The sequence below is a fragment of the Lytechinus pictus genome, chromosome 18 (genome assembly GCF_037042905.1).
Source record: "Lytechinus pictus isolate F3 Inbred chromosome 18, Lp3.0, whole genome shotgun sequence".
Lineage (NCBI taxonomy): Eukaryota > Metazoa > Echinodermata > Echinoidea > Temnopleuroida > Toxopneustidae > Lytechinus > Lytechinus pictus.
This window is the reverse complement of record NC_087262.1, coordinates 18350038-18422126: the sequence shown is the minus strand read 5'-3', so window position 1 is coordinate 18422126 and position 72089 is coordinate 18350038. Positions and strand designations below refer to the sequence as shown.

Below are 72089 nucleotides of genomic sequence, written 5' to 3'. Positions count from 1 at the left end.
ATTCATAAAACGGTTCAGGATTCATGAAAAATACTCTGTTTTAAATTATAATTTGCATAATTTATGTAAATTAGGTAATAATAAACAAGGATATCCCAATCATTTTATGTCAATTTTCTTCCCTTTCTTACCCTAAGTGTTTATTTCCAATTTTAGGGCAGTTCTGGTTAAATATATATTCTTAAATACCTGTTTTCACTATGTCGACCTAATATGCAAATTTATGCAAATTACTTGCTTATTTGCATAGATACAGCGTGTCTCTTTGGATGAATCCTTTTCTTTTGACTCAAGGAACATTTGTGCCAAGTGGGACATTTGTACTCAAAAATGCAGCGTTCACCCCTTTTTTTGCAGTTAACAAGTCTACTATTATGGTTTCAGCGTCTAAAAGCATTGGGGATGAATCGAGAAATGAGTCTGCACGCTGGACATCCTGTTTTGCCATGAAAAGGATGGATATTTTTATAAAGGACTAAAATGTGTCTTAAATTAACTTGAGACTGAGAGAGAATTCATAATTATGTTAATCTGATCCGGGTTTTGTCATTCGAAGTTAATCCAAGTATCCACTGAATGGCACCATTTCAGTTAAGCACAATTATAGTATAAATGTTCAATGTTGGCTGTCAATTTCTATTTTATTAAAACTGTCATTCCTTTATTCAAGAAATCCAATACCAATCGATAATATCCTCACTACCGGACATTCTTGCAAAAACTTAAAAGTAAATTTATATGACACTATTATTTTACACATTAATCCCAGAAAGTAAAATACTACTTAAATACATTTTGGCGAGAGAAAACAACCATTTCCTTCTCGTTTTAAAAAAAGAAGACCAATCGAAGCCGTGATGACTGACATCACTAGTTTTAGAGAAGCCAGTCGCAGTCAGAACCAGGAAGACTGACTGATTCCTGATTTACATTCTGATATTGATTCCACCAAACACCTCCCCACCCCTTCCCCAAAGAATTCATTCGATAACATTCACAAAAGGCTTTTAAAGTGAGAGTGCATTGACTTCACTCTATTTTTCGCACGCATCAGAAGTGCGCTTGTAAGATTTCAAGGTCATAGGAACGCATAGGAAGTCCGATAACCAGCGAACCAAAAGAAAAAAAAAGAGAGTATTTCCGAGTCTTATTATTGCCAGAGCACACATTAAAAAAAAAAAAATCGTTAGTGTTCATATTTTATGTTAGCATTAGATCTTGTAACAATTTTAGCAAGAGGGGATGATAATTATTATACGCTTGTCAAAGTGCAAAGAAACCTGGGAAGATGTTTCTTTGACAAGAATTTACTCAAGAATGAAACTACAATGTATCATTTCGAATATAATTATTGTGACAAACATAAAATGTACGCCTTCTTTGCTTTCGAATGTCGTTAATAATGTAACCATGTCTGTCGATACACGTATATTTCGCGGTAGGAGGTATTTGCCAAACAATATTTCATGATATTATCGTGGTTGCTGCAAGGGAGACAAGGCGCGGAAAGTCAATATTTGTTTCCACAGTTACAGTTAGTCCAAAATAATCCACCTATTGATTATGGAGTATAATTATCAGATCAATCTACCTTCAGTCCTTTTCTATAATGCATGATAAATGACATGTATTAATCTAATCATTCCCGTGACGGGGAACTTCTCGAAGTAGAGTCGAGACACAACATGATTGAAACATATAACATGACTGATGGCAGCCATCATATCCCTGTAAAGTGACGTGTGGGACAAGAGAAAGACATTTTGTATCAATCGCACAATGGGATGTCCTTGCAATCTGTGATATAGCGGGTAAAAGAAGTTTGAGCTTTCAATGCACTGACAGGCTTATTAAAGGCTTACTAAATTCTGAAGTCAGTTTGATTTTACTGTCGATTGTATACAGTAGCACATAATTCCTTCGTCCCCTAGACATGCTTTGTCGCAGTTGTGAGGTTGACGCTTGACGCGACAAGTCATGATATTGTATGAATATATTGATTTGTGTACATTTTTCTCAAACTGTTCTGAAAGTTTAAAATATGTTATATTTGACAAACTTTTCAAAATCTTTCGACAAGTTGGGAGCGCCGAGTGCATCCAGTTTCGAGTAATATTGCCAACACTCTCCCACGTGGGATTTTGAATTTGTTATTATAACAAGTATTTATGAAACGGGACCCCGTTTCTTGCATTATTATTCGATAACCAAAACGCATTATTTTGGATGTATCCAGCAAGACGTCAGTATACCTGTAGCAGGTCATTCATCATCATAAGAGAGATGTTTATCCTTAAAGGAAAAAAAAAATCTGCATTCGTTTTTTTGTGTGACAATGATCAGATCGGATTACTAATCTGAATAAAAATTCCAAATACCAACCAATGGATGAATTCTCCTCATTACATATCCCGTGTGTTCTTTGCTTTATGATCAACAATTTCTATCTGCCTTTACCATTCCTGATTTACATTTCACGGGAGAATGGCTCGTAAAATCATGGCAATGAAAAGAGTCAGAAATCTCCTTTTCATCTGAGCTGAGCAAACAACTCCATTCATGGCAGATTCGTTTTCATGAATATACTGGAGAGGAGGAATTGAACGCGGCTCTCCCGTTTTCAAACCAGTCCCAAAATTCATTTCATCGCTTGACTGGGAGTCGGTAAAGCGTAATAATCACCCCGCTACCATTCTCACCGGCTTCATAATATCTAGCCTTCCATCAAGCAGTGACATGAAACATATTTTCATGCCAGCTAGATTATTCTTGAAATGCATTGTATAGAGACTATAAAGAGTCTACATATTTGGCGGCAGTAGAGTCGCCATTCTAATTTCAAAGTTATTTATGGTATCATTTCCCCATGTAGAATACGCCAAATAAAAAAAAAAAGCTACATGTAAAACCCAACGCAGAATTTATAAACTATTTTATGCCGATTTCAGTACTAATTACATAAGGAATGTATATATATGACTGCATTAATTCTATATTCGTAGAATTTACTGAAAAGAGGATACCTTTTACCTGGTGACGAAAGATCTCCCCATTACTATCTCTTTGATTTTCACGTAAACAACTTTTATTCCCCAAACCCTTTTGAATCTTTTCACGGGAATGACTTCTTTTCTTTGCTGCATAGTTGTAGTCTATTTATCTAGGCGTCGTATGATTCAAATTCAATCGCTGGGTTTCTGTAATGTGAGAAGAAAGGGACGAAGCATTCAATGTTGAGCTTTTAAATATTACCTGATGAAGCGCCACCAAATTACGAAATCCTGAGAAGGTTGATCGCTGCCATAATTCAGAATTTCCGAAGTGTTATTTTCTTCCAGAATGAATGCCGTTTCTCCATTTCACTTCAGGAAAAAAAAATTATACACACAATTTTTAATTCAATTTCCAGTATAAAATTTCGCGATAATTATGTGGCCTTTACATTTATAACTTATATTTTACGCGGAAATCTTTTAAGAATCCCATTTGTCTTCCTAAATCTCTTGGAAGAGCTTTATGAAAATTCCTTGGTAGATAATACGGTTGGGATTATAGACTACGGATTATGAATGCCTAAAGATCTTGGTATTGTTACGATGCGACACATGATTTATCATTCATCAGACCGCATCGCCTGCTTTTTGTGACACTAGAAAAAAATGAAGAGAAAAGAATATAAAAGAAGTGCTGCGAACTTGCCTGAAAATAAGTAGAATTGAAGTAAGCTAATTCCCTTACTCAGATTCACACAGAAGCCATTTCAAACGTGCTACCTGTATGTGATACTCAACCAAAAATCTAACATGGTGCTCACATGGTCGTGTCTAAAGCTAATCGAGGGTACTGGGAGGGAAATTTGCCCCGAGAATTATAATTAACTAATTGTGTGATGTAATTATAGGCATAATTTTTTTTATTTAGCGGGCAGTAAATTTATACACCAACATGTACGACATCCTTACATGCAAATATGTTATTCGAATTTACGAAGGATCTTTGGAGGGGGCGGGGCATAAAAGATTTGATATTATCTGTGTGGAGCTTTCACGCTCGTTTACGCGCATGAGGGGTGAAGCGATCGAGATTTACCCTTCCACCTGTTTTACTTACAGTAAACACATTTTATAGAAATTTCTGTGAATGCCAATGAATCGTGAAAAAAATATAGATTTCATATTATTAATTTTCATTGGAATAAAAAAAAAACGCATACCACCTCATGAAGTCGTATAGGGGGAATTGGAAAACAACTGAATAATGAAACATATTTTGTATACAGGTAGAATAAGTATGAAAATTGGATAGAAAAAAAAAAAAAACGAGCTCGAGGGTGGCGCTGTGCGGAACTAGGCTATACGAATGAAATATTGTTATTGCTAAATAGGTAATTCAAGTATAAGTATGTTGTGGTTTGGCGGTGAAATAATCTACTTGTTTTGTTATTTCGGCGTTGTTTTACTTCAACCTAAACCGACATACATCCAAGAATGCCACCAATTTCAAACCAGCTAATTGTCTCTCAATCCTTTTGTACACGCGTACTATATACTTCTTTCTATCATTTTGGTTATTGAAATAATTATGAAACCTACTTGCTGCTTTCTGCACATTATGATGATAAATATTGATTAATAATGTTAATTTATAGATTATTGGTTCCAGTAAAATTTGTAGTTTTCTAGACCTACTCGTAACTATCGAGAGATGTGGATATACCGTGTCCACATGAATTATTTTTGTTATTATTAACAACACTGCAAAAGGAAAAGATGGACTATGCTAGAAAAAATGTCCCAACCCTGTTGTCATGAAAGCTAATTAATTGTATATATACAAGAATGATATAGCACTCGTGTGTTTTGTTTTCATCTATAATTTCAAATTTGCAAATGCATGAAGGGTTATGAATAATTACATGGGGGTAATCCGTATTTTCAGACCTTGCTGTGATCATTGAAGCGTAAGCGTGCAATTCATCAATGATCATGACTTATTTGAGTTATTTCATATTTTCCGAGAGATGAGATGACACCCCGTCATTTTGTTGTAGAGTTCTTATTTCAATCGACTATGCTCCTTTCGAAAACGTTTTGGATGGATGAATGAATGTCTGGTAACTGTTGCTTATTGACTTTTGAACAGGGGTTGTTATTAGTTTCATATTTTGTTTCCTGTCAAACTGAATAATCCAAACGAAATCATCTCATCACTGTAGGGGGAAAATGAGGCAAAGTTATTGACATTGAGGTATTGTGAATCACGCTTCATTGATAACAGAGAGATCTGAAAATATGTAATATATTATTGGCTATCGCTTATGATTCATAATCACTCATGCATGACCGATCATATTTTACAACGAAGTGAAAACAAAAGCTATATACTTTCTGCTTGCATATCTATATGATTTTTATTAGAGTTTTATGACAGCCAGTTTACGTACGAATTTTTCATGTTTATTTTTTCACATACTTTTTTTTATATTTATACACTACAGTGTACAAATAATTACAAGAATACTTCAATTTTCCTCAATTTCATTGATGTTAAAGTTTCTATATGCTACATACGATGTAAAATTTTATTAAGATATCAGTTCAATAGCTGTGGGCCTACGAACGAAGGCTCCTTATAGTTCATTCTGAAATACAAACGACCGAGATAAGTAGCACTTAAACGAGAAATAAAACAAATCCTACTTATTTTTTTCGCCTTGACCCGACTTGTAAATTTCATTGTGTGAAAATCTCCACGTGAATCCATCACATCGTTGAAATCACGAAACCTATTAAATGTTCAACCAAGGGGTGAGGGTTAAATAGAAAACATAAAATGTACTTCATATAACACCCAATTTAAAATGAAGCCCCCCTTTTTTTTACCTCTATAAAGACTGGAACCTAAACACCAAACACTAAAAAGGGAACATTGTTGATGTTATCTGATGGCGGGAAGTACGTGTAGTGTAGTCCAGATTCGAACCTTGTGTGAGCGAAGCTACTTTCCCTCAATCTGCTACTGAATTGGGCTGTTAGGAGAGATGATGTGACTTTTTGCCCTCCCCCTCCATGTTAGACTTTGAAGAAAGTAACTTTTCCTCTAGCAAGGTTCCGAAGTGGACAAGTCAGGAACATGCCGAAGATCCGAGAGAATGAATTTCAAGCAATCCATTTCCTAATTTTGTAGCATAAATTATAATCCTCATGAAGAAGAAAAAGTGCTAACATTTATCTAGCGGTACTTTCCTAATTTGAAGTAATTGTTCTTTATCCATTTATGTACCATGTCAGAGTTGATTGTTAACCGTGATTTTTTTTTTTTGGGGGGGGGTTTATTGCGTGCGAAATTTTATAGGAGAATCGGTAAGTTATAATAGTCAAGGAAGTAGTCTACATGTAGACGCCAAATGAACAATGCATTTTCTAAGGTGTTATCACTTTTGACTGATTGTTATCCAAACGAGGAATTGGTATCATGTTAATAAATTTATTCATGTTATCCTCGTTATATAAACGTACATTTTTACATTGTCATTTAATGTATGACGCCTTAAAGGGGAATCCAACCCAAATAAAAACTTGTTTTTATAAGAAAAAGAAAAATCAGACAAGTTGATTGGTGAAAGTTTGAACAATATTGGACAAACAACAAGAAAGTTATGAATTTTTAAAAGTTGCAAATATTGGTAATCACTATACCCATGAAGACTTCAAATTGGCCGCATATGGGATGTCATAGTGATGTAAGGCAAGGACTACTCTTCCATGTACTCCAATACATATTATGGCTAAAATGTCATTTTCCCCAAAAGTTTAATTTCAATTTATATTTTTCTTTCATGAGGACATAAAACAATATACTACCTGGATTATATTTAGATTACTGCCCCAGGGGAATGGGTACTTAGGAGAAAACCACAAATCCCTGATAATAAAGTACATGGCCTATGGGAAAGTTGTCCTTGCCCCTTGTCATAATTTACTTACCTAGTTGCCAATTTGAAATCTACATACTATTAGTGATCTCAATTTTAAAGCAGCTATAATTTTCTTATTGCTTGTCCGATTTCTTTCAAACTTTCGCCATTCTGTTTAATTTATTTTTCTCCTTTCCAACACAACATTATATGGCCAAGGCTGGATTCCCCTTTAAAATGAAGCTGGGGTGGTAATCTAAAGCTAAATCCGCTTTTCATAAGTGATTTTATTATTAAGTAAAAGACGCAAACCTAAAAAGTTTTCATTGAATGCATCGCTTTTTAATGAATTTAGGTAAATAAGTCCAGGAAAATATCCACTCTTCAGTATAAACCTACACCATCTTTGCATTTGGTATCGGTCAAAGAGGGCTTGAAGTTCCCCAGGCGCCGACCAATTGCACCGATTGTTCCCTCTTTTGAGGGGGCATTATTACACCTCTCAATAAACCCGTCATAGATTTTTATCCAGCATTGGTAGCCTTTCCCTTTGAATCCAATGTTCGGGGTTTTTACAAAAGGTAAAAATCGACTCCTGGTCGCTGTTTTTATGATTAGAATAATGGAGATGAGAGTAACCAGCAAGCAGCTTGGGGGTGGGGTTGTTAAGATTATAGATGATAAAGGGGTGGTGAAAGTCGTACATGTTAGGTGTCTTTGAGATAAGGTATCAATGATACTAAGGGAGTCTACTATATGGCGCCCGACAATAAAATCAGGGTGCGTGAATTAGCGACCCGTCTTTACCCTCTGGCTTTTAAGAAGCACCCCCTTTACACCCCCATTTATACTCGGAATCGAGATAATCTTGGGATTAATGAAAGCTATACTAAGGATTACTGGCCACATATGGCCGTTTTAAGAGCTGTTATGAATGGATTTAATTGTGTCTGTTGACTCCAGATCTGAGAACTCTCATGGGTTATTGAGAAAAACAACCATGGAAAATGACATGTTCATCTTTCTTTAGGAGAGACTATAATAAAACATTCACAATTCTACAAATAACTATAGGAGTATATTGTTCATACCTATACTCAATTATCTTGCTATGGCACAGAAATATCTGAAATTGTCTAGTCACTCCCTCCCCCCTAAAACAAGCTTATAGAAAGTTCCAGTGTCATTTTATCTTTTTTTGTACACTTTTTAAATACCGTTTTTCTTCATTGAAAAAAAAATCTGAAATAATAAGAAGTATAGTTTCTGGGTGCATCAAGCTTAATTTTCCCTGTTTCACTATTTCCGCGACTGTATATCAGATTAAAAGTATCAAATATTCTCCATCGCATTTTCTGTAATTGCAAACCCCAAGCCTTAGAAATTTCTTTTTTTTTTTAATTTGTGTTAGCGATAGACGCAGAGGGAGTTAACCAATTAGGAGGATGTTTTGCCAACGGACGCCCTCTACCAACGCAGATTCGGCAACAGATCGTAGAGTTAGCAAGGGAAGGTGTACGACCATGTGACATTTCCAGACAGCTCAAAGTTTCACATGGCTGTGTTAGCAAAATTCTTGTCAGGTGGGTCTTAAAGACTGATGTAGCTTTAAAAGAGCTTGTAGTTAACTTATACCTCTGTCAATTTTTATGAACAATAGCGCGAATGCATTGTTTGTTAACATCTAATTCAGTAATTGCAAAAACGCAACTGATATTTACAAATGTTTTTAAGTAAAAAAAAAAGATGATAATATTAATAATGATAGTAATATTACATAACTGTATAGCACATCATCATGTAACGTCTCTATGCTCTTCCAAAGCAGAACTGAAATTTATAAGCAAGGTGGGGGGGGGGCTTCATCTAGTTTCTTTCGAATTTAACCAATCTTTATAATGGTAACTAAAGAAAACAAGGCTAATCAAATATATTTGAAGGTCAAATATTTTATAGATCTTGTGCTCTGTTTGTTTATTAGCTTTTCTAGAGGAACGAGCAGAAGATAACTCAGGTCGCCCTGCAAACTAGTGGCAGCGGTGGGATACGAATACTTAAATAATTACATATACTTTAACCAAACAAAGAGTCACTCAATGATAATTACCTTTCATTAGATTTTATGAGACTGGATCCATCAAACCAGGGGTCATCGGTGGTAGTAAACCAAAGGTTGCCACCAGAGATGTTGTCAACAAGATTGCAGACTACAAGCGTGACAACCCAACTATCTTCGCTTGGGAGATTCGTGACAGGTTACTCTCTGAGAACATTTGTGCCAAGGAGACAGTACCAAGTGTCAGTTCTATCAACAGGTAAATGTTTGTTATATTATAGGTGCCTTGAAGCAATTCTGTTAAAGTCACCTGGAAGTAAAATCCTTCATAGAGTCATTAGATGCTCTTAATATTGTCTATTTTGGAAAAAAATGATATGCCCCCTCTTTACCCAATCATCCAAAGTGATTAATTGTCATGTCAAAGTGCTTCATGGTTCATGACTGAATAGGTGCTTTACCTTCAGAAAAGAGAACAAATGTATCTTTTTGACATTATGTATTGATTTGAAGAAGCAATCAGCCCATCTTTTTCATGTCTGATAAAAAATTTAAACTTTTTAGTTCATCACAATTTCAAAATTATTTCAAATTGAAAGTCAAACATTATGTACAATGCAACTTGATATCTAAACGCATGCATGTATTTTCTCTTAGAATATTGCGGAATAAGATCGTGAATGGTTTTGTTATGGAAGAAGCAACACTGACCAAAAAGAAACAAAGCCCTGCTGAACTCGATCTTCCCGAAGATGCCCTTCCAACTCAAATCACCATCCAGCGCCCTGCTGCACAGCAAATCATGGCGCACAACGCGCAGCAACCCACAACCATCACTCCTGCGCAGTTTGCGCAGTACTACAACAGCCTTCAGCAGAGTCCGCAAACGGGAGGGTATCCGATCCACGTCCCGACGACGTCTCCACAAGCAGCAGCCACTGTGGCTCCAGGTGGGGCTACTGTCAGGCTTCCGCCAGCCTACACCATAAAGGAACTCTTGGGTAAGCAGGTGGTGGTGGTACAGGCTCACGTCACCCCTCAGCCCATTAAGAAGGAGAAAAATGTAGGAGAAGGTACTTCCCACCTCTTCAAATCAATCGCATGCTCAATCTTGTTTTCTTTTAGTTTTTTTTTCATCTAGGGAGATAAACCCAATGCTCTGTTAGACATCTATGACAGGGCTCTATAGGAATATACCCTTATCAAAATTTATGTTGGATTTAGTGAATTACTCTTATTGAATTTAAGATTTTCAAAAATAAAATCACTGATAAATTAATGGGGAGAAAAATTCACATAAATGATACTGAACTATACTTTGTGGAACTTTGACTAAATCGGATCCCACAATCATCTGTTGCAAAACAATCCATAGTTTCCTAAAAAAGTGACAAACCATTATCTTTTATACTAAATCAAATGAGCCAGACTTTCGAGCAATTGCCATTGCATATTTTTTCTTCTTGATTTTTAATTCATGTCGTTGTTTGGGTTTATGGAGATGATGGTTTCATGGCCAGATTTGTGTGTGTTTTCATGCTGTGATATGATAATGGAAAATGTCTTTAAGTTTCGGTACTAAATTCCCTGTCATCATGTGGCATGTTATACTACTTCTGGAAAGTGGAAAATTCAAAACACATGCATTTAAAAGATATACCAGGACTATAAATGCTTTGTTTCTATTTCTGTAAATTTCTTCTATATTTATTGATGTGTGGGTGTGCTGTTTGTGGTTTCTTCACTGAATAATCATTGTCACATCGATTGTCATTTTACATTTTTGTCTGAATTTCACATTAATTTTGTTGATTGTATCACTTTGTCGTTTCATATCCATTTAAAACATTTGATGAGGGATATGCTTAGTACTGGACACCCTTTAGAAAGACTTCATTCTTAATCAAAATCTTGACTTTTCATATCATATTCACTCATTTGATCATATCATATACTCATGTGTATATGGTTTTCATTCCATACATCCTCTTTAGTATAATCACGAAAAATTCTTATGATGTAATACTATGAAAGACCAATTGAAGTTGGAAGCTCTGTTGGTATAGCTTCTCTTGCAAATAACATTGTTTGGTCATGTTTTATTAGGAAGCAATGTCAATTTGAGCATACAGCCTGCTGATTGCAGGCACAGATGTAGGCCTAGGCTTATCTTAAAAAAAGAAAAGCTAAGTAAAAAACAGAGATGGAAAGGATCAAAATATGTTAATATTGCCAATATCAAGAAACAATGAATCAACTTGGTGTTAATGTAAGACATATGCAGATGGAAGTACAAGGATAGGTGATTCAAATTTTTGTCTAATGAATGAACATTGGTTGTGGACCGTCTCATGTTTATTAACTTACATGTATGTCTTCAACTGCTCTGTACAGATGCACAGGCGTATGTCCAGCAGAACGGTGTCAGCCCCCAAACCAGACCAACCATGGCACAGCTCTCTCCTGCCAAAGGGGTAGAAGGGGTGCAGATGGCTGAACCCATTACCAATGTCCGTACCGTCCAGGTGGCCGTCCCCGCTAGACCAGACCAGCTGAATCCAGTCGGTACAGCAGTCACCAACCCGTCGCCGACGGCAATCACCCCTGCCCAGATGACTGCTTTTACAGGAGTTACCATTAAGACAGAGCAGCCGGAAACTGATGCCAACGGCAATGCCCGTGCCAGCAGCCTGAAAGGCTACTATGAGAGCTTCGCCAGGGAACTTGCCATGAGTGCTGGGGCCATCCCTTCTCAGGAGCAGAGATTGGTGGTATTAAAGATTACCTCTAATTTACCTTTGAAAAATAAAGAAATTGCTAAACCTCAATTGAAAACTAAAGCCACTAAAGTAAGATGCCTTGCGCCAAAGATCACTAATACATCAGTGAGCCCGACAGATCTGTCCATGAAAGTCAGTGCTGCTTCTGCTCAGCCTACCGATTTATCAACTAAGGTTAAGGTTACTGCAGTCATGCCAACGGATCTGTCGACAAGACCGAAAAGCTCACCAATGGTAGCCAAAGACTTGACAGTTTCCAAAAGGAAAAACATTCCCAAACGGCTACACAATTCTGATCTTAACACCACTGTTAAAGTTAACACGGTCCCTGTTGTGGTACCTCCAACCAAATCAAGATCATTGCATGAGCAAACTCAATCTCAAGATATTGTTGTGTTAGAGCCAGATGATGTTATTAGAGACTATTCTTTGAAATCGATGGACAAAATTGAAAGAAAAGAGAGCAAGTCAAATGATAATGTTATTGATCTTGTTAACAACTCAAAAGAAAATGCATGCAAAAGTGAAATTAAAACATCGTAATGACAATCAAACACCATTTTGATATTAGATTGATAATTGTTCAAGTAAAATTTAGTCAAAGCCTGTTTGTAGGTTAGTTAATTGAGTGAGGAAAAATCTGTAGCTCTTTTTTACTTTCATATAACAAAGAAAATCATATTTTCCCTCCAAAACAATTCAAATGCATCAATTGAATTCTCATTTTCACTTCTGCCATTGTTATTAAGTGCAATATTGGATAAATGCTTACAATCAAGTCATGTGATATTTTGTGCCAAGGCTATTTCCTCTGATGAAATGATTAATCAAAGATTTGATCATGTTAATGTAAATTTTAATTATTTTTATTTCAGTAATGCAGATCTCATATATGTTCATATGATTTCCTTTTGTACTTTTCTAAGTAACAATTCTATCTCCTATTTTCATGCAATCATATTCTCTTAATATCAATCATACTTGTTGTTACTCGTGGTTAAGGTACACTAACACTAGGTCATGTAGTAATACAATGTGTCTAATTTTTCTCTCTATATATTATAGAGTTTCTTATTATTTCAGACTCCTTTAACATGAAATATACTACCAATCAATCTATGGGAAACTGTGTGCCCTTAAGAGTTAACAATTGGTAATAAAATTGGGTACATAATATCATTATATGTTACTTGGCCCTTATCAAATACACTGTTAGGTAGATAAAAAGGTACATTTAGCATCCCAGTAATCATTTCAATTTTTGCCATTCAATGATCAAATGCAATTTATGGAGGACTAGCAACAATTTGGCACCTGTTGCATCAATGGTAACATCTTTGAAATCCCTGATTCTAATTGGTTTTTTAGCATACTTACCAACTGGGTGACAAAATATTTCAATGTAATGGGCAAATAAAATATATTTATGAGAATGAAATATTCTCACTTATGCAAACCCTCCACATTTGAATTTTAACAGGCCTTGCTTTCAGATTTGTTAGTATCATGAGCCAACTCTCAACCCATCCCAAACAAAGAATTACATTCAAAATCAATATTTGTGGTATTTTTTTCAGCATGATGGCATATTTTACCATATTCACTCTTTGATAATGAAAATAATAAAAAATTCTTTGGAATAGCCAAATCATCAGCTGATCTTTGAGATATCTCCCTCAAAGTCTGCATTCCTTTCGTGAATATAATTAACATATAACTAAATTTACCTTGTATAATCAAAAGGAACCATTCTCTAGCATATTTTCATGTTAACTAACCTTCATACTGAAGCACATTGTAATGCAGAACACAAGGGGATCGTTTCGTGAAAGGTGTCAGCACTGACTTTTAGTCACTATGGTAACTGTCAGAGGTCAGTGCCTCTTAGCCAATCAGAACCAACTTAGATTAGTCAAGTGCATAATTAGTAATATATTTACAAATCAGAAATCACTGTGTAAATCAAATCAAATATTTCACCGAACTTGTCAGCACTGACAACTTTCATGAAACAGTCCCCAGGTATTTTGCTTTGTCTTTCCGTGAAACAAATACCGAAGTAATCCTGCAAATATTTTTTTATTCAGACTTTCGGCGCATTCAGGAGTAGTTTGTACCAGTTGGCAATCACGCCTTGCTAATCTCAAATGTCGATAGAGGCTTGCTGCGCTTGAGTTGTCATTTAATAATGCAGGCCAATGTTTGAAATAAAATGTTTGCCGGTCTAACTGTCATTGATTTCTTTGTGTGGTGGTGTGTAGGTGAATTATATCTTAACATCATAGTTCTCTTCTTGGTTGTACTAACTCACTGGGTTGTCAATGGTGTCTCTTTCCCTTCTCGGATATTCTAAGCACTTTATTTCCTCCTCAAATCCTTTTTCAGGTCACATATTCATTCAATTTTCAAGCTTTCACAATTTCTCCTGGAAACACCAATTTATATAGATAATCCAGAGTTTTGTAGATTTTGGTAATTGGTTTCATTTTTCATAGCACATCTGAAATCTAACCAAACTAGATACTTTCTGCTCATTGTCCGACATGTTCTTTTCATGAGCACTCCATCTTTCATCTTGAAAAGATGATAAAGATGTCCTCTTTTCTTTGCACTTATCTACTTTTCCTAAAACTCTCTAACAAACTTTTGATGAATAGCAATCATTAACCACATCTGGAGAAGGACTTCAAAACGCCCAAACTCATGAAATTTCCCCAACTTTTGTGCTTCCATTTTTTCGTCAGATTCCATTATCCGAGTCGGCTGGGTTGCACACATTGACACCCATTCACAGTGAAACGAACGTAGGGGGCGCATATACGCGAGTCGTTGAAAGTCCAAAAGTGGAAGAATTGAGATTAGCAAGAGGTGAATATGAACTCTTTTTGTCTATCTAGTCTACCAAAGGGTAATGTCATACAGGTCTTATGGTTGCAAGTTACACAACTCTCATTTAGTCTTGATAAATGATATTTATTAATTTCTGAATATCTCATCGCCCACCACAGGTTGACCATTAAGTGCCAACTTGGTGCAACTATTTATGTCTGCTACACATACATGTACATACAACTTGAATTAGTCAAGTGCAGAATTAGTAATATATTTAAATCAGAAATCACTGTGTAAAGTCGAATTTGACTAGAGTCTGGTTTAAAAAAAACCCTAAAATGATTACACCCAACCCGAGCCCTTGCATCTTGTCATTTTAACTACGGAACTTTAGTCTGCATTACCATGATTACCTGAAAACCCCTCCACTTAAGTGCCAGTCATTTGCCCGTTGCTCACTTGCCATCAGGCTAAACTTTCTGGTTTGGGACCCAGTAACCAAGATGATTTACTGATATGACCTTGCCCTCTGGTAATTTTTATTGTTTTTTTTTCATGTGTAGAGTATTCTTTAATTTATGTCAGTCAAAGATCAATATGGTTGTTTTATTTTGCACATCTGATATATGCTGTTGAATTTCACTGGTTTTGTTATCGAGTTGTTTATTTTTATTATTTTCATTTATTATTATCATCATCATTAAGCAAAACTCATCGATTACACATAGTACATAGTACAGAAAATGACCTCACCGATAAATGAAGCCAGCTGATAATTTGCCCAATGAAGCAATGCAGCATACACCTATTTACTCTTAAAGTTAAAAAAGATCCACAAATTGAAATTACATAGTGATAAAGTTTAATCATTCGCAAAATCTTTGAAGAGGGGAACTTCCTTATGCGGGTGAAGACCCCCCCCCCCCATGATTGCAAATATTTGAGAAAAATCAAGCTCTGTTGCCAACAAGTGGCTTATTATTATTCTTAGCATTTACCAAAAAGATTAGGTATAATGAAAGCATAGAATAGATGAACTTATCACATGATATTCAGATTTATTAGTGCAGTAAGTGATTTGAAATGATCTATTTTGTCAAAGTAGAAGAGAGATTCTATATTATTGGTTGAGGAAGGGTGTCCAGTCAACCCTTTTGACCTATCCTCTGTTATTATGTTTCAATGTGGAATGTGATGATGTCTTCTGTATAAATGTGGTTTTGAAGAAGCCATCTTTTTTTTATTATTGAACTTTGCACAGAGTTAGCACTCTACATGTATTTATATCTTTCCTTTGTGTGGACACTTATTTTGATAATAAAAAGAGCAATGATTATGATGAGTCTTAGAGATGAACTCAATGTTGAAATAATTGTTATAGGTCATGACTTGTATGGAAAAGAGTGTACTGGGTAGTGGTCGTAATTATTTATACAGTATGATTGGTAATACCCTGCCAAAAGGAGAAAAATAAATACCGGTAAATAGATTTTTTGAAAATTAAATTGTTATGGGCCTTGTGTCTGGTGAGGTTTGTTAGAAGCTTTATGGACATTGCCTTTTGCACAGTGGGGGGGGGGGGGGGGGGGGGCTTTCATCATCTTATCAATGCAACACATGTATTGCTAATTGTTATATAGCCCCAAGTTATTTTCAATATAATACCCAATAGTTGGTGACGATGCTTTTGGTAGGCCTATGTGTGGGTGTGCGTGTGAGTGGAAGGGGGGTAAGCTTTTAGTGTGGGCATTTGGTATCGGGGACACCTGTGCACTGCAAGCAAATTGGAATAAAAGGATGGATGAATTATTTGGTTCGGAATGGCTCAAACCCTTCGAACCTGACTGGGATATGGCTGCTTTTTTCTTTGTTGGTGCAAGTGTTGATGTGCAGTGTTAGTCCTTGTTTTGAAATGAATGGAAAGGATGAAGACTGAAAAGTATTTTTTGGCTATGAATGGATTATCAAACCTCACAACAATTAGAACCTGTGCATATATAGGCCTATTCAACCAACATTTTTAAATCACCTTCACAAACTTAGTTCGGCAAGTAGGAACCCCAGGCCTAGCCATCGGCGGCCCAGGAGTAGCGGATAATACTACATTCACAGAGCTCAAACCTGCCAGCGTTCTAGGTTATCAAGAAGTTTATGCAACTGCACAGCCCCCTGTTCAACGTGAGTATTATACAGATTCTTTGAAACTTTTTTTCTTCCATAAGATCCATTTTTGTTCTATGGTTTATAGTGCTTTTAAAAACATATTTGCATTACATGATATAATTTTTTCAAGTAGTCAAAATTGTGGGGGGGGGGGGGATTGATATGTTTGTCCCCCAAATATTTTCATGGGGGCGATCGCCTCCCCTGCCCCCGAACGATGTCTCTTGCATAATACACCACATTCAATTTTTGAAGAAGTTAATCCCTCTTCACACTTATTGTAAATAAATAAATTAAATTCTTGGACAGAGGAGGGGTGAAAAATAAGGAACTGTCACTTACACTTGCAAGCTGCCGAAGGTCCCTGGACCCGGTTGTTTCCTGGAAATGGAATGGTCGCATCATATTGCTTATAAAGATATATCAACTGGTTTAAACAACAACGCGATTCCCTTCGACTCTGGTCGGTCCTCTCAGCCTGGGAAGTCTACAGGTGGGCCTACAGAAAGCGGCCCAGCCAGACAGGATGTACAAATGATCGGCGAAATTTGAAAGTATATTACTATCGATTTACTATAACAACACCGCATGTTTTCCTCCTTTCTTGAACGCTTCCATCACGCCTCACTCGTCTTTCTTTCGATGATTCTCAGATACGAATGGTACCACACTGACAACAGCTGCAGGTCAGACCACCGGGGTTACAACCGCCTCCTTAGCGAATCTCTTGCCCAACACCACCACTACAGCTCCATCGAAACCAGGTAGGGTCCACATCGTATTTTAACCGCGATGTTGCATGTTAACCCTCTAAGCTAACCCTAAAACACGCTATCTCCTTTAACCCGCAAACGCTCGAAGTATTTGTGATATTTCGTACCCATTTAAAGCGCATTTATTAGGCCTATTTTCCAACTTCCTATTGGATTAGAGCTTTAAACCATATTGAACGACATCACAACCTTTTCCGTAAAAAGACAGAATAACTTATTAAAAATGTGAATGCACAAAAACATCGTGAACCATTTGGACATTGTATTTCAGATGTTTGTTTTGTTTATTTATAGTAAAAATTTGGGGATTGTTGGAGGGGTATTTAAGGCCTAGCTTTTACTTTAATATGTATCAAAATAGAAATATTGAATAAATAATACAGACGATTCAGCGGCATTTATTAAAAGAAATAAATGCATTTTTTAATTCTTATATTATCATTGCGATTCAAATGTTTTACCACTTTTATTCGCACATGCATGGGTGGTTGCATGCATGCCCCTTTCTGGTTTTATAAGCACGCTTAAAAAGTCATTTTATTTTTTCTTGCTTTCACGTTTGTATTTCACTCAAGTATGCCTTCTGTCACTTTCACCTACACGCATTGTCAAAAAATAATTTTCACCATAAATCCCTGTTTCTTTCTATATTTATTCTCTTATCAACTCAGCGTATTCATTAAAAATATCTAACATTTGATTTTCAATAATAAATTTGAAGAAGAGGTGATTCCTTCGGCTTATCAAATCATAGATCTGATATGATGATTTTCCAGTTTTAAGATACGCCCCTTTTGAATTATTAATATACGCATGATAAAGAACTTTTAAAAGCTGTAGGATATCACTTTCTCTGCCACAAGCATATGCAATCTATTTATTTCACTCATCTCTGCATGCCTTTTTGTTAATTGCTAAAACCTACATGTATATAACATTCCTTTGCCGTGCTTTTAGTTTTAGTGCATTTTTTGTTATTTTCCCTCGCTTCTTCATTTCCCTTGCGGCTCTGCTGTACTCTTTGCATCTTTAGACTACGCTGCTCAAATTCACCACCTACAACAAGCCAGTCTAGCCCTGGCCCATCGGCAACAACAAGAGCAGCAACAGCTGCAATTTCAACAACAACAACTGCAAAACGGTCACCCCTTTGACACATCTTCCATAAACAACAACGCGTGGCCACGACCGAGTTTGATTTCTTCACACCCTGCATGATATCATTTTGTGTTTCACTGTTTTCCGTTTTGAGGTGAATTTCCCATGCATCTCTTTATTATTTTCTGACATTTATTTACTTCCATCAGAGATCTCATATCGCGAGTAATGTCTGCTTATTTCATTATTCAAATTCCATTTAATGCTTAGCATTTAATGACTCAACGACGACTTGCATTCCCTCTTTTTTTAAATGAAATCTTAGGTTTGATTTTTTTGAATGAGGCTATAGTTTTGTTTTTTCGTTTCTTTCTCCTAATTACCCCCCCCCCCCCCATCCACCCATTTTATCTCTTCCTCCTTTTCATTACTTCTGATTGCACTGATTATTATATCTCTATCTAAATTCCTAATGATTTTCTTCAATTCATCATCTTTAATTCATCAAATGTTACCGTCCCTTTCCAAAAAAAAAGAAAGAAAAGAAATGTAGGCTTTTATACGACACCGTGTCTATTCCAATTTCACATGTTGCGAACAAATTCCCATTTAATTTTTTTATTGGACTTATGAATAAATCAAATTATGTGCAAACCATCTATTATTTTTAGTCAAAGCATACAAAATATATTTTCAAAACAATTTAATTACTTGATATGAGATTGTCTCCTGACTTGATACTGTTTAACTCTTGCGTGTTCATTAATACACACGCCTTTTTCACTTGATGTGCGTGCAAACTATAGTTTTAGTTTTAACCTTATTTAACATACGTTATTGCATATTTATTTTCCTTTTACATTCTTTATTTTGTCTAATGCTTATAAATGCCTTGCATGTTTTTCTAAGCTTTTAATTATTTTCACTTACTCGTTTCTACATAGACATGCACGCATATATGCCCTCCCTTGCTTAACAGAGTGTCTTTCTCATGCTCACTTTGTTATTACTGTGTCTATTCTCTAAAAAAAACTCGTGCTCTCGTGCTCTACTCCATCCTAATTACCACCAGGCGCGGATCGGGGGGGGGGGGGGGGGTCGGATCGGGCAATTACCCCCTTTTTCAAAAATTAATATGTCTCCGTGAGTGTTGATAGCTTTTTATTTTGCTTGTCAATTTTGTTGTGCTTGCCCCCGCCCCTGAAACCCTGGATCCGCCCCTGTTTTCACACGCGACATCTTTTCTTATCCCCTCCTCATTCTTCTTCACGTATCTGCTTCTTTTTGCTTGTTTTTGGTTTCTATTATTCTCCGTGTTCTCTGCATCGCACTTCTTACTCTTCTCCTTATTTGTTCTTCTCTCCTTCATCTTCCCTTTTGTTAGTTTGTTCTGCTTTCCTTCCTGCCTTTAAAAAAAATTCTTCCTTTTCTTCTTCTTCTTCTCCTGCTCCTCCTCCTCCCCCCTCTTTTTGGAATGTCCGTGATTACAGCACTGATCCAACACTAACTGGATGTACAGGGACGGTCCTAATTGTTTCTTCCTCTTTCCCTTTTCCTCTTCCCCCTGCTCCACATCCTCCTTTTATCATTACTTTTTCCAGTTTATACTTCTCCTTTCACCGCACCCTTTTCGCCATCCCATTTGTCCCTCTTAAACTCTCCTTAACCAAAACTTCGCAAGCAAAAAAACGATACATTTTAGACCCACCCCCTTTAAAGTAAAATTAGTGATGAAAAATTCATTTAGTTTCCAATTCCAACAAGTACAGTAACAAATATTTTGTTTGAAAAAATAAAAATTGCTGTATATGATGTTGAAAACAATGTGAGTAGAGATCATGATTTGACAAAAGTGTAATATTAAGTGACATCTATATTATGTTTCCTTTTTTTTCTTCTAATCACAGCTGTGTCCTCATAATACGTATCACCCATCGTTAAGTGGCTCTTCAGAATGACAACGTGTTATGCATCCTAAAACACATCTTACGTCTTACAGCGAAGAAGTTATATATACATTTTTAGTGTAACTATGATGTAAGTTATAATGTTACCTATAATTTGTTGTTTATTTTATTTTCTAACCGCATTTGTAAATGTCGTATATAGCATCAAAGATAGCTATTTCGATATTGATTTCAGGTATATTTTATAGATATGATTTATTTTCAATCTTTCTTTTTTTTTTGTATAGTTTTGGTGCAGGTCCCTGCTGCTGTATCGAAGATATTTGATTATTTTAGTGATATCTGTTTTAAATTTAATCATACGATTTACTCTTTGAATGTACCATATTTTTAATACATTTCTCTTTTGCGACTTCTTTCCATTCATTGAAGATGATGAAAAATGTTAATGTATTCACACTGCTTTTTATTCATTTCAGCAGTTTGTGGGCAATTGGCAAGGATCAAAGTGTTTATTTATAAATATTCAAAATATGTTACTTTTGGGTATATAATAATTATGCAAGAATGCCTTAAAATGTCTCAAAGCGCTTGGTGATCAGTGTAATATTATGTTTAGTTTTCTCTACAAGTGCTTTCATCACTATGAGGTTTAAAGTATAGTATAAGAGAAAGTGTATATACTTTCATTGGTCTTTCTTGTTTAACAAAATAGTAGAGGCTTATTAACATTATTGCCATTGCTGCTTTTGATAGAATATATAAATAGAAACAGATACAGTACATTATAGATTCATTCGTCCTAGATTTCTTTTTGTATGTATGGACTCACGCTATGTTTTAAATTTCATATTTTCCAGTTATGGTGTAACATTTAAGAAAAGAAAGTAAAATGTAAGCCTTATCTGAGGAAAGTTGGATTTAGATTGAGATCGAGGAAAGAAATATCCTAAACATGGAATTAAAGCATCTCTCGTTTTCGTTCACGTTATTCCTACTACGGTGCTTCTTTAAAAAAAATGCTTCAAAAATGTCTTTCGATATTTCATTCATTTTCACAGTGTGTGGCTGATTTTCTTTTTATTTTGTTAGTAACTTCTCTTCCAAAAGTCAAATGTTATCGAGAAAAAAATGTATACAGTCTTTAAAATAAATGCATGCGTCATAAGTAGGCATTAACGCTATTGAAAAAGAAAAAAAATCCTGTCCGATTTTATTCGGAAATCAGTCCGTTGGGGGCCATACTCCGTTCTGAGAACCACTTCGGGTCAGTTCTGGTCCTTTCTGTGTAACATCGGACCTTTTTATCGGTACTTTTTTAAATACAGAACGGAGTGTGTGACTCCAACGAACCGATTTCCGGGTTAATATGGCCCCGGATTTTTAAGAATGTATCGCTGTATAAGGCAAGTTGTGTTAACGTTCAGTACATTTTCTTATTTTTCCAAGGCAGCTTTGTATCATTATAGTCTTTCAGTACTTGTGAGTCGTCACCTATTCTTTCATAAGATACATTCCACTTCCAATAACTATGTGATGGCGGACCAAAATAATGGAATGGTTTTTTTTCAAATAAATTGTTTGGAGAGACTATAAGAAGAAAATATGAATATATGCGTATGAATGATATATCATACATTTATGAAGATTTTGCTTGCTTTCTTGTATTCCTCGTTATTATGGGTACGATATCACCTTTGTTCGTTAATAATTTCTGGAAGTACCGATGCATGAAATAGTATTAATATGCAGTCCGTCAAACGTTCTTCCTTGTCAAAAAGTATGCAAATATTTTGATAGACTTTCTTTTCCATCTGCTGTAAGAGAAGAAATTTTGTAAATTTGTCAACCGGCGGGAAGGTCATTTATCATTTGGTGCTAGGGCTGTATTAACCAAACTTCAGATAAAATGGCTGAACGGTTTTATTTTATACATGTATTTAAAAAAAAAACATTTGAGCATTTTTAGTATCTGTGTTACATACCCATATTTGGGGAAAATGTGTTTTAGAATAAAATGTGAAATCATGCATTGGAAAATAATATTGAATTCTAGCATTTTTATGTGGCAATCGACCCTTATGAAACGAAACGTAAATCATATTGAGATCGCATTGATTAGGGCCTATAATTAAAAAAGTGAACATGTTTGAGTACTTGGCCTTAGGCCTTGTCATTTATTATACCGGCATTTATGACAAGTTTACTATACGTATATAGACATATACAGCTTTGGATATAATTATTAGACCACACCATATAGGGGGTCTTAGTATAGTCTCATAGTTATTTCCCAAATTGTAGATGTGCAGGGGCGGTAATACGGTGGACAGATGGAGTAAGGGGAAGAGGCCGGGTTGATTATTATGACCAAAAAGGAGGTCTGAACCGTGTAGCTCTATAGTGCCCCTATCAAGGACAATTATGTTTTAACCCCCCCCCCTATGGCGCCGCCCCAATTATCTTGTAAAAATGGTTCCTAACTTGCCATCAAAACACCTTTTTTTAATTATATGAAAGCAGGTTCTGGTGTTACCTTAAACTGTGTTGCTAATACACTTTGTTTAGAACTATATAGTAACTTTGAATTCTTTGATTATTATGATGTAGCATATCTAAACCTTATTATATTAAAATATGTAGTTTAAGCTGACAATATTAGCAGGCAGGTGATTTAGCTCGTTACGCACGCTCGCCTAGATTTGATGAGCAATTAATGTCATGTGGCTGCTAAGTGGATAATTTTTTTATTCATTAAAAAAATACGCAATCCCTCTTTTTTTTTAAGGTGTGGAAATTCTGCTTTATGCTTTATGTTCTGCTTATATGTATATAAGGGTTTTGGTATAGACGCTACTATAGTTCATCATTGTTTTAGGATTATCACTCGGATTTGTATTTATAAAGTTTAAGATGAATATGTATTACTTCTACCTCGTGTAACTTTTTTTTCCACATGTGAGCCTTCATTTATTTAGAATGTTAAGGATTTATACACACATTTACAATCCTTAATTTGTGTGAAGGAGAGATACTTAGAAATTTAAAGGTATTCATAATATAAACGAGCATAAGTTTAGAGACAAAGACAAAAGTTTCATGATAACGGGTAATAATAATTTACATCCATCTATGGCCCCATTGTTTTCCTATTTTGTCTCTGTCTAGGTCCAGTGTATCTTAATCTCAACCACACTACCCACTCCATATCTCATTTCTCCGCCCTATCTCATTTCTCCGCCCTATCTCCCATTTCCTTCATCTCCTCTCCCCTAAACACCCCCCCCCAAAAAAAAAGAGCACCCCTCCATCTTCTATTATTTTTCTCTAATTTACCGCTGAGTCAGATTATAACCAATTATTGTATACATGTACAGATCATAAATTTGTTTATTATTCCAAATGCTCCTTTCATTGCATATTTTTGTTTTTGTCTTTATTCTGCAAGCTTTTTGGAATATATATTTTTTTTCAATATTGAAAATACATGGATTAGGAATAACATTATCATGCCATGTCTGTGAGTTTACGAACCCAAGCGATTCAAATTCATTTTTACTCTTAAAAAAATTGATTTTATGTATACAAGCTGACACTCATTTATTTCATCAAGATGTAATGACTAATATCGATACGAGATGAACGAAACATCATTATAATCATAAATTTATAATTTATTTTGATTGTATTTGTGTATCTAATATTGGATCACTCTAGTTGCATTTGAGATTGACTTCTGATCTAAGAAATCGAAGTTTAAGACCACACGTAATCACTGTCATCTTGAATTTATATTTTTTTTTAAATCGTTGTTGCTTCATGATCTCATTCTCTTATACAGAATATTATTTAGAATTTAGTTTATTGAATGTTATTTCATAATGCACAAAATTAAGGATAGGCCTACAATTATTGTGTATATGCGTTTACTTATACGAGGCTAAAACTTACAGGTTTGTTATTATGATATGTATGTATATTTTGGAAGAAGAGGGTATTTTTGTACATAGCGGCGGTAAAGTTATTTTTACTTTCATCATTCAAGATAATGTTTCTGTGGAACGAATTGATATATCATGTTTATTCACAAAGATGTGTTGGTCTGTACAAATAACGTGGACCTACAGCAATCACAGTGTTCAGGCGAGATTCGCTCTCAAAACTTCTTTAAAAAGCGATGTTTGTAATATTCTTTCATGTAAAATGGTTATAATTGTATACTACCACGGGCTTTGGGAAAAAATCAAGCATTGGTATATGCCTTGACTTACATGATTATTTTGTACTTTGAATTAAACAAACATGAAAGTACTCATATATTTTGCTGTCTATGCGTATTCTTTCTGATTAATTGTTCATTAGAAATTCATCAGTTCAAAATGATTCATCAAGTCATTGATATTGCAAAATAGTATGTTTATGAAAGCGGTCTTATGTATTATTAAAGTACATCCGCCCAAAGTCTTATTATTCCAAAATTGAAAATGTTCACATTATTTTTGTGGGAGAGGTTAGTCCTGAGAAGGGATTGTTGGATGGTGGAGTGATAGAGATGCAGGAAAGTTTAATTGTGAGAGGAGAGTGATATATGGTGACTGAATGAGGCTGACGAATTGGAGCAAAAGGATAGATGAGTTGAGACGAGATGAGAAGTTCTGGTAGTGAGAAGATCGGGGACGAGTATTGTATCATGCGACTTGACTGTTCGTCATCATCATGCAGGGCCCCGCATAACACAAAGGTTAGCTATTAATCGCTAATTTGAAAGAGCAATTATGATTGCTATTAACTACGGATCCTTTGAATTGCCGTCGACTTGGCGAGATACTTTATCTTGCCATGTCGACATAATAACCTAATTATGTCGACATGGCGAGATACATTATCTCGCCAAGTCGACTTATAAAAAGTTATATGTCGACATGGCGAGATACGTTATCTCGCCAAGTCGACTTATAAAAGGTTATATGTCGACACGGCGAGATACGTTGTCTTGCCTAGTTGACCTATAAAAAGTTATATGTCAACATGGTGAGATATTTTATCTTGCCAAGTCGACTTATAAAAAGTTATATGTCAACCTGGCGAGATATTTGGACTCTCGCCGGGCCTTGGACATACTGGACACTTAATATCTTGCCATGTCGACATTATAAGTCGACTTGGCAAGATAAAATATCTCGCTATGTTGACATATAACTTTTTTATAAGTCGAATTGGCGAGATAACGTACCTCGCCACGTCGATATAATAAGGTTATTATGTCGACATGGCAAGATAAAGTATCTCGCCAAGTCATCGAGTCGATGGCTCTTTAAAGGCTCCGTATATAAGTCAGCTTATTGAGCAGAATGCCGCTTTGCAATGATGCATTTAGCGATTAATCGCTAACCTTTGTGTTAAGAGGCACATGTCTCAGATTCATAAAGACTTGTAATGATAACAACTGCACAATTACCGATATAACAAGTTTACTATCAGCCAATCAAATTCAATGATTACAGTAACTTTAAACTGCTGTATTTTTTCACTGTTAGGCATGACGATATGACGACCAAAAATAACCCCAATTAAATATACAGTAATTTTGGTTATTTTGACAAGATCTAGACATATTCTGATAGATATTCACAAACACCACAAGCACAATTGGGTTTTTGATCCCGCCCCCGGGACCCCGCCCCCCAAAATAATAACAATGAAATAAAATAAATAAACAGGTCAAATAGAAAGGTTTCCTTTTCTGACAAATGCCCAGTTAGATATAGGCATATTCCTTCTCAATCAAGCCTATAAAAATATAGACATAATTATATATATTTTGGTCATAGTATCCCTCTTTCAGGACAGCTGGGGTTCGGGTCCAGGATTGTAAGGCCGACCGGGAAGGGGGCAGTGCATGGTGTACAAAAATTTCTGCCACCCCCCAAAAAAAAAAGTTTAGATAGAGGTAAAGTTTACCAGAGACGAAGACTGCACCCCCCCCCCCCCAAAAAAAAAGGCATGGGGAGATCAAGGCCCATCGCCACCCCTCCCCTGAATCCGGGCACTGAATCCACTGCTGAGTCTATTTACTATCGAGATGATTGAGAGGGAAATAATTATGTTGTGGATATCAACTCCATAAATATGGACTTCTAGTCCATCTGTTCTAGATCGACCTCATGCATGCATCCAACCACATTAAGCCACGTATGGATACCAAATCCTGAAACCAAACATAGTCGATCATGATTTTGTTGCTAAACATATTTAGAAGGGGTAATTTCGATGTATTGAGATCAAGACATTCTGCAGATAAAGACAACAGTTTGATATATTTTGGAAAAATAAGAGATTCGAGCACTGTGGATAGATAACAAACTTTCAACAAATTGAAATATTCCCGAATATATTTTTTTCACAATTATAGTTTGATATATATATCACTATTATATTCCTTCGATATATTATATCATGGAGCTATTACAGTAATAGCTCTATGATTATATACAATGTTGTCATGTTTGTGTTTCTATACAGTTCCAGAAACCAATTATTTTTGTTGTTGTTGTTGTTTTTGTTACTTTAAGTTTTCTCTGAGCAATAAAAATGGGAAAGAGATAAATATGATCCCTCTCTGTCTCTCGAGCTCTCTCTCGTGGATTATTCAGTGACGTGGCTATATTGCGCATGTGCAATGACCCAGGTCAGTGCTCTGTAACCATACGTGGCACACACTATTGGGCCGGTCCTGTGTGGAATAGGGGTTATTTCCGGATTTCTTCAGGTGAGTTCTATGTTTTTATCTGGATTTGTGGTAAATTTCTGCATGAGATATGTATTCCCCATGTATGAAAATAAATTTTGTGGTGAATTGATGTCTAGAATGTATGTTAAAAGGGACGTGAAACGTGACTATGAAATGTAACATCTTGTTCGCACGTCTGGAGCCGGTTCGTTTCGCACGCAATTGCTATGGGGGCAGCGCCCGGTGAATCGCCCTCGTTTATCCGATGAGATTCCTCTGCATGCTGACGCGGCCCGGCTGCTGCTGCAGTGCTGCCTGCTGGCTCAAATCTGGCTCTGCCTCTGAGTCTGACTTGTCTTGAATATGTCATGTGTTCTGTCTGCCTATAGACTGTGTAGTTAAGAAATGGACACACACAAATCCAAATTTTTAGCTTCCGAGAGCTGTTATAAATTTATTATTAATGCCAAAAACTTGTCCATAAAGAGTCAAATAGGATTTTTTATGCTCTATCTGATGGTATGATTTTTATAAAGATTTGGAAACCAGATCACAATGAAAATTGCGGCAAAGTGAAAAAAATTGTGCAAAACATAAATTTCATTTTCCCATAGAAAACGCATGGAGAAATGGCAACACACAAAAAAATTAGGGTTTGCAATTTATCTCTAAATCCTAAAATGATCATATAATTATAAACTTGTCCTTACTGTCAAAAGAAGCCCCTGAATTTTCTCTCTCCATACATGCCAAACACAAGTTAATAATCAATTCAGATCACATTTTTCTAGTAGCCTGAACTGCCCCGAAAAAATGTGCCATATTTTCCCCTAAATTAGCCTGTTTTATGCTGACACTTTTCAGTGTGGCTTCAGACACCCTAGTAATATAGTGCCAGTGGATCGTATTACCGAACACACTATTCTCATAAAATTCACCAAACTTTCACCATGAATACACAATTACCTACAAAATATAAATATGTAAAAATTTGGCCGAAATCGTTTTTCCTATTTACGATATTAGCTTCCAATCGGACCCCTCTTCGCATGTGAAATATTTTGGTCACTTGAAAAAGGTATCGTATTACCGAACGTGTGTTTTTTATGGGAAAAGTTGAAAAAACAACAAAATCACTGATGCGCTATTTTGACCATATTTTATTATTTTTCGAATATTAAGACTTTGAAATTGTGTTTTTGACAATTTTTCATCATCTTTCTATTCAAGTTCTCTTTGAAAGGATGTTGCAAAATTTTGAGCGTATGGAATTATTTTATGATGTGTATGATGCGCACGTTCGGTAATACAAGGCCGGTGGGTAATACAATCACTCACTATACTTTGTTTGTCATTGATTTGGCATTTGATCACGCAACTACCGTACTGATAGCAGAAATTTTAGCCAAATTCAGTTGAAATTTTCAACTCACACTCACACACAGTGAAAAACAATGGCAATGCAGGCCAAACTTAAAGGTCAAGTCCACCCCAGAAAAATATTGATTTGAATCGATAGACAAAAATCAAACAAGAATAACGATGAACATATGACGAATATTTAATCAAAATCGGGTACACGTAGAAAACTACTGAAATAAAAAAGTTACGACATTTTAAAGTTTCGATAAATCACAAAATAGTTGGACTCTATATGATTGATGGTGGTCCCCAAGTCTGCACACCTTATGAGTTTTAAGATTTAACATAAATTTATTTTTATTTCACAAAATCTTTCAGTTTATAAATATAATGTTCCTTACATCATTAAACTTATGAGTTAGTGTGCCAAATATCTCATAAAAATTTGAAAGAAATAGGTAAATAGGTCTGTATGATTTTCTTGGAAAAAACCTTGGGGTACATTTTCAGAGATTTGACAATGAGGACTAACTTGACTGAACCAAATTTTTTTGAAACAATGGTAATTCCACATGTTCAGAGAGGAATAAAACTTTCTTTCACAGGACAATGGGGAAAAATGGAATCTTTCATCGTTCATGTAATGAAATACAAAAGAAATAGTGAGTGGATGACGCCATCAGTTCCCTCATATGCATACTTCCTTCCATCAGTTCCCTCACATGCATTCATATACAGCAACAACAATAACATACTGACCAGGATGTGCAACTGTTTTGTGAAATTAAGCGAAACTTTAAAATGTCATAACTTTCTTTAATATTTTACATTCGATTTTGATCAAATTTTCGGTGTTGAGCTTTTTTAGTTTTATAAGTCAACTTGGCAAGATACCGTTTCTCGCTATGTTGATATAATAAGGTTATTATGTCGACATGGCAAGATAAAATAAAGTATCTCGCCAAGTCGTCGAGTCGATGGCTCTTTAAATATAAGTCAGCTTATTGAGCAGAATGCCTTTGCAATGTATGATTTTCTTGGAAAAAACCTTGGGGTACATTTTCAGAGATTTGACAATGAGGACTAACTTGACTGAACCAAATTTTTTTGAAACAATGGTAATTCCACATGTTCAGAGAGGAATAAAACTTTCTTTCACAGGACAATGGGGAAAAATGGAATCTTTCATCGTTCATGTAATGAAATACAAAAGAAATAGTGAGTGGATGACGCCATCAGTTCCCTCATATGCATACTTCCTTCCATCAGTTCCCTCACATGCATTCATATACAGCAACAACAATAACATACTGACCAGGATGTGCAACTGTTTTGTGAAATTAAGCGAAACTTTAAAATGTCATAACTTTCTTTAATATTTTACATTCGATTTTGATCAAATTTTCGGTGTTGAGCTTGTTTGATTTTTCTCTTTTTTATTAAAAATAACTTTTTGTTGGGGTGGGCTTGTCCTTTTAAGTCTCCAACTCCAAGTCTCAGTGGGCTCCAACTTCCAAGTTCGACTCAATTTATTTCACAAGCCAGCACAGTCTGAGTCATGACAATATCACCAACACACAATCAGCATGACCAGGGGCCCATTTCATAAAGAGTTGCTATCATAGCAAGTTGCTATCATAGCAACTCTGGTAGAATAGCAGCTTTTACTTGCTATGCTAGCAACTTGCTATGCTAGCAACTTTGCATTTCATAAAAGCACATTCGCTGGAAAGTCAGCTTGACTTTCCAGCTATTTATTTGAATAGTCATGTACGAGGCTGATTAGGGGGAAATCCCCTTTCTCTCCAGTTTTTTGTTTTCAATTCAAGTCATAAGTTTTGGTAGAAAGCACTGGTGGATCCAGGGGGGGGGGGCACAGCCGGCCCGTGCCCCCCCCCCCCCACCTTTGAGAAGCATAATTAGAAGAAGAAAAATTGAAAGAGAATATTATTTTTTTTTGCTTATTCATTTTTTCGGGAGCGAAATTATTATTTAGCAGCTGCAAACAGGGTCTGCAGCATAAGACTAGCAGTTGAAGCAGAGTGATGGCTCTATGGCGATAGTTTGCAATTCTAGAAGAGAGTAAGAAGAAAATATCTATTTGTCACAGGATGGCATAGCATTGTTTCTCCATTGTGTAAGTTTTCAGAGAATTGATTTCATTTAGCCCTATGCCAGGGAAAAAATTATTTTAAAAAGGGGGACAATTTATTATTATTGCCGGTCGAAATTTCACCTTCAACAAATTTTCTACCGTACAAGTTTAATCCCAGTCCCACACTTGACTATTTGTGTCGGTAATGCAAGGTTGTATCAACAACAAGGCAGGCGGCGGCCCACTGCTGGTGCAGTGCTGTATGATCACCCTGAAGCAAGTAAATTTGTAGGCTCTAATTATGCATGAAACATCGAAAATGACCTTAAAAGATTATTTTTGTTCAAAATGGAAATGATTCTTAAGTTATCGGTTTCAACGGTGAATAACCATTCAGTAAATGGATTCAACAATGCCATGACCACAATTTTTTTTTTTTAGAAAGTCAGAAACAGAAAAAAAAAAACAATCATTTTTTTATCGCATACATTCGTAATTCCGAAGCTTCATTATTCCGAAGGTTCGTTAGTCCGAAAACGAAGTGAGGTTCGTAATTCCGAAGGTTCGTTAATCCGAAAACGAAATGGTTAACGAACGTTATTTTGTTTTCGGACTAACGAACCTTATTTCGTTTTCGGATTAACGAACCTTCGGAACAACGAACCTTATTTCGTTCTTGGATTAACGAACCTTCGGAACATCAAACCTTATTTCGTTTTCGGATTGTCGAACCTTCGGAATAACGCCACAAATGTTCGGATTAACGAACTCTTTTACGCTTTCAGATTAACGAACATCGAGGTATAGGCAATTTACGTGTTTCGGAATTACGGACCTTCCGAATTACGAAGTGTAACCTTTTTTATGGCCTAGGGCTTTTTTAATTTAGGCCTTGCATTAAACACTTCCACATAATAGATCTACCTTCCTCTATTTTTTCCCACAAGAAAAAAAATCCTCTCAATTTTTTTTTTTTTTAAGTCTGTCTATAACTTGCCTCCCTTTTTTTCCCTTTGCCTGCCCTGGGAAAGACTGAAAAATTTGCTGTTTCGGAGGAATTTTTAGAATTTTTTTTTTTTGGGGGTTAGGTAGAACCAAAAAAAAGAAACAGCATTTCTACTAGAAAGCATTACATTAATATTTTCTTTATTAGCATTATCACAGACATTGCTCTAAATATCTGTTCTCTTGTAAGAGCCCTTTGGGCATGCCTGAGCACAACGTACACCATTCTTAACAATGAAAAACCCTTTACAGTGTCAACTTGACGCTCCCCCATGACCAGCGTCAAATATTTAACCCTATTTGACGCTCCAGTAACCATACTTGTCGCTCCAGTAAAAAGTTGACGCTCCTACTGGAGCGTCAACTTTTTATGAAATGCGCTGCAGCGTCAAATATTTAATTTGACGCTGCAGGTGAAAATTTGACGCTGTTTTGGGACTTGACGCTGACGCTGTACCTTTATGAAATAGGCCCCTGATCACGCCTAAAATCACACATAGTCACCGCTTTACATTAGGGCTTTATTATTAGACCCTAGATTCTATTGAATTTTTGAAATAGGCATAGCCATATAGATCTATGGCCTTATTTTTTTTTTCTCCATTTTTGAGTCTAGGCTCAGGCAGCCCTAGTTAGAACTTAGAAGTTTTATTTTCCAAAAGTTGTAATGTAATTAGAGAAATATTTTGGCGCTAATGCAGTTTTGCACCGGCCGGCTTCTAGCAAATTTCCCCATCATTTACTGTTCGCAAATGTCAGAGCAACCCTCTCAATCACAAGGTCAATATGCCCACTGCTTCTCTGAATATCGCAATCCAGAATGGCTGTATTTTGGCTTGATCTCAAGATCATTGTGGAATTCTCATTCAGACATTCACACCGATTTGCCTGTTGCATGCCACTCCAAGCACCTTGGGGGGGGGGGGGTCAGAAGATGACACAGATCTAATTATCTTTTCAAGACTTGGAGCATGTAAAGTTCAGCTACTAATCTTTGCTTATGTCAGCTACATTTTTTTAATTTTCAGCTAATTTACAGACTTCAGTCTTTTGTGCACATTGTTTGTACTAAAGTAAAGGAGCTTTTGCAATTTTAGCTATTTCCTCTGCAGTCACTCACACACTTTGATTCTGCCTGTTAATCTCTAAACATGGGTTTGGACCATTTATTTTTATTGATTTTGTTTGCTGATTGATGAAATTGGGGATTTAGGCATTTGTGCAGTTCGTAATCGGACCTACAGTAAAAACATTGTACATGATAAAATTATGGTACTTAAGATCCTCAGATGTTTTAGAATTTGAAGTTTCATATATTTCTTTTTATCCTATTTACCTTTAAGGTGAAGATAAACTATTTAGGTTTTATTGAAGCAAAATGTGTCTTGTTCTTTCTTCTTTCAGGTGAAAATAAACTGTATACAGTATATATTTTGTTGGAGCTGAAGTCAAGCAATCCTGTCCTGAGGATGAGTTACATGAACCAACCACCTGGGGGTGGATATCAGCAACCAGGATACAACTCTTACGCTCCTCCCCAAGGTCAGGCTCCACCCAACGCTTATGGAAGCTATAGTAACCAGCCTAGCCAACAGGGAGGTTCACCTGCAGGAGCTCCGCCTCCCCCTGGGCCTGGGAAACCGCCTGCAGGAGGTGCATATGGTGATAACAGGCCACCGCAGAACTCGTATGGAGGGTCATCCATGAATGGACCATCGTCGGGACCTCCGCCATCAGGTCCGAGTAATAACCAGTTTGGGGCACCTAGACGGATGGGTGGGTACCCTTTACAAGGGCAGCGGCCAGCTGGACCTGGGCAAGGACTTCCTGGACAGGGGCCACCAGGACAAGGACAACGCGCTCCTCCTCCAATGGGAGGACAACCACCTCAGGGACAACCCCAACAAAATCTCCCGGGGAGTTATCAGCAAACCAGGTAAGTTTTGTAGGCGATTCTTGGATAGTGACAAATGCTGGAAAGTAGGTTTAAAAGTCAGTCTGTCCTGACCTTTCATGGGAAGTAGATTACAATTTGATAACAACAAAGTCTTTGAAGACCAATGGAAATTGCTGTGATATACACATACATGTGCCTGCATATTTTAGGCTTCGCCAATTATGCGGAACCATTGAATCAAATCACATGAATATGATGACTTTACCATATGATGTGAGAGTAATAAACATACAGTACTAGCAACTGCATAATGTAAACTTAATTTCTATTTTATTTTATCGGTTTATTGGGAACACATATAGACTCATAAACCCCATGAAAGTTGATGCTTAACAACCTTTAAATTACATAGCAATCTTGCGTCAGATGCTTCTGATTGAAGATTTTTTTTTTTAGTTACCATACTTTGCATTAAACAAAAACCAAATATCCATTTTTCTATTTACTGAATAAATTTGTTCATTAGTATGTTACTCAATTTGAGGTTGTAGTGCATGTAATGTATCATTTGTGTGTTTAAACTTGAACCCACAGACCACCAGTGTCCAGCTCACAACCTGGTTTCTACCAGCCTGGTGCCCCACCCCCGCCAGGCGGAGCTCAACCCATGAAGCAAGTAACCAATCAGATGTCGGCTATGAATGTATCTGGTGGTCCACCCCGCCCAGGCTATAATATGGTAGGACAAGCTATGTGCGTAATGTGTGTGGAGATCATCATGGTTATTTATGTAAATCAGGTCTCAACAGCGTTGCTCCAAATGGGACCCGTTCCATTGATGAAAAAACTCTAAACTGGTGTAGATGTAATCAATTTCGCCAGAAATGTTGACATGATATTAAGTATCATCATAGCTTAAACAATTTTTGAAAGATGATTTGCAAGCTGGGTATCACAATTTTCTTGCTTGAATTTAGCAGCCTCCAATAATACCATACCATCCCATTCTGCGCAGGCCACCTTATTTTGTGTTCAACCTTGCCCCTTGTCTAGATTGTGCCAAGCTATAGCTTTGATGAATTTGATGTGACCAATGTCTTTGTCTTATACTTTCATCAATCTAATTTTGCTGCAGGGAGGTCCTGTAGGAGGCCCACCACCATCTACGTCAGGGGGATATGGGGCACCACCGCCTTCCAGCCAAGCACCTCCTTCAGGGTACCAAGGCCAGCCCCCAACAAGTTACGCTCCAGGACCTTCAACTAATAACTACTCCAGTGCACCCCCTCCATCATCAAGTTACACAGGTGCTCCTCCAACAAATACAAACTATGGTCAACCAAGCACAGGGGGACCGCCCCTTCTGAGTAGCTATGCAGGAGCACCACCCCCTACCTCGATGGGGCAAGGACCAGCTTATGGTGCAGGTGCCCCGCCCCCAATGGGGTCAAGCATGACTCCGCCCGCCACCCCACCGGGGACCGGCCAAGTAGGTCCGCAAGGAATGGGATACCAAGCTGGAGGTCCACCACCACCAGGAGGAATGGGGATGCCACCTCAGGGTGGTGTAGGGGGGTATGGACAGCCCCCTGGTCCAGGTGGAATGCAACCTCAACCACAGGCGCAACAGCCAGCTCCAAAGAGACTGGATCCTGATCAGATGCCAAGTGCAGTAAGTTCAGTGGACATGGTTACATTCATTGTTCAATATTGGGGGTTTGATAAAGGTGTAGAAAAACATACAATGTATCTAGAGGACTCAAATTTCAAACCTATGTGTGAGACATCTTTTGTGATTATTATTTCTAAGAGTGGATTTTCATCCTGTGTCCGAGGATGGTTGCTGGAGGCATTGTGTTTTCAGGTTGTCATTTTTTTTCAACAAATAACATTCTTTTTATGAATGAAATTCAGGAACATTATAAGATTCCAAAGCCTGAGCTACATGTAGTTTTTTTATGACATTGTATGAGAAAATACTCGCCAGATTCATGATATGGTTTGATTTCTTTTCATGTCTATAAGACCCAAATTGCAAATGGACATTTTTTTATTTATTTTTATTGATGACTAGTATTAGATATTCATAATGATTTTATGCAATTTCTAATTTAAAACGATATCTATTGGCCATAATAATGATATTTATTTCCCATAAAAGATATGTAAAACTTCTTTACATTCCTATTTATTTGTAGATTCAAGTAATAGATGATGACAGGAAAACTAGAGGAGGTCAGCAATTTATCACAAATCTAAGAGGACAGGTCCCACCCCTTGTTACAACAGACTTCCAAGTTGTAGATCAAGGTAAGGCTTACTGTCTTATATTCTGATGTCCATTTTAACTCGGACCCTGGTCTCACTTTGTGCTGAAATCATGGAAAGCCTGAAATATCACAATTTGTTTACATTGTATGTTTCTTATGTTCGCTGCAGTCTTTCCTAATTTTTTAATGGTGAAGACAATTGTCTTCTTTATCATTCCCAGACAGTTATGAATGCTTTGGGTGTTGAATGAGGTGATAAATTTAATCAATGCTGTTAGAGGGGAGTGTCGAAATTGGCTATCCAGAGTTATCTCGAAACTTTAGACTTTGGAATCAATACTTTAAAAATGAAATACATAACATTGAATAATAGCTACAATGATATTGACTGTAAATATTGTGGAATAGAAATATCAAAATTTTATTTATAACGACATTGTAAATTCATAAGTAATTGCAAATATATATTTGATGCATTAATAACTGCAATTGACTAATTGTGAATTAGCAGAAATTGAAGTGAATTGAATTGAAATTGAAGTGATAAATATTATATTAGAAATTTGTTAATAAAATTACTTTTAAAAACAAACATTGATTTTGAAAAGTAGTTAAAGGTATATTACAAAATTTGAAATAGTGGTAATAATGAAGTAAGATTAACTGGTAATGATTTTAACGTGAATTTGAGAAAATATTGCAAATATTTCGAAATAGTAGAGATTGAAATAAACAGTTGATCTAAGCCATGAGATCATCATACTACATTTCTAGCCAAATCAAAGAGCCCATACATTGTACATGTTCCCATATGTATTATTGTCACCAAATCAGAGCTCTTAATTTAGTCTAATTAAGCCTGCCATTTGTTTTCTTCCATGGTAAAGTAACAGGGTTTTTAATTTCCATTTAATATTGCCATAGTGTTATGAGAGTCACAAAGTGGTGTATCCAAGCGCTGTACAAATGGCCATTCTCTCTCATGATATCTAATCATTTTTTTTATGTGCCTTTTTTGTCAGGTAATGCCAGTCCTAGAATTATCCGTAGTACCATGTATAGCATTCCATGTACTCAAGACCTTGTCAAACAGTCACAAATTCCTATTGGAGTTGTCATATCACCGTTTGCAGAGATGATAAACAATGAGGTGAGGAATACATACATTATATCAAAACTTGGGCTTCTTTTTAATTATTATTCAGTCAAATATTTTTTGAAAAATTGCATATATCAAAATATTTTCTCTTCTGTTGTCTTGTACTGTTTCCCGGGAACGCATGTGAAGTTTACTTCTTTATAAAAATCTTGTTAACCTCACATTGATATTTGCACTTCTTTAACCAGTCTGTTGTTTTGTTTTTTTATGAACATTCTTACAGATGCTTTTGTCTTGTTACACTTTTTTTACTCTTTTTCCAAATATCCAAAATATGCAGAAAGTAGAAAGAAAAAATAAATAATGCCAATCTTGTTCCCCTGATTTTGTGGTCTATTGATAAGTACAATTTTGTTCCATATATTTACATTTCCATTGATCAATACGAATGTTGTTGCCTTATTTGATTGTATTTATAGAACCAGCCTCCTATATTAGACCATGGTCCTAATGGTCCTGTAAGGTGTAATCGATGCAAGGCCTATATGTGTTCTTTCATGACTTTTGTGGAGGGAGGCAGGCGGTTCCAATGTGCCTTCTGTGGCGGTCTTACAGAAGGTGAGATAAGTCCCATTCAGATCAGGGCCCCGTTTCATAAAGGACTTAAAACTGTTGTAACTTTGCCATTATGGCAACTGCCATGGTAACAGGGCTCAGCAGCCAATCAGAATAATAATAATAATAATAATAATAAAATTTGTAGGGCGCTTTATACTGGTGTTTCAAAGCGCACAGGTTGGACAAGGTTACCATGGTAGTTGCCATAATGGCAAAGTTACAATAGTTGCTAGTCCTTTATGAAATGGGCCCCTGATGCAACAAAGCTTGAATATTGTGAGATAAATTGCCCCATGCAATAAATGCACGTCATACAAGTCAAAACTTAAAAAGTATAAAGTTGTGCAGAAAAATTCATGACATCATTGTGATTTCATTTTGTTGTTTATGTCATATTTCATAATTATTTCATCATTATGCAAGATTAAGTCTTAACCCTCACTCTCCCGGGGTATTTTGATTCTTGTCATTCCCGGGGGGGGGGCCATTATGGCCCCCCCCTAAGATCTCGGCCGCCGATCGAGCGAGCGACGCAAAAATTTGCACGCTGGTAGTTTGCGATGTAATCTACAAGGCTGTATGGTAAAATTTTCCAAAATAATGAGATTTTATTTTATATGAATTAATTATGCTAATTTATGCATAAATCATACTTTTTGCTCTAATTCACTAAATAAAGCTCCTAAAATGCTAATTTTTGGTAAAAATATTCTTTGTAGCATTCTTAACAATCGCAATGAAAAAAACTTCGATTTGGAAATCAATTTCTTATGTATTTTATTGTTTTATGAATTTCTTATGTATTTCTTTGTTTTTTTACTTTTTGTCTTTTATTGTTTTTTCAATGGAAATCGTTCCAGACTTAATTCTGACCATAAACAAGGCAAAATTAATTAAGTTTAATCAGTAAAAGTAGAAATAATGATACATTTATGAATTTTGGCTAAATGCACAATTTGCATTGGATTTGTACATGAAATCACGTTTATGAGCAATTTTGGGTCTGACATGCACTTACATAATGTTGCGTAATGTCGTAACCGTGTACCCGGGTGTCACAAATTTGGTCTCAAAATTTGCGCGAGACTTGAAAGTAAAAAGTCGGTAAGCGGCGAGGTCAAAAAATTTTGCGCAGCAGATATATCGCGAAAATTGTCGAGGGGGGGGCCATTATGGCCCCCCCCCCGGGAGAATTAGGGTTAATGGTGATTTGTCCATGCTGTTTTGGACAGAATATTTTGTACTCACCTCTTCTAGAGGTTTTATCGGTTCACGGAAAAGCGGGCAATTTTTTTATATTCCAATTTCAGGGACCTCAAAGTTATCATACTAAATAAGCTAATTTCATTATGAGTGACATCTCTGTATTATATATATAATACTAAATTAGTTTTTAGCGCATTAATGGCTATATATTTTGAGCATTTGTATTCATGTTCTTTGTTTCTTCTTGCACAGTTCCGCCTGAATTTTTCCAGCCTTTGGATCACATGGGGAAGAGAGTTGATATGTATGACAGGCCTGAGCTATCGTTAGGGACCTATGAATTCTTAGCTACAACTGATTATTGTAAAGTAAGTGTTGCCAGATATTTCATGCACTAGCTTTATTTCTGTGTGAATTCAAATTTTAGTGAAGTCGTTAATGACATCAACCAGCATCGATATTTATATTCCCATATGGCTACTGTTACATGTTTAGATGTATAAGGAGGGGATGGGGGGTAGGCATCAAACTCGTAATATTTCAAACCATTTTTCTGTACACATTAAGATAAGTTGTAATAATGCTAAGACTTCTATCATTTGTCTTGAGCGCTATTTGGCCTTAACTATATTATATTATACTCTTGTGATAGTTTTAACCCTTGTAGATTGAGAGTATCTTTTCTCATGGATAGATTCATTGTATAACATCTGTCAACTGTCCTGTTGAAATGGGACTGCACACAATTAAGAATAAACAGACGATAATTGTTATATTGACATCTTGTCTATTTTTTTCTCTGCAGAACAACACACAACCGAACCCACCAGCTTACATCTTCATGATAGATGTAACATACCAGAGTATGAAGACTGGTATGGTTAACCTACTTTGTCAAAGACTCAAGACACTCTTGGATGATCTACCAAAGTAAGAAATGGTTCCAGTCTTTGAACTCAGGCTAAATCACACTAATGAATTCATAATGAATTTAAAATGGATTTGGGAGGAAGTGATTGACTATAGAAATTTGTAGATTACATAATAGGTGATGTTCGTGTCAATTTTTTGTCGCTAACATACAGTTGATGGGAGGATTCCATCCCCTGCCATTTGGCTGTTAATTGGGTCCAAATGTCACAGCTCTATTAATTAGATATACTTCTGAAAGTCAGTAAATTAAATATATTTCATAAAAGCAATATAGATATTTTCAAATGTGGTAGCAGCATTCATGATTAAGACTCGTATTATTCATAACCTTCGTATTGTACTTTCAGAGAGCATGGAGCAAAGGAGTCCAACATCAGGGTTGGTTTTGTGACGTATGACACCACGCTTCACTTCTATAATGTGAACAGCGCCCTCGCTCAACCTCAGATGCTGGTTGTGTCCGATATCAACGATGTCTTCATGCCTTTACTAGATGGGTTCTTAGTTCGGCTTTCAGAATCAAGGGCTTGTATCGAAAGGTAGTCTAACCCATTAAATTATTTCTTTTCATTGAAGTTTGACAAGTTTTGTTTTTGTTGGGAGTCTGAATGTAAACATTGTTTTCTTTGTGAAAGATTTGCAACTTGTGTAATATCCGCGAAGCAGTGGAATTTCAGAAATATTTGTTGTTCTTGGAACTTCTGGAATTAGAAATAATAGTATTGAATATGACAGAATATGCATGTTGTTGCTGAAAACAGTCGTGTTGTGGACTAGAGTTCCAGTGTACTGGACGCCTGTTTCAGTCATAGTACACAACTCCTTCATATTTCTCATAAATATCTTAATATTCAAGACTACTACATGCACTCATTATTTATAATTTTTTCTGGTATATTTTGTCATTTTGCAGCCTTTTAGATCAGATCCCAGAAATGTTTGCAGAGACGAGAGAGACTGAGTCCATGTTAGGACCGGTTGTACAAGCTGGTTTAGAGGCTCTCAAGGTGAGGAGCTTTTTGTTTTTACTCATTTATACCCCCTCGTTGACTTGATTTCTTTCTTTGGACAGGTAGGATGTTTAAGACATGCATTCTTTTCTACTTGTCAAAAGAAAATATTTTATCGATTTGTTTGTGGTATTATGTTCTATTGCAGGCAATCCTTGCGACTTTTATTGTTAAACTCACATCTCTCTCTACATCCGCAATATCTGTCATTGCTTCAGTCCCCTATCCCTCTATTATCAGGGATGTCTAATTGCCTACTTTGTTTTGTATTTTCCTTTGTATATCCCTTTGATCCATTCTTCCCAATTTTAATATATTTTTGTCTTTGACATCAGCCCTCTCTGAAAATTCAAAGGAATTCTGTGATTGGCCAGTTACCTGTCACAGCACTTAAACTCTATTTGTAAGCATTTTGAATTGGTCACTAATCTTGAATAACTGTTTGTAAGACTAATTTTTTGTTTTTTGTAGGCTGCTGATACGTCAGGCAAGCTCTTATTATTCCATTCATCGCTTGCAATCCTGGAAGCCCCAGGAAAGCTCAAGAACAGAGATGACAGAAAACTCTTGGGGACAGACAAAGAAAAGGTGAGGAAAACATTCTCTCTTTGGACATTTTAGCCTTCTTGATGTCATGCTCGTACCAAGACATTTTAAAATTAGATTCAATGATTCAGATATATACGATACCAAAGATTCAATCAAACTACTACATGTTAGACATTTATTAGGGCTAGTTTGGCATGTAAAGAAAGGGAAATATTTAGATTTGTTAAACCTATCTTAACTTTGCTATTTCAGACCAGTATATACTGGGGGGGGGTCAATTCAGATCTCGGCCGCTGATTGCGCACTTTGTACACGGAATCACGTTTTTGAGCAATTTCTGGTCTGACAGGCACCTACAAAATGTTGCGTAATTTTGGAACCGCGTACCCGGGCCTCGCAAATTTGGTCTCAAAAGATGCGCAAGACTTGAAAGTAAAAAGTCAGCGAGCGGCACGGTCATAATAATTCGCGCGACGGCGTAGTGACGAAATATATTGAGGGGGGTCAAATTGACCCCCCCCCCCAGTTTAATAAGGGTTAAAGTGCCTCATAATAGGAGGAAATATCATAGTTTAGTTTTGAAAGCAGCAGGATCTTAATCTGGTGACTCGCATTGTTGCAAGTGCCCTTTGGTAAGGTACAAAAAATATACACAATACCCTTTACATGTGGCCTAAAGTATGTGCGAAAATATGCCTTATTCAGACTGTTGACAACCGAAATCTGAAGGCAAGTCATTCCCCCAACCTTTCCATCTAAAAAAAATTTGGTCTGAAAATGAGGTTTACCATATCCCCAAGAAAGAGTGAAAAGTCATAAATTATCAGATTACTGTAATGCTTTATTGATCTCTTTTCGGTTTCTGATTTAAGCCATTTAACGATGCATAGAGATTACTCTCCTAAGGCTTGTGTTGGTTGGTTTATATAAATCTAATGTAATATATCTAATCTGAACTGCAGTCTTTACTTTTTGCAACGGTATCAGTTCTTGGCTCTAAGGCACTTCTCCAAACACTCTTCTTTCTATTATATTGTGTGCTTTGGAATCAAAAATTTCTAGATAAATGTTGCTATATACATGCCTATTATTATTTATCAGGCCTCTACAAAAAAAAAATTTGTCACTTGCCCTGTCGAGCAAGTGATGAAAAAATTTGCTTGCCCGATAGAAAAACTGCTTTCCCTATTTGTTTTATAATTTTTTTTTATGACGGCACTACTCTTATTTTTAAAGATCATACAAAATAACAACAATTGAGAACCATGTACAGTATAAAAGAACACACATTTGAAGGTATATTTTCAGCAACGTAGGCCTGAGTCATTACGATTATTTTGAATTTTTTTGCTATTTATAAATGGGGCTTAATTTAAGGTTTAAAAAAAAACCTTCACCAAAAGTTGCTAAAATTTCACATTTTGCATCATGAAATGGTCATTTATTTTCCATATTTCCTTAATTTTTTTTAAAAATTAGTTGGAAACTATCAAGAAAATTTAGAATATTCACCTCTCTCTTGTCTATTCTTCATCATTTTATGATGTTACACTTGGTCAATATTTTTTTTATTGTAGTCCGGCATGTAGACTTTCATGGTGTTTGCAGCATTGAACGTTGATCGTATCGTTTAATCGTTTTGATCCTTTTACACTTGGTCAACATGAAAGTCTACATGTGGGACCACAAAAATAAAAAAACATTTACCGAGTGTAACATCATCAGAAATCAGAGTAAAGAAAGAGAGTCAAGAAAGAGCTGAATATTCTTCATTTTCTCAGTAGTTTCCAACTCAATCAAAACAATTTCAAGGTAATATGGAAAATGATGGCCATTTCATGGATTTTTGCAAAATGTGAAATTTTAGCCACTTTTGGTGGTTTTTGCATCGGCAAATTGCTCAAGTAGCGCATGCGCAGTCATTGCACACATAGAACGTAAGATGCGATGGCACGGTTTTTCAAACGAGGTACCTGGCGATAAATTATTGGTAATTGGCACTGATTTCACATCAGTTTCCACTGTTTTTTTTACTGGTTTGACATAATCTGAGAGATAGTTGTGATTATCCAAAAGATATTGAAATTTAGAGGGTCTACTGATATTTTATTTCCAAAACAACCACTTGCCTGATCGGGCAATTGACTTTGAGAAATGCTTGCCCGCACTTCATTTTCACTTGCCCCGGGCAAGCGGGTTTGTCGCGCCCTGATTTATTAATATTTTCAGTTTATCCTTTTCTTTTCAGACCGTGTTGACACCCCAGATCAACTTCTACACCAAGCTAGGTCAGGACTGTGTGACAAGCGGATGCAGTGTGGATACCTTCCTCTTCCCAAACTCCTATGTAGATGTAGCAACGGTTGGTCAGGTCTCTACGCTCACTGGAGGACAGTGCTACAAGTACAGCTACTTCCAGGTATGTTGAAGTCTGCTGTCAAAGGATGGTTTTGTTATTACCATTATCATTGTTTGGCAGGTTCATTGATTGTAATCAGTTCTTTATTTCAAAGAAAAGCAGTGTATAAATGATGAACTAAGTGAAACAATTGAAAAGGTAACTATTAAATCCAGGTCCATGAACCTATACTGGTTCAAGGCAGGTTGAAATATACATAAAAAGTGATGCTATTGTACCTGTATTTTTATTGGATTGTGGAAATAAATAAATATTTTTTTTAAATGCAGTAATAATACAATTTTGAAAGATTACCGATTAGATACAAAGCAAGATTAACACTGGTTCTCCTTGCTGGCCAAGTTTTGCATCAATACAATCCATCATGAGAATGAATCAATGTAGTAATAGCCCAAAATGGTGGGTAAGAGGGAAGAGCTAAGTTGAGTTGAGTAAGAAGGGAGCCATAGATTTCCGATCGACTTCTGTGCTTTGCTTTTGTGGCAAAACATGCTTTACGTGAGGCAGCTATTTTTGATCTACCTCCCATTGCCTGATATCTAGCCCAATTTGTCTATTTTACTATTCTGCTGCTTAAAACTGCAGGTTTATTCAAGGTGGTCATAATTATTTCATTATTTTCGGTTCAAGAAAGGGAATGAATAATCATTCTAAACTAAATCTTGAAGAATTTCCATCAGTCTTTTTCAGGCATATCTTATACTGAACTTGAGTTCAATATCTATAATCCTGGAACAGAAATGTTTTAACAATTTTGTCTAAGATTTGAATGATCTGAGTATTTCAACCGTTTCCACATGATTGCAAGTTGAATTTTCACCTTCTTTATTAAAAAGCTTTATTTTTTTCATCTTAAAACATATTGGCCAGATTTCACAAAGGTGGTATGGAAAACCATCGATTGAACCCATGGTTCATGCAGATTACATTTATAAATTACGCTTATTTACCCCGTGTATAAAAAAATGTCCAATGCTGATGCGTACTTTTGTCACCGTGCGCCAAAATGATGGTTAAGTACGCTGTTTTATTCATGAGTCAACTGTTTTGAAGAGTGGACTCATTAATTCAAAACAGTGGACTCATAAATAAAATAACTTAACCATGGCAACTGGCATCATTTGTGAATTCAGGCCATAGTAGTCCTCTCTTAAAACTTGATGAAGAATTGTCAATGTTTCTCCATTCCTATTACCAGGCTGCCAACGATGGAGAGCGTTTTATCTCTGACCTCACCCGAAACCTTACCCGCGAGACAGGCTTTGATGCGGTCCTCAGGGTCCGTACCAGCACTGGCATCAGACCAACAGACTTCTATGGTAACTTCCACATGTCAAACACGACAGACGTGGAGCTCGCATCGATAGATTGTGATAAGGCGGTTACCGTGGAGATTAAACATGATGATAAACTACAAGAAGATGTAGGAGCATTTATTCAGGTCAGTGTTTTTGGATACCACCCCCTTTCCCCTGCTCTTCCAAAAAAGATGATAATAGTGCATTCATACCCTCCCAAATTACTGAAAATTTTTGGTATTTTCTGATTGGGAATTCTACCCAGATCAGAAAATACCAGGTATTTTGTTATCGTGAAAGCAAAGTACTTTTATTATCCCCAAAAGAAAATATCTGCACGTTAGGAGGTACTTTTCAAACTTCCAAGGACTTTTGTAATGTAAACATTATTTTAGGAAAAAGTGGACATTATATTGTCATACTGTGGTATTTTACATGTTGTTAGTGATGATAGAATGCCCAAACATGTAATATCACGCAGCCTCACTTGTTAGCTCACATGTGAATTTAGCATCACTTGTTTCGTTTCATGTACATCTTATTACCTTTTCTGTAGACTGCTGTGTTATATACCAGTGTAAGTGGTCAGAGACGACTACGTGTCATCAATCTCTCCCTCAACTGCTGTTCTCAGATGGCTGATATGTACCGCAACTGTGAGACGGATACCATCATCAACTTCCTTGCCAAATATGGTAAAATAATTGTGCAATTTAAAAGAAAATGTACCCTTGAAATCAGTTAGGAATAGTATAAAACAGAAAAAAAAATATCAAAAGAGAAGATAAATAGGGAAAACACAAATAAATGATAAGAAAGACATTAGCAATTGCAAAGTGAAATCACTAATGCTTTGGAGCTCCTCAAATTGACAATGTGCTACTCTGATTTCTCCTGTAATTATGAGACTCATTATTATCAACTTTGCCAAATGTTGGAAGATGCATCAGAGTCTGCATGAGTCAACCCTTTGTAAGTCGTATCAGTCGATGCATTTGTCAGACCTGTTGGATGTTTCAATAAGTTGTCTGTAAAATTGTACATGACTTTATGCATGACTGAAACATACATGTTCCTAGGTACAAACTCAGTTACATCGGGATAGATCATTTACCACATGAAAGGTGACCAGTCATGCATAAAGTCAGTCATAACTTATGAACAACTTTATGAAACACCCACCAGACTTACTCTTAACGTTTACTCAATCATTGGAATCCTGTTTACATGAAATGAGTTGCTATTTTGGGTAATACTCTTAAGAGTGTCTTGTTAGTGGGTTTTAGTTAAAATGACCTCTCTCTGCACATGCTCATAGTGTGTAACTTTGGGTTGTGCTGGGTCTTGGCTGAAGTCCACATCATGTTGACATTGTCGCCCTCTTCATCTGTTGACCTAAGAAAAACTTACTATTCATGTTATTTGTAATGTGTTCTACAGCTATCCGAGGTGTACTGAACTCCAACCCTAAAGCTATCAGGGATAGCGTCACTAATAGATGTGCCAACATCCTAGCATGCTACAGAAAGAACTGTGCTACACCCTCATCTCATGGACAGGTTTGTTTTTAATCTCATCCTCAGTTAGGCAAAGAAAAATGAATTGTTTCCATAACCCATATGACCTTAGTATAACCTCGCCAACCTTTATTGTCTCGCCTGCATATGAGCAGAGCGAGACTATAGGCGCCGCTTTTCCGGCGGCGTCGTCAACAATGAAATGTTGACTAAGGTTAAGTTTTTGAAATGTCATCATAACTTAGAAAGTATATGGACCTAGTTCATGAAACTTGGACATAAGGGTAATCAAGTATTACTGAACATCCTGCCTGAGTTTCAGGTCACATGACCAAGGTCAAATGTCACTTAGGGTCAACAAACTTTGGCCATGTTGGGGTTATTTGAGGAATTGTCATCATAACTTTGAAATTTTATGGATCTAGTTCATGAAACTTGGACAGAAGAGCAATCAAGTACCCTTGAACTTCCTGTGCGAGTTTCAGGTCACATGACTAAGGTCAAAGGTCATTTAGGGTTAACAAACTTTGGTAATGTTGGGGGTATTTGTGGAACTGTCATCATAACTTTAGAAGTTTATGGATCTAGTTCATGAAACTTAGACATAAGAGCAGCAATGTATCCCTGAATACCCTGTGCACATTTCAGGAAAATGGCCGAGATCAAAGGTCATTTAAAGGTCAATGAACTCGTGTTGGCCGTGTTGGGAGTATGTTTTGAATTGTCATCATAACTTAGAAAGTTTACGGATTTAGCTCATGAAACATCGACATAAGGGTAATCAAGTATGAATGATTGTTTTGCGCATGTCTTAGGTCACATGGTCAAAGGTCAATGGACCGGCTGTGGAGCGTTGTGGCCCAGTGGATTAGTCTTCGGACTTTGAAACAGAGGGTCGTGGGTTCGAATCCCAGCCATGGCATAATTTCCTTCGGCAAGAAATTTATCCACATTGTGCTGCACTCGACCCAGGTATTGTGAATGGGTACCCGGTAGGATTTTTCCTTGAACGCTTTAGCGCCTATTAATATGGCGGCTTAGCTACAGCCGGGGTAATAATATGATACCAAGTATCAAAGCGCAGTTGAGTATATGCACATAGTAACTGCGCTATATAAATGGACATATTATTATTATTATTATTTGGGGTCAATGGACATAATATTTTATTATCAATGGACATAATATTTTATTATCATATTAGTGTTTTCTTCTGTGAATAATTATTCATTAGCTTTTTTCAAAGGCAGCACTGCTGCTATATCGAATTGTGTAATGCAGGCGAGACTGCCAGAGGCATTCCACTTGTTTTTTTATTCAAATATGATTACCCCCCCCCAAAAAAAAATAATAATAAATAAATAAATAAGTAAATGAATAAAAAATCAAAAATATGCCGACTGACTCAATTTTAATCATTTTTTTAGATTAAAAAAAAAAAATATTCATGTATGATTATTCCGAAAAATGTGCTGACAGATCTCAATTTTCATCATTTTTTATTTTAAAAATAATATTGCGAAAAATTTGGCGATTGGCAGGGTAGAAACATTCATTTTAGCAGAAGGCCCTCTGACCAACCCTTAATATGTGCACTATTAATGATATCCAAGGAATACTCGCTTCACAAATGAGAGATTATATCAAAAGATTCTTCTTGCAGTAATATCCATTTTTCAATTTACTCTATATGAGATTAAAGGCCACCGCACGCCTTACGACTGGTCCACGAGCCGATTTTGGAACAAATGGCATTTTGCTCATTTTTTGAAAATGTAAATGAAAAGTATCTTTTTATTTGAAGTTCAGATTAACTGAAAGAATACTAATAAGACAATTTTGGATGATTGCAAGAATCTATTTTGGAGTGAAGGCCAAATTAGTCTCAAATCGTAGCCAATCATACGATTGCTATGACATCATTACGACTAGATATTAAATTCGCTTTTATTCTAATAAGGATGACAGCATAGTCGCAGATTTGAACATAAAGTTGATGATTTAGAAAATTACACAGTAAGGTAATAAATGTCTCAATAATAGCATCAAATTCTACTACGTTATATTCCAAAAGTGGGTCACAGACCAATCGTAAGGTGTGCTTTGGTCTTAAAAGATAAACTTATCTCAACATGGAGATAAATGGCTATTTGATAAATTTGCAATCACCAAGATGATAAACAACTCGAAACAATCAAATATATGTTGTCTATTGCCTTCTCATGTCATATCTTTTGCTTTCTGAACAGCTTATCTTACCAGAGTGTATGAAAGTACTCCCTCTCTATGTGAACTGTGTGATGAAGAGCGATGCTTTCTCTGGAACCACAGACATCACTACTGATGATAGGAGCTGGTTGATGCAGACTGTTCTATCCATGGATGTAGTCTCAACTCATGCATACTTCTACCCTAGACTCATCCCAGTTGTAAGTTACTAAATTGTTTCATTTCATCCATGATTATCAATCATGTTATTAAGTATTATTTCATTAAACTTGTTTCTAGGATTATTGCATTCTCATGACATCTTGTTCTTCCCGTTTTAAATCATTGATCCTCAAATCATCTAGCCTGATACAAGGACACCAAGTCCCTTGGCTAATGATGGATGTTTGGGAGGCTATATTATTGCTGGATGGCGCTTGTAAGTTATGTATGACTGGTGATCTATTCTTGTTTAAAATGAGAAAGTGGAGCTCAATTTCCTTTTACCCTCCTTAAATTTTGACAGACTAAAAAATTTGCTGTTTCATGTTAACAAGAAATTAAATGTATCAATATCAAATTTTATATAATCTGTTGAGAAACTGGTTTTGCAACAAAGAAAAAAAATCACCATTCTTTCATAGAATCATGCATAACAGGCAAAGAGCTTGATGATATAGGGTCTACCACTAAGTCTGAATTTGTTATTTTTAATTTAGAAAGAAGAAAAAGATATCATGGTAGATGTCTTAAAGGACAAGTCCACCCCAACAAAAAGTTGATTTGAATAAAAAGAGAAAAATCCACCAAGCATAACACTAAAAATTTCATCAAAATCGGATGTAAAATAAGAAAGTTATGACATTTTAAAGATTCGCTTAATTTCACAAAACAGTTATATGAACATCCTGGTCGGTATGCAAATGAGGCGACTGATGACATCATCCACTCACTATTTCTTTTGTATTTTATTATATGAAATATTCTAATTTTCTCCTGATTGTCAAGTGAATCAACGATTGATTCCTCACTGAATATATGGAATTAGCATTGTTTAATACTATATGGTTCAGTCAAGTTGGTCCTTATTGTCAAATCTGTAAAAAATGAAATAATGTATAATTCAAACAATGAAAAACAAAAGAAATAGTGAGTGATACACATCATCGACTGTCTCATTTGCATATCACTAAGTTGTGCATATCACAGTTTTGTGAAAAATAAGCGAAACTTTAAAATGTCATAACTTTCTTATTTTACATCCGATTTTGATGAAATTTTCAGCATTTTGCTAGTTTGATTTTTCTCTATTTATTCAAATCAATATTTTTCTGGGGTGGACTTGACCTTTAAAATATCACATTTGTTTGCATTTCAATATTTCTTCCTTCATCTCTCCGTCCAGCATGACATTGATGTGAACAGCGAAGACATCCCCAGCGCAGTCCGATGCTCCATTGAAAGATTCCAAGACCAAGGTGTTTACCTCCTTGAAAACGGTCTCATGCTCTTCATGTGGATTGGATTACATGTGAACAATGACTGGGTTCAGAACGTGTTTGGTGTAACCTCCCCCGCCCAGATCAATATCGAATCACATCAGCTGCTTGAGAGAGATAACCAAACGTCCAGGCGGCTGAGGAGTATGATTGACGTGCTTCGCTCGGAAAGACCGAGATACATGAAGGTAAATTGATGTCTTTATTAGTGATTTGATCCATTTATATAATTTGTATATTTGCACATAAAAAAAAATAAATTGAAGTGTTCATATTATCAAAACTTGAGGGGAGGATTAGGCAAGAGGAAAGAGAACAAATAATTTCCAAGGCGTAATGTAATTTTATTTTGACAAACAAAATAAAATACTCTTAAAAAAGACTTGAAATGACTGTATCAGCATGCTTTTCAAGACTAGGTACAACCAGTGGACATTCGTTCATGATTTTTCAACTGATTTGGCTCTATTGAGAAAACGTGGTGATAGACTGATTAGGGGTGAGCCGATGCCAACGTGACAAGAGTCCTCAAAAGTGTATGAATCCTTTTTTTAAGGAAGGTCATAACAATTTAAAATTGTGCTATTACATTGATGACCCGCTGTGAAATTTCGTTTCACATTCAGTCCTTTAAGTGTTGTGTATCCATGACCATAGATTTCAATGTCTGGTTCTCCTGTCAAATTCCATGCCAAGAAAATAGTACTTTTCAATGACATATATTTTAATGTACTTGCGGTTTTTCATTGTCGAGTGTATCTTAAATTGACGTACATATATAGTTCTGTTTAGAAATGAAAATTAACCTTCGACCATTGACCTCTTTCAGCTGACCCTTGTGAGACAGAGGGACACCCTGGAGCCATGGTTCAAGCATTTCTTGATGGAAGACAAGGGATCCAATGCCTCGGCATCCTACGTAGACTTCCTGGTCCATATGCACAGAGAGATCCGTAGTATCCTGAGCTGAGACCTGTCATGATGATCATCTTTGTATGATATCCTGAGATAAACATTAGCATAGTCTAGATCGTAAGTGTGAGGTCCTAGGTCTCTGTGATGTCTACGTGCTTAACCCGCTGCCTACTGGAATGGATGACCTCTGCACAGAGCATTGGGTAATGATAGAAGTCGGGAGCCAAAGGATTATGAGCCACCAATGTGGACCTAGACTTGATGTTTGGACTGAACAAATTGGTCAAATTTGAGATGAGAAATTGCCATATGAATATCCTAACTGGAACTTGAACTTGGTTGCTTTCCAAGCGATAACAATAACATAACACTGGTAGCACCGGTTAGATCGAGCATGAAATAATTTAAAAAGCTGTCATGGGCTTTTGAAGAGTTATAATCATATAACCATGAGAATTGGCCACAGCTTGGTGTTCAGAGGAGCCCATATCTTGGACGTGGAACTTGGGGATGGATGGCACATCCTTCAAGCTTAATACTCCTCAGGGAGTGGAGCAGGTGGGTCAATCATTCTAGAACTTAACTGATCGGGTTCATGTGATTATGATTAATCATATTTTGAAGGTTACAACAGAAGTATCGATATCATTTCATACATTATTGTTACTGTTATACTGCTGGGCAATTCATAAAGTATGTTGATTCGACTCCCTATATTTCTGACTGTAGTGAAATGGTTCATCTCTGTTTTCTATTTCATATAAAAAGCTGCAATGCTCTCAAATCATGGCTTGGATAGTTCATATATCGAAGTGAAAATGGGTGGTTGGATACAAAAAAAAATTACTTTATGGAATTGCCCTGCCTTGGAGTGAAACTAGACTGCCTAATTAGGTATCAAGTGCTTAGTTATTATTAAAGAATGAAACTGATGTTTATTTTGTTATTTTGGTCTTCAGATGGTATGTCCCCTAGCTTTGTTTTCAAATCATGTTTCCTACCAAGCAGTTTGGTATCATGTTTCCTAATATGATGTGATAGGCATGCTGTGGTTTAGCTTTTACCCTAATTTCCAAAGCTAACCATCAATGTCTCAACTTATTGCACTCATTGTTTCCCCCTAAGTTTGTTCATATTTTGGTTCAAGTATATTTTGTATTGTGTTGTCTGTCTGTGTGTGTTCCAAATTGTTTTTAATATGTCATTATTGTGGTGTTAACATTCCAAATTTGAAGTCTTTGCAAGGTGCCTGGATGGAGATTGCTCCATTCTTCTGTTAGGAAATGAAAATGTCTATAAGAAATCTGTCAAGAATGTGAAAGCCACACATAACAGTGGCGCTAGAAAGTTCGTGAACCCCTCCACAAAATGCACTTCTTTATGCTCAGTGTTGAATGTCGACAACAACACTACAATGTCCGGCAAGCCCAGAGAAACAAACTTTATTGAATGTAATATTTTCTCATCCCACTTCACAATTAAATATCTACAATATGGCAGAAATTGAACACTTTAAAATATGTTCATTTTCTGGTGGGGTTGACTAGCTTTTAGCACCACTATAATGACAGGACAAAATATTGAATATGAGTAGAACCTTTCATTTCTACTCTATTTGCAAAGACAGATGGATTGGATTTGATCAAATCAATTCCATAAAATATGTATACCCAACCCCCTCTATGTGGAACTTTCCTGAATGATTTGCCTCTCTTTTCTGGTTTATATGAAAGTTTGTAATGAGCAAGTTAACATGGCTTGGGCGATTATGAGGTAAGAATAGAGAAAAAGGGTGCTGGCTAAGAAAAATATATTTTATGGAATTGGACATTACACAATTGGCATATTTAGAATGTTTTCTGCAGCTGGCCTATAGACTAGAATCGAAGGCTTTACTTGTCAAGATTAGTTTGATAGGAATATACGCATGAAACAGACTAAAATATTGATAATTGTGAATATACAAAAAACAAACTAGCATAATCAAATTTCATCAACATTTGATAATAAGAGGTTTATTTTTATTTTTAAATTTATTCTATTTTCACTTCTTAAATTTTTTTTCCTATTATATGTATTTCTTCAGAATGTTTGTGTACACGTTGTGTATTTCTACTTAAATGTTGTAATAATAATCTATATGAGGAAAATCAGATTACCGAACGAACGAACAAGCAGTTTCCGTCCTTGTCTAAAAGTTTGATATTGCTGTGCATTTAAAATGTTTTAAAAATTATCATGAACTTAACTGCCTAGATGCTCAAAATTGTAATAATGAGTAAGAGTCAACTTATGTAATGCCCAATGTCTGCTAATAATTACTCCACTCCTAAAGATTCTTTTTAAAATGCAACTACAGAAAATAAAGTTTATTACTACTTTGTACAACATCTTTTAACTAAATGTATCTGCATTTAGAGCTTTACTTGTTGTGAACTTGACTTTATCTCCATAATTGAAAATGATGTCTTCACAAGTTTTGATTTTCTGAATGTATTTAAACCTATTTTTGTTGTTTCCAGGGTTGGCAAGCAATAAATGTCAAGTAAGATCTATTTTGATACCCAAATAATGTTGCTATTTGAGATAAATATCATTCTATGGTATCTATGGAACAAATATAATGTTGGCTGATATGTGTAAGGATTCATACTTTTTTCCATACAAATGTTTTCAAATATTATTTTTCCTGTGGTACTTTATGAATCGTTTCTCAATATGAATTTTTGTTTCATACCAGTTGTAATGCTTCCTCCAATTACTTTCCACTTTCCACAGATACTGATATTAATCAGCTGTGATTGCAAATTATCTTTCATGCATTTGGGGTTTGTTTTGTGTTAGTTTCATTGGTTATTTTATAGAAAAGCCTGCTTTCAGCTACAATTCTTGCACAATGCAAGAAATTTGTCTAATTGCAGATTAATATCTTCCCATTTGTTGTGAATGATATCTCAGAAGATCGACATGGTGTCCACTGTCCAAAGTAAAGCATAAAAGGGGTGCTCAAGAACCATCTTTTGCAATAAATTTGGCAAGAAACATATTTGCAATTGACAAATCAATTTCAACTACTAGTAAAGCAAATTTTCTTTTCAAGAAGCAGACCAACAATCGAACCTATATTTGCAAGATTTAAGATTGAATTGGAGGATTCGCAATTGATTGAAATTTTCAGGTAGTACAATGTGAAAATACCTTCTTAGACAGTGCACCCTTTGTTCAAAAATGGGCATTTCTACAAAATATTCATGCCCGACCCCCAGATTTTTAGTTCAAATTTGTCCATGTGATCAATTTTCTTGGCTTGTGTAATGGGAGTTTGACATTAAAAAAAGCTCAATTATTTTAATGGAATTGTCCAGGTTTTAACACTAATCAAAACTTAACATTTGTGGAATCTGTGTTTTGTATTTTTGTTGAGGGTCACTGTTGAACTTTAACCCCTTGACTTTGGTTAGCCGATCACCCTTGTATTACACTCTCTAAATTGATAACATCTAGTCACTGTTTAAAAATGCAAATTGGCAACTATTTGTAACAATTATGCCATTTTCATACATTTTAACTGATGTTATGTCCATAGTCAAATTCATTCAAAGCATGAAAATGAATAGAAAGATATAAATTGTTGCCAATTTAAGGAGACGAAAACAGTGTACCTGTAGGTGATTGTGTTAAACATATGAGAATAAAATAATTCCATTAATAGTGGATTATAAAATTTCCAGATGGCAAAACAGATGAACGATTAATTTGTCACAAATTGAGAGATATGGTTAGGTATATACCGCAGCATATTTATGTAAAAAGCTAAATATATTTCTTTTAAAAGTGTTTATGTTCAAAATTAGAATTGTAAAAAAAAAAAAAGAAGAGAGATATAATAAGTGGTATGTATGTGGTACATTTAGAGACCTATTTTTTACTCTATAAGTTTCTGCTTCATTTACTATCTTGTCATAATGAAATCCAAGATGAAATTGAATCGTATCACAATAGAGATGTTATGTTGTAGAGTAGAATGATTAGTCGAAACTCGAAACATATCAATTACATACATGTACAAGCATAATGTATAAAGAATATTAAATTTGCTGGTATTTCAAATACAAAGGAAATGTGTCTATTTTGAACTTTATTTCTGTGTTTTGTTGATGAGTGGTATTTGAACAATTTTTTTTTTTTTAATTTGGCTTTTTAAAGTCCATCATTTTCTGTTCACTCTTGAAAAATTTAATATTTTCGATCAGTAAAATCAAGAACTTGAAGGTTGAGAAAGTATACAATTCTACTATCTGTTTTGTATCACCCATATGGTCAAATTCTAGTTTGTCTTTAACCTCATGTGTTACCTACTAACAAGTTTGTCCAATACTCATCAATCCACTTACAATTTTGTCTAAATCCCAGTTGGGCTATACCCATTTCATCTAATATCCGTTTAGTCTAACACCATTTAGTCCATGTGATCAGATGAACTGTTTTGATCCAATATTTAACCAAGTGCACAAATTGTGAGTAACCAAAGTGGAAATTAAGATCATCTGGACATCAGACTGACCAATTCTTGATTGGACCAAACAGTACAACCATGTGGGGCTAGCCGGAACTGTGTTAGGTGAACTGAGAATTGGACAAGTTTGATGTTCTTTTAATTACTCACATTAATTAGAACATAGCAGAAATCTGCTCCTGCTATTGAAGTATGTCCACTAGAAGAATGTATCCAGAATTAGAGAGCAGAATTTCAGTTTCTATTTCTAAAGACTCTTAATTCAAGGTAATCTCAAACCACCCTTCCATCACATCTTAAGTGATCATGAACATATCTAGTCAAAGAATTGGCTTTCCAATCTCACTTTCTCTTTCATTTCTCCTCCTCCATCCCTCTCACTCTCTCCCTTTCATCTCTCTCCTTTAAACAATTCCACACTGCACATCACAATAAAGATTATTCAAATTCAGAGGGTAATTATTCAAATATTACATGTACACATGCATAAAATCAGTCGCCATTCAAATTTACCAGATTAAGAGAGAGCAATTCCTCAACTTTACACCCCACTCAGACAACTGATACGCATGACTTGACTAATCAATCCAGAAAACAACTATTACAGGTTCCATTTTTCTATGTTTTGGTAAAAATTATTGAAGTGAATGAAAACCTATCACTTATTTAAAAACAATTGCATAGCCTACAAAATGGATTTTCAAAATGACCAAATCCAGTGCACTCGCCTAAAGCATCAGTCACAAATGGGGAGAAAATGGAATTTGTACCTGTTGTCTTCAACATCAATTCCATAGATTCAGATATAAATATAAGGTATCGATGAAAAAGCTGAGAAGTTGCTTGGTCATATCTTGCTACATCTAAATTGTGATTTTCAAAAATCTCTGAATATTAGCCCTCTAAATTTGTGGTACCTTTTTTCAATACACCCTGTACAGCACAGATACAAAACAGGAAATGAAATAAAAAAAGGTCACAACTGCCTTGCTAGTCTACATGTAAATATAATGCATTGTGATACATTTTCTTGATTAAAATCAAGCATACGATTTCAGTACATGATACAAATGAAGAATATAGAAAAAGAAACCTCTTGCATTGATAAAAACAGACAATTACAAGGCAACAGTAGTCTTTGTTCAACCCCTAACGCCTAAATATATCCTCTTTCACATCTCGCTACAAGTATCATAAGCAAATACATTAAACATGAAAGTGTTGAAGTCGTGGAATTTAAATGATGAGATATCTCAATGGACACTTCATTTAGAGCATATCGAAAATTGATTATGAAAACCACTTTTGAGTGGTTTCATCTCTCTGTAATTTCCCAAGTATTTATTGCACTCCTTGACCCAAACTATTTCACACATCTTCACCCTGTGTTTAATGCAAAAAAATTGTCAAGACTGGCACAAGCCCTTTGCACTTAAATTTCAAGAGATGTTATTCCGTTGAGTTGTGTCACATTATCAAAATCTCTTTTCCTACAAAAAGACCACACTTCAAATGTTGTTTATTAGGAACTGGATGGTTGGCACTTAATCAAAATCTTACAAGGCAAAAGCATTTAAAAACCATTCAGTTGTTAAAAGGGTTATTCATGCATAGTCTTCCTATTCAGTCTTAATTGGACCCACTAGGTAAAGTATATAAAGTACCAGTAATATCACCTTATTTGTCATGCAATAGTAGTACTATCACATTGAGCTGATATTTGCAGAATCAAGCCACCATGAAACAATTTGCTCTTGTTTGATTATGGATTAATTTAAACATTATATATATATACAAATCTATTGCTGAATTCATGAATTTGTGGAAATTAAAGTCATCTAAACTATGATATTCAAACATATGCTGAGAAGCAAAGCCCTTACTGTGTTGCAGTATATACTTCTTACCATAAACATTATTATGCCATTTCCTCATTCACATAAATTACTCCATTACAATTATATACAATTCTATTTTTTGCACTAAATCTTTGATGAGCTGTACCAACATGTTCTGCATGCAAATATACAAATATAAAAAAATCTACAAAGACTGAGACTATAAGCCAGAGTACATACCATGAAAAATCTAGAAGACAAGCATTATCAATATTATTATTTTTCATGAAGCCTATTTTTATAATACCTTTTAATGTCTATCTACAAATTATCTAAAACTGCTTTGTAAAATTACTGTTGATGTTTGACAGACACACTCATTTAGTTTCATCCTCAAATCATTTCAATATGGTAGTAAGGAATGTGTTGAATTGTTTCTTCTTTTGATTCCATGTAATGTATTGGAAGTCAGTTCAATATATAAAAAAGTGGAATTTTATAGATATTATTATCACACATTTGAGTCAGTTATTTGTGCAGGCATGTGATAAAAACAAAGTATTTTACAGGTTTTTCAACACAATAAAACATACACTGTACCAATATTATGAATTATATTACACATATTAAAGAGATAAAGATCCGATCTTTTGATTACAATATGTAACGTTATAAGAAATTAATTTTATCAAGAGAAAAAAAATGAAAAAGAGATGGCTGTGTAAAAAGGTGATTAAAATTTCTTTTATTGAATAACTTAAAACAAAATTTCAGGAAGTAATTTTTTTTAATTTTAAAACTTAAATTTTAAAAGGTCATGAGATGTCATGAAAATATTATTTAGATTATAATCCTAACAATCAATATACAGTTAAAATATTGCAGTATTGCAATGAATTTTACTAATATACAGTATATATTTTTATATATAAATGGAAGCCTTATTATCTTGCCTGAAATAAACAATCATTTGGAATTTTGGCTAAATTATTTTGGATTTAATCATGCTTATGTCTGTATGGAAGCTGGATATCTCTTCAATAAGTGGAATCTTATTGTCGAATAACCAAGTTTTGAATAAACATAGTGTTCTTTTATAAAAGTATTGCTTTGTGAGTTTGAAAACCTTCACAAGCTATTATCCTTCTCAATAACACAACTTCAAGGAAGGCTGTAATTTATCCATTGTCATTAAAGTATTTAAAATACCACAACTATCACGCCAAGGAAAAACATATAGTGCGTCCTTCTCTAAAACTTTATCATGTCAAATCATAATACAGGTGGTCTTACCATAAAGCATGATTTTTATTCAAGAAGGTTTGGAACATCATTAACTTTTTATCCTACAAAATAGATTAAGTTCCCTTTTAATGGCTTTTCTGCAGATACAAAGGTATTTTAAAGGACACGAGAATGCAATGTAATACAGAGAGTGTAACATACTAGTAATACAAATTTAAAGGACATACATCCTGTTAGAGAGCAGATTATACGCACAATATTAAACTGGTAGTATGCAATGACATTGTGTTGAAGGAAGAATCGTTAACCTGTTTAATATTAATGAATAAATATGATTAATGCAGAGAATGCTTCTAGTATTATGTATGAAGGTAAATACAGCTTGATATATATTTCTATAACGCCACCATTCTCTAATAACTCAAAAATCATCTTTGTTAATCATTCTTTTGGTTTTTTTTTTTCAAAATCAAAATTCCTTGCTGAAAGTGGTTTATTTGGATGAACACACATCAAGCCAAACGTGCTTGATCCCACTCTGCCCCCTACTGTGATACAATTATGTAATAACAATATATCAACATATACACTGTAGGTGTATTGGGTGATTTAAAATCTGGTGTTGTCCTGTTGGTATTGGTGTTGGGTTGAATTTATTCAACAGGTGCATAGAACAAAACTTGAAATAAAGCTGATCTTGGGCCAAATCTCTCTAGTGTTAAGCTTTTAATATGTGATTTGGACAATTTTTGTAAAATCTGATAAGGTTCTGGAGCTAGGTCACACAATCTTAACTCATGGACCTATCCACAGAGGATTATTCTATTGTTACTGGGGGTGCTGAGCATTGTCACAGCACCCCCAGTAACAATAGATAATCCTCCGTGGATAGGTCCATGTCTTAACTGTGCTTACAACACCGACATCAAACTTGAATACACCCAGAAAGTGATTTCAAGTTGGTGTTAGTGTTGTGTTAAGAGCACGAATTAGGCCATCTAGCCTAGCTTCCACACCAAACATAATAATGTAGGTTTATAACAAAAATTATACCAATCACATCACTAATAAACCTGGTGAGTTATGTCCAGTGTCAACCTTATTTCAAGTCCAGTGCTTTGGCTGGTGTAAACATTCAGCTAACACCAACACCAATTTTAAACACTGAAATTGAAATCACCTGATGTATCTATTCATTCTCAGCATTTCATGGCCTGATGATAAAATCAGTCATCACCCTAAGTATCATATTAGGAATACTATCTAACAATATTTTTGTACTAAAATTAATGATATGTAGAGAGAGTGAAACAACGAAGTTGCAGATTCTACTTCTTGTTCCATTGGTAAGAGTTCGCAGCTCCCGCACCAGATCCTGCTCTGAAGCCTAGAAGGAATGGAGGGGAAATAGGGAAAGGGATCAGCAAAAAAACTCATTCAAACATATCCATACTCATTCTTACTGATAAAACATACCCAGTTTGTGCACTTTGCTTTGCTAAGTTTTTAGCTCATTGATTCTTTTATAGTGAATAAGAACAATTAAGTTATTTAGAAATTTTATGTCAGCCCAGCTGCTTATATTGGGAATCCTCTGATCTAAGAAAATAAAACAAAATCTTGGTCCTGTTTCATAAAGAATTGTTATAATAACAATTGCACAAAATCTATAACAAGTTTGCTATCTTCCAATCAAATTGGATGATTTTAGTAGCTTAAAGCTGTTATTGCAAATTTGTTATTTTAACAAGTTTTTTTTAACGGGTCCCTGATCATCAGGGCAATGAGCTTATAGAGACATTGTTCCAATGCATCATGCAACATATAACAGTGGAAAACTATCATTAACAGTGGCGGACCATGACCCGAAGGAGACAAATGATTGGAGGGGCACTGTATTCTTTGTGAACAATGCTGTGTCCCTCCAATGCTTTGTCTCCTCCGGGTCATGGTCCGCCACTGATTGATATATTGTGGTGGCAAGGTGTAGTGGTTCTGACTCCTGCCTTTCAATCAGAGGGTTGTGGATTCAAATCCTATTTCAAGTGTTGATTTCCTTCCGCAAGAAATTTATCCGCAATGTCCTGCTCTCAGGTAAGGTGAATGGGTACCTGGAAGGATTTATTCCTTTAATGCTTTAGCATCGATATGATGGTTCAGCAAAACAGCCGGGGTAATAATATACTACCATGTTACTTTTAAACAAAGTAGAGCATATGCATATATAGTAGCTGTGCTAATAAAAGGAACTATTTAGCATCATTATCATAACTATAGATAAGGGTTATCTGTAAATGTGATCTTCAATCACAGCCAGGAAGTGAACTCGTAGCTCGGGTGTGGTTCAAGAGCTCTTTTCAAAAGTAAACAGAATATATTATATTACTAGCAGCCAGCAAGAAAAGCAAATAAAATGATATTGACATACACAGGGAAGACAAATAATACTGTGGAAGTAAATATATTGTTAACCTATTCAAAAGGCAATAGGCCTGAATTGCTCTACTTCAAAAAGTGTTCTATCTCTGCATAGTAGCATGGTCTTTGGTCTGTTGAAAGATCTGGCTAGGTCCCAAAATGTTTAAAATATATATATTGGGTCCATATCTTTTTAACATCTTGGGACCTAGCCAGACCTTTCAACAGACCAAAGACCATGCTAATATGCAGAGATAGGGGTGGATCCAGGATTTTCTAAAGGGGGGGGGGCACATTTTCCCCCAAAAAATGACAAGCAAAAATAAAAGTTTTCACTAAAAAATGAGGGTCATTTTGTCCATGTAAAATTTGACAAGCAAAAAAAAAAAAAAGGTCCCAACTTGTTTATAAGTGACATATTCCCATTCAAAATATTTCTTGTGACTTTCATAAGGGGAGGAACACTTCTGTATGAACGGCATATTTACATTAGAAATATTGACTATTACCCCCCCCCCCCCCCCCCCCCCGTATCTGCCACTGCAATAAACACAATGCTTAAAGATTGATCTCGGGTGATTTATATGATTGACAACAAAGATTATTGTGTATGATCAATCAATAAGGATTAGAATGTGAATGGTGTCATGTAATAGAACATACCTGTTGCACCAAAGTTTTTTTGGTAGCAAGGATTACAGTATGGCTGGTTTTCTTTCTGAAATGGAAAACAGAGACACAGAAGTGGAGAAATGATCAGAAAGAGTGACATGCTCAATCCAAACACATGAAATTAATATTCTACGAGTTACAAGGTTTCATACAGTGCATGAAAACTTTCAGAATAAATTCAGTTCGCTATGCACTTTAAGAATTATTAATAAATACATGAAATTCTAATTCTAATATCCTTCATGAAGCGCAAAAACATAGGAAAAGTCAGAGTGTTTACACACTTTCAGAATTACCAAACAACAATTGAGAAATTATAAAGAAAATAAAAAATAAATAAGAGTGAAGAAAGATGAAGGAAAAATTAAGGAGAAAGGGGGAGAGGAGATTGAAACAGATAGAGACAGAGCCACATACACGCAGATAATGAGAGAGAAAGAGAGAGACAGACAGAGAAAGAGACAGAGAGAACAAGACAGACAGATCAAGAGGGAGATAAACTGATAGAGAGGAACTAATTAAGAGAGAGATTGAAAGAGGAAGAAAGGGAGAAGGGGATAGACAAGATAGACAGATAGAGAGGAACTGATTAAGGGAGAGGTTGAAAGAGGGAGAGAGGGAGAAGGAGATAGACAAGATAGACAGATAGAGAGGAACTGATTAAGAGAGAGATTGAAAGAGGGAGAGAGAGAGGAGATAGACAAGATAGAGAGGAACTGATTAAGAGAGAGATTGAAAGAGGGAGAGAGAGGGGAGATAGACAAGATAGAGAGGAACTGATAAAGAGAGAGATTGAAAGAGGGAGAGAGAGAGAAGGAGATAGACAAGATAGAGAGGAACTGATTAAGAGAGAGATTGAAAGAGGGAGAGAGAGAGAAGGAGATAGACAGATAGAGAGGAACTGATTAAGAGAGAGATTGAAAGAGAGATTGAAAGAGGAAGAGAGGGAGAAGGAGATAGACAAGATAGACAGATAGAGAGGAATTGATTAAGAGAGAGATTGAAAGAGGGAGAGAGAGGGGAGATAGACAAGATAGAGAGGAACTGATTAAGAGAGAGATTGAAAGAGGGAGAGAGAGGGGAGATAGACAAGATAGAGAGGAACTGATAAAGAGAGAGATTGAAAGAGGAAGAGAGGGAGGAGATAGACAAGATAGACAGATAGAGAGGAACTGATTAAGAGAGAGATTGAAAGAGGAAGAGAGAGAAATAAAAGGGGAGAGAATGATGCCAAAGAAAGGGGTAGCACAGTCAGGGGCAAAGTATAGATAATAACACATTTCCTATATTGCTTTATTTACGTCATAAGCCGTAACTGCATTGAATAAAATTACATACATTATCCTTCAATTATGTTTACATAAATTATGACTGCACTTCAAATAATTAAATCTTTTCTCAATGAATAGAGCTTAAATCTCTCAGGAAAACCACCCATCCGGAGTTCTCAAGTGAGACGACAAAATCATTTTTCAATAACTTCCTGATGATCCAGTTGTAATCGGTTTCCCTTGATCATATTTTTTCCCATTGAAAATAAGGCCAAAGTTGCTGGTTATCATATTCGCATGCATGGATTCAAAAGAAGTCATATCAATTAACTTTACAATACTGAACCACAATTCTTTGAAGAATGTGACTATTTTTTACAGAATAATGTTACTTTGATGGGGAAAACCAAGAAGTGATTTCTGATAGAAAATGGTTATTTTGAACATGAAATAAGCAAATTGGGATTTAAGGGGCATTCATAGTAAAAGAGATCTTTAGAACTCTTGGACAGAAATGTTGGGTAATGACTTTAGTGCGTTGTGTGATAACCGGGATGTGCAATTATTGGATTTTTTTTATTCAGTTAGACCTATTCCACATTACCATGAAAGATTAATGTTTTCTCTCTCTTTGTTTTCTTTTGTTATTTATTTTTCTCTACTTTCTATCTACCGTCCCCTTTTCAACTACTGAAAGTATTTGATCTTTTTAGCTATTCTTCAGCAGTGTCATACTTGCTTAAACAGTTTAGATACTGTTCAGTTAAAGTGATTGAATGCATGTACTCATTGAATATAAGAAATCTATGCTATTTATGCCCTGGTTATTCTGTTTATCCAGATATAATTTTCCTGTCATTTTATGCTTGTATTTGTGCATTCCTTTATGATTGAATAAAGTGATCAAATACATCAATACCAAAGTCTTGTTGCAACCCCCAAATTTGGCAAGATTGTACTATCTCACCTTTAATTAAGTTTTACACACAAAAAAATTCAACTACACTGTATTTTCAAATCTATCAGGTTCAGACTTGTGCTAAGGTACCTCAATACTTACATCTGAAAAATTTCCTGGTGTTAGCGTCTTCTTGCAACTTGTGCACTTCAAACAGGCTTTATGCCACGTTTTGCCGAGGGCTTTGGCCTCCTCAACTGCATGATTCAAAAGTGACACAAATAAAGAAATAGTTATTACTTTTTGATGAATGAAATATTTGTAAAGAAAGTTAATAACTGTATGCAATGGAGCCTGGCAGTACATTGGTTGATTTCATGGTCAATATTGGTGCTGTTGTTGGTTCGAAGATAGAATCTGTAAAACACCCAAGAGTATCATGGCAACATTTATTCTCCTTTGACGTAACAGAGAAATTCACTCTGATGAAAAGTCTGTTGTAAAAATACCAGAAAAAATAATAAAAACAGAAATATTGGTGAAGGTTTCAGGAAAATCCATCAAAGATAAAGAAAGTTATTAGAATTTTTTTTTTATTTGTGACATCTTAAACAAGCATCTCTTCCGTATGTTATGTAATATAAAATCCATATATAGGGTCATGATGACATTTTTTTCTTTCTGGAGCGGGTGTGAAAAAATTGTCTGTTGACATACTGAAGGTACAATAAAAACCATTTTAAGTTTTTAGAGAAAATGGCATTTCATTGAATTTGTTACTTAACAATATATGGGGAAGCTGCTCATATAGGACATCAAAAAAAAATCTAATAACTTTTCAAATTTTTCTCAAATTTCCACCAATATTTTTTTCTGCTATTTTTACAATATTTTTTTGTCCGGGTGAACTTCCGCTTTAATTTGGCACTTCAAATGGAATGGGATTACCTCAGAACCAAACAGGATCAGAATGTGGAACTAAATGGGATCTTGGCACAACCCCATTGTCTGCACATCAGCCATGCTTGAATGAAAATAATCCATATTCAACTGGTCTGCGTCATGCAATTACTGTGATGATCCTGCACAAACTAGTTTTAGGAAGGTTCGAAAATGACAATCGGGAGACCTGACACAGATCTCACTACCTTCCTAAAACTAGTTTAACATGTAGTGAGAACGGTCGAAGCGATCTTGGAAGCGATCTTCCAAACCGGTTCAAAAAATCATCTCGCAATTAATGTAGTTTTCAAGATCGCTTTGCCTCATTAAACTGGTTTTAGCGTAAGTGAGGACACAACCGTCCTACGGGAAGCGATTTTAGCACATTTAGCATGCTACTCCACACGCCAAGTGTAAAATGCCTACGTTGCAGTTTCGAATTTCGCGCGAAACGTGTCACCACACTGAGAGCATTTCCATAGCAACAAGATCGCTTTACTTGAAGTGATTTTGAAAACCACTTTCGTGTGATCAAGTGGGAACGCTAGCAAAGCGATCTTCCAAACTGAAACTGGTTTCCTGAATCAGTTTCCAGTAAACCAATTTTAGACAGCGTAATGAGAACGGTGTCCTAGAGGATTCCCTCGCTTCCATATACCAGATGATGATGATGATGTAAGTGGATCATCTGGATTCAAGGAACTTTGTTATGGATAACCACTCAAGCACATCAGAACCTATCATGCATATCTTACCAGAGGCTGCATGGACTAGCCTTTCTTCAAGAACATCTTACATTAAACCAGTTGTTTCCTGGTGGTGTTGGCCATAAATGCTTCATAAAACTCTTGTAAGAGTCATAATAAAGGGACCCTGCATTACTAAATTGTTAATTCTCACATTTATTAAGACAATGGGAAATGAAGAAAATCACTGTGGCAGACACATAGCACCTTAATTGTGACATCCAAAAGCTCAAAAAAGTGTCTATAACAGCGTTTTTCCCTGTGCATTTCACATTGTTTTGTCTCGCTTGCATCATTATTCACATTTTTTCAATATTATGCTGATCATATCCAACGAGTCCTCTCCATGTTTGTTTGATTGAATATGACCTGATTATAGATATAATGTGATATATTCCTCTCTATACATGACTATTTTTGTCAGAGTTCATTGTTAATATTCCAAATGCTAAAAATAATCTGTGCTACAACAGCTGTAGCAGCCGAAAGCACAACATCTGTTCATTCTGTTGCCAACATGTTTTGGAAATGAAATGTACATATGTTTGTAATTCTGGGATGGAGCTTGAATTACTGTACACATCATACAATAGAATAGGGATATATGCATCGGATGCAATCACTGAATATACAAGTGGGAGTCATGGCTTTATCTCTTTTGTTTTGTATATCAATATACACTTTGTAAATTTCTTTCATTTATGAATGAAGTGATATAAAAACTGTAACTACAAAATGAAATAATGGGAATTAGCATTTTGCAATTTTTGCATAAACAAGCTCCTTTATTTTGTGATTGTGTATTGTAAAAAAAAATATGATTGAAAATTGAAAAGATAATATCCCTTACAGTTTTCATTCTGAAGTGAAACTAATAAAAGAAAATTAAAAGAGGTTTTGTAGTATAGACTGGACAGGTTAGTCAAGAATCTCCCCATTTCACTAATTCAAGCACACGGAATGTGAACAGAATGGAACAGCTTAGAAATGACATCATTTCTAACATACAATACTGTTTAATATATACATATATACATTCCACAAAAATAGAAAATATGCAAACCTATGTATGTAACCTACAGTTTTATCATGTTGCCATCCACATTGGTATTGTGATTTGTGACAAGTGCAAATATTATGCCCCACCCCTATATTCTGAAACCATATTGACAGAACCACTTGAAAGTGGGATTGATAATAATCCAGGTATTTTGGATGGGTTTGTACAACAATCTGAAATGAACAAAGGAAGGTATGTGATTTAGGGTGTGACTTTACAATTAGGGTGAGTGTTTGACGTCAATGCTTGACAAGTTCTCCAGAGGTGATAGTTGACTGAACGAATATTAGGATTAATATCTGAGCAAATGCAGATCATATTTCACCCAAATGCATGTAGGCATATAGGTTGGACTCGGCAGATATCGAATGAGAGATGGTCGGGCATTATTATGTGGTTCCAGATTTATTCAAACAGGAATCGAATGGTATATGATAAATGATAAGTGATAAATATTTTATGCTTTGTATTCATTTGTAGAGTACAGTCATTAGGGCTTACTTAATGCATGGTCTGACTCTGACTCACTAAAGCTGTTCCACACCACCTTGATCACCAAATAACACAACCTTATTGGCCTCAAAATACCCCAAAATCATATTCTGCGCTCATTCTCACCTGATCTTGGACAAATCCCTGTAAAAGAAAATATTGCCATTTTCAAAAATACATACGACAAAGAGGCACTTTCCTTCAAGAATGATACAAGTGATGTGCTTTCACACTGGCAAAATACCTGATATTTTTTTATCAAGTAGAGATCAGGGTAAATTTGCCGATTAGAGAATACATAGTTTTCCTAGTTTCCAATTTAGTTTGAAAGAACCTACATGTACATGTATTCAAGATGCCTAAAGTCTTAATTTTGTAAAGTGTTATACCAGTAGGCCTTTAGCTGATGCTATTATCATCTTTAAAAAAAATAGACCACCATCTCCTCTTCAGCAACTATCATGATTTCTTTCTATTATCTCATAAACTGGCCATAATGAGGCAATTAAAGCCCTACCTTGCTTCTTTATGAGGATGCCTTGATAGGAAAGTAAACAAAGATGTCAATATTTGTATGAAAAGTCTGTTCACACTGTATTGCATGGGATTTGTCTGACAAGGCAAATCATTACACACTACAAATCAGTTTAAGAAATCTCTAAAAACATACTTTTTTCCCATTTCCAAGTATTCATTTCCTCTTCATTTTCTTTTGTATATGCATTTGTATTGTAATTATGTATTTTGATGTTTGTAAACACTGTGATATAGTTTTACTATGGAGAGCTACCAAATGCTGGTTGTTATTATTATTAATCTACAAATCTCACAGAATATGGGCCACATCCTACTGATAAACAAACATGATTGGCTTGAAACTGAAGAGAGCATATGGGGAATGGAGAAGGGGTAAATACCACTCTGAGGTAAAACAGGGGGAATATGATACAAAAAATATGTGTTACCATGGGATAAATATCTTCTATTTTTTCTGTATAATCATTTATTCATAAATTGGTATCAAATCCCTGCAATCTGATTTGTCAATCCATTATAATTTAATTTTACAGGGCAGACAATTTGATATTACATATTTTTATGATCTAGCCATTGAAACATGTTACCAGGCAAGGTAAATGTGATGCCATTGCACATGAAAACTGATATGCAGTATTCTTTTTTTGCTTATTCTTCTTTTTTTCTTTTTTGCTTCTCCTCAAACTTATTTTAAAAAGTGACAGTCAATTAGAATTCATATTTACTTGAAATAACCATTAACACATAAGTCAGACAAAACAGCACTTTTCAATTAAAGATTTATGATTCTGATGTGAACACTCCTCTTCTGCACCTAGGTGATAGCACTAGACCCTGTTACTATGTCCACACTTATCATTTAATCTTAAAATACCTGTCAGATTGGCTAATTTGGAATCAAGAGAAAACTTAATGAACTCTTACAAACTTAAGATCTTGTATTATGTTTACAAAGTGACAATACATGTACCTTTACAAAATGTATTCTTAGATGATGAAGAAAAAAATAAAATCTCCATTTAGGCCATATTGCCCCTCCCTCATCAAAGTACCTTGGCATTACCCCTGGTTCATTATACCACAATGTGTAAGTATATGTAATATCCATTTCACTTCTACTATTATGAAGGCTTAACTGGTCTGTGTAGAATCTTTGGTGATGTGAAGTATTAGTCATGCATCTTCTGACACCTATCACTATCACTACCCGCAAGTTAGCACATTTTTATTGGCTGTCCTATTTAGCAGACAGAGAGAACAGACACACAGCATACAAAATTAAAGGCAAGGCTACAGGTAGTCTGCAGGCACAGACCCTAGGTTTTCGCAGTTCGCATAGCGCATAATGCAGAGTCTGAAATAGTGAGACTAGATTCACTATGTACTGTGGCTGGCTCTAATTGACACAGACGTTTTTGGCGGCTAGTCTTTACTCTTGACCTGTTATTGGTTAAAATGTCAAATGTGAGTCTGTGCTTGCAGACTAGGCTATTACATGTGCATGCATATCACAAAGAGATCATGTTATGTTATGTTATGTTATGCTATGTTATACCGAGGTTTTTACCTGACTGCTAAGAAAGCACGAATGCCTGTGAGCAAGCGACCAGGGGACCGACGCGTCGGCTTAAGGTCCTCTCCGAGGGACCTGGTAATGAGGATAAATACCTTACCAAAGGGCACTAGCGCACCACTTGGGAATCGAACCTGGGTCACCGGAATCCGAAACACCCGCTATACCAACTGAGCTATTGCGCCTCATCATGATATCAATGAATGTTTAATTACTACTAATGGGAAGTATAAACTAAAGTATGCATTGACAGACTCCTATAGAATGATGTACGTTAAGTAGTTTCGAATATAGTGTAACAGTGTCACAGGATCACAGAACATGATTATCTTAATCAATCATTGGTAATGTGGAGTGTAAAAATAAATAAATCTTCAAAATGCATATTTGAACTAAAGATGAAAAATGCCACTATTGGTAGAACACCAACTTTGTCTACTTTCCATTTGGTCTCATAACACAGGGTCTGATTCTCATTCACCTACTAACCAATGGGTCTAATCACCATTTATCTCATTAACCACCTTGTCTATTATCCAGCTGAGCTAGAGGCTCTACACATTTCATCTAATGCCCACTTGGTCTAACATCCTCATTTAGTCTTTTATTTGGCGAGCCTAAATTTCTAAACTGGCCCTTTGTGTTGTTCTTTTCTTTACAGTTTGTTTGCCTTTAGCTTCACATTGTACATTTTTTTATAATTTGTCTATGTTTGTATTTTTGTTGTAGGGCATCAAATGACAACAGTATGCCAATTACTGATGGAGCCACCCTACTAAAAAAGACTTATAAATAAATAACATAAATAATACCACTTTTTTCTTCATATTTCCATAAGAAGTATTATACCATCAGGGCATTAGACTAAATAACAGTTAGCCCAGGTTAGTATTAGACCAATTGGCAGTTGGACCAAATAGTAATTACACCAACTGACAGTACACCAAGTGGGTTTAGCCTTTATAGGCAGTTTAAGAATAGACATGTGTTTATACTAACCGGACACAAACCCATTCAACTCAACAAAACATCCCACCGCTGCCACCAAAAGTTGTGGGGTGTAGAAATAATTCAACTGGATACCTGGCCTGAAGATCTACTGAAAACTGAAAACCTCCTATTGTAATTGACCTCAATATTGAATTATACAGTATGTGTAGTGTATGTTCTTAAGCTTATATTTCACACCATACAAGAATTTTAAAAAAAAATGGTTTCTCTTCAGAAAATTAATTCAATATCGGGCAGATTTCCCTAGGTTTTCCTCCCCACCCTTTCCCTCACTCCTATTTTCTTCAATTCATCACCAGCGAGAGGGTCTCATCCAATATTGATTGATATTTCACCCCATACAGAATTCAATTTCCTTCCAGTCTCAGCTGTAACTTCACCGATATGATTGACCTAGATTCTAATTTATTTGTAATGTACCACCCTTCATCATACATTTTATTCCTGCGGATACAGTATGACATGAACATGTAATACAACTACAAGGAGCTTATAACTACATGTACATCTACATCAATAGATAACTACTAGTAATAGACACAAGTGTGATGGGTTTCACATTAAGCAGTTAATTAAGCTATTTCTAAGCGAAGCACTCATGCTTTGGGGTGCCAAATCATATTCTCATTCACTTTTTATGAACCCCGTCAGCTAATGAAATTAAATCTTTAGTAAAACGTCAGGGAAATATGTCTAATTATATATATAGCACAAGAACGTGCAACCATTCATGACTAAAGTTTTGCGTAGGCATATATGTCATGTGTAACTTATGCAATTTTATAAAGCACCCCCATCCAGTTAAGAATACTAAGATTTACAAAGTTATATTGCATGCCAAAGCATACGAAGCAGGCCTATACATGTACTAGATGTAACCAAGACCACAACTGTTTGAGGCACATTTTCACTATACAGAGGGTTTAAGTCCAGGGGAGTGTTTCATCAACATTTTAATCCGACAAGTTGTCAGATCTGACATCTTTCTCTGATGTTGATTGGCTGAGAGGTACTGTTACTATGGTAACTGTCGGATAAAATGGGACTTGTCGGATAAAACATCCGACAAGTCCTTTCATGAAACGCCCCCCTGAACTCTCTTCAATCAAAATAGATCTTTATTTTCTTAACAAATATTGATTTAAAAAAATATGCCCACTCCCAACGCCCACATACAGAGGTATGCGAGGCAACATGATAATATGAGATAATTTAGTTGCACAATGTCCTACAATTTTATTCTGAATTTGAGTGTCCTCCTTAATTGCTTCTAAGCAAAGCAGTATCAGTTTAAAAGGACATATATTTTATCACTTGTTAATATTTGCAAACCTGGGTGGCTGGCAAACAGAATGATTTTTTTAAGAGAACTGAATTCAAAAGATGATAAAAGATAATAAAAAAAACATTTTAAAATGACAGTACAGTGAGCTACAACAGGATAATATTCATATATCAAAGTTTACAAAACCAAACGTACAAACATGAAAAACAATATCAACATAAGTATACAACCATTCTACATCACATAGCATTATTGTGGCTACAACACAGAGCAACCCTATATTATCATTATACACTCTACATGTATATACCCGGATTGATATCCTGGATGCTTAGTTAAAGGAGAATGAAACCCTTGAAACCAGCTGAATCCATATATCAAAGAGAAAATTCAAAGAAACATATTGTTGAAAGTTTGAGGAAGATTGAAT

At 35.6% G+C, this 72089-nt stretch overlaps 2 protein-coding genes across 15 annotated transcripts in view; both read left to right on the top strand.

Moving 5' to 3' along the window:
* Window positions 1-24321, top strand: part of LOC129281773 (uncharacterized) — a 30816-nt gene extending 6495 nt beyond the window's left edge. For 4 of the 14 annotated variants that reach the window (XM_054917690.2, XM_064113570.1, XM_064113569.1 and 1 more), the window contains exons 3-11: window positions 8328-8499; window positions 9034-9231; window positions 9630-9973; window positions 11367-11743; window positions 14497-14620; window positions 16628-16762; window positions 17401-17511; window positions 18554-18772; window positions 20526-24321. In XM_054917690.2, the coding sequence (XP_054773665.1) occupies window positions 8328-8499; window positions 9034-9231; window positions 9630-9973; window positions 11367-11743; window positions 14497-14620; window positions 16628-16762; window positions 17401-17511; window positions 18554-18738 (1646 nt within the window). In that variant the 3' untranslated portion in view covers window positions 18739-18772; window positions 20526-24321. Of the gene's footprint in view, window positions 1-8327; window positions 8500-9033; window positions 9232-9629; window positions 10046-11366; window positions 11744-14496; window positions 14621-16627; window positions 16763-17400; window positions 17512-18553; window positions 18773-20525 lie in introns of all 14 variants that reach the window. The other 10 variants (XM_054917692.2, XM_064113573.1, XM_064113572.1 and 7 more) reach the window with 3 other exon arrangements.
* A 2867-nt stretch (window positions 24322-27188) lies between these two features.
* LOC129282244 (protein transport protein Sec24C-like) lies at window positions 27189-55276 on the top strand. The gene is made up of 19 exons (XM_054918172.2): window positions 27189-27294; window positions 33122-33653; window positions 34209-34353; window positions 34750-35286; window positions 35813-35924; window positions 36907-37034; window positions 37463-37601; window positions 39060-39175; window positions 39613-39737; window positions 40088-40279; window positions 40654-40747; window positions 41222-41338; window positions 43548-43718; window positions 44917-45159; window positions 45573-45711; window positions 46457-46575; window positions 48783-48962; window positions 50147-50428; window positions 51070-55276. The coding sequence occupies exons 1-19, from the start codon at window positions 27198-27200 to the stop codon at window positions 51208-51210; spliced, it is 3609 nt and encodes a 1202-aa protein (XP_054774147.2). The 5' UTR covers window positions 27189-27197; the 3' UTR covers window positions 51211-55276.
* Window positions 55277-72089: the final 16813 nt, after the last annotated feature.

What these genes read in the sequence shown, in the direction of transcription:
- LOC129282244 (XM_054918172.2), top strand. Translation starts at nt 27,198, where the DNA reads ATGTGCAATGACCCAGGTCAGTGCTCTGTAACCATACGTGGCACACAC. An exon ending in CCCGCCCAGGCTATAATATG is followed by an intron (nt 34,354 to 34,749) that starts GTAGGACAAGCT and finishes ATTTTGCTGCAG; the next exon opens with GGAGGTCCTGTAGGAGGCCC. An exon ending in CTGATCAGATGCCAAGTGCA is followed by an intron (nt 35,287 to 35,812) that starts GTAAGTTCAGTG and finishes ATTTATTTGTAG; the next exon opens with ATTCAAGTAATAGATGATGA.